A 72,089-nucleotide genomic window follows, 5' to 3' on the forward strand; every position below is an offset into this window, starting at 1 on the left:
TCGGGTTTGTGCCCAACCCGCAACCGACCCGCTGGAGATCGGGTAGGGAAGTGCCGGACTCGTAACCGACCAGTATTAGGGTCGGGTTTTACGGGTCGGTTTCCCGTCGGGTGAGCAGCGGTTTCGGGTGAGGCCGAAACCCGTCGGAGAGGACGAAAAACGTAGAAAATCGGCGAGATCTCTCCCGATCTGTCCAAGATCCGGTGCAATCTAGCCGGATTTGGCAGAGATCTCGCCAAATCCGATGGTTTTTCCCCCAAATCGTGCTGAGAATTGCCGGATCTGGTGTTTTAGTCGCCGAAATCTGCCAAATCGTGCTGGAAAACTCGCCGGAAAGCTTGAAATCGCAGCTCGTCGTTCTCTCTTCGGGCGGGTCGGGTTGAACGGGTTTTGAAGGAAGGGAACCGAAACCGAACCGCCGGTGTCGGGTTTTGAAGCTCGGGACCCGCGTCCGACCACCGGAGCTGTCGGATCGGGTTGTAGCGGGTCGGGTACGGGCGGGTTGGGCGGGTTGGACGGGTCAGCGGGTGAGATGGACAGCCCTACTCATAGTAGCTTTACATGGCTTGGTATTTTCAAAGTGGGTCTCAATCATAGCGCTAGAAAGACAAGGAACCCACCGAAAAGTCATGCCAGAAACTTCCATTCTGGTGCTGAAACTTGAAAACCCAACACACATAGCAGAGTTTTTTTTTTAAAAAAAAAAAAAAAAAAACAAAAAAACTGTTTTATTAATTTCTTTTAATTACGAAAATTAAAAAAAAAAAAAAAAAAGAGCCAAAATGACATCATTTTTCTCATTTAACGGAGACACTTGACAGATGGTTAACGGAATACCGAATTAATAGCAATTAAAAGTTAGAGGATTGAAATGACAAAACTGAAAGTTAGAGGACTAAAATGAAAAAGACTAAAAATTAGAGGGTCAGTTTTGGATTTTTGCCTATTTAAAACTAATAAGTTTAGCGTGGGTGCGTAAAAATCAAATAATTTGTTTTGAAAGAAATAATAAACAAAGGCTATTTTGGCTACGACGATGGAATGATAAAGTTTTTTCAACAAGGATTGAACCTATACTAAAACCCCTTTTAACTGGTATTTATAGTAAAATTAAATACCGTATTACAAAAATTGTTCTAAAACCGTAACGGAATAAGTAATGTTTTTGCATTAAATTATAAGAATGTTAGTCCATTTACATTTTTTTTTGGAAAGAGTTTTAACTTATGGCGTCTACTCCTGATGATATCTCTTTATCATCAGACTAAGACACCAATCGGTTTTTGGTATAGGCAAATATTGAATTCCAGATCTCTTATTCAACTATCAAAAATTTTATCAATTGAGCTAGCTGGAACCCACTCCATTTACATTGTTGGTTTAATGTAAATAGCATTTTAAATTCTTTAATTTTTTTAAATAAATAAAAGAAGTGAAACAACTCGTGGCATTGTTTACATTTGCCTATGAGAATTATTATTTTTAATTTAATAATCCTATTGAATGTGCTGACATATAAGGGAAGCTCAAGTCTTCTTATCCTACAATTTCATTTATATATAAACTAGTCGGTAATCTGTGAAATGTAAGTGGAAATTTAACAAAATATATATATATATTTTAAATTTTTTTGGTCATAGATATTGTGGGGATAAGGGGCCCAAGAATATATGTTGGGCCTTGGGCCTTGTCTGAGGACGCTTAGTGATTTAAGGACAAATAAACAGTAATGAAGATGTAAGACTCAGAACTCCATGACCAAGTTATGAAAAAGAAGGGTGGGGAAGGTAGGCCGAGGAGGAGTATCTCCTCAGCTAAACAAAGCAGAGGTCAAAAGGTATGTTTTGTCATCCAGAGTAACATTCTAGAAAATTCTATTGATAATAATATGCATCATGAACATACAAGACAAATGGGAGCTATGAAATATCTAAGGGAAAGCTGCTACCACCGTATTGAATGCTCTGTAGCTAACTCTTTGGCCGCATTAATGAGGAAGTGATACATGAACAGTAGTTTTTAACCTTACAGCTACTCTCTAAAGATTTCAGGAAGGTGCTGATGTGACAAGGATTAACACCAATAATTTAATCTACATGTGAAGGGTAGAGACGAAAGGAGGAAGATAGTATAAAATAGAAAGGAGGCCTTGAGAGAAAAGGATCGGAGAATTGAGAGAGAAATATTGTAACAATAAGAACTGTACTTGTAATCAACTTCAAGAATTATATACAAGAACTGATCTCCTTGGATTGTGTCGAGGACAATTTTCTTTAGATAAAACCAGTCTATTTTTACTTTATTGTTATTTGGATCCACTATAATTGCTATCAAACTCATTAGAGCCTACTTTTCCAACCCACTCTTTACAAATTCATTGTATTGGGTTCTTTGGGTCTAGATGCTTTTAACTTTTGGGCTTAAGACCCAAATTGTGTCCTTACAATTGGCGCCGTCTGTGGAAAATTCTGGTGCTGTAGTGAGTTTAACGTTCAATTATGGTAGGTTCAGGTCCAAATCGGGAGGAATCTATGGGGTCCCAACGTCAAGATCATTTTGTTAATCTTGAGCGAAGAAGGAACCGGGAGGTTAGTGTGCACACCACCCATACTAGTAGGAGCCACTCTCGAAGTGGGAGTCATATCTCTTATGAGGAAAACACTAGAGTCATGCAACTAAAGATTGATCGTTTGAAGAGGAAGTTGCGTCATGAACGGCGAAGGCGAACTCCCTCCAACTCTGATTTTTCTTCTGGTGATGAGGGGGATGGTAGCTGCAGACCAAGGTCAAGAACTCCCACTAATAAATCATTCTTGTGTGATGAGGATTACCACTGTGAATGTAGGAGTAAGAGCCCGTCTCGCAAAGGCCTGGGAAATAACGCTATGAGCAAGGTGTTAAACCAAATTTCCAGGTCGCCTTTTCATACGCAGAATTGAAGGAGGAAAACTTCCTCGACTATTTACTCAGCCAACATTCACCATGTACAATAGTGGAACAGACCCTGTGAAGCATGTAAGTCACTTCAACCAGAGAATGACTATTCACTTAGGAATGAGGCCTTGATGTGCAAGGTGTTCTCGTCTAATTTGGGGCCTGTGGCAATGAGATGATTTGATGGCCTGGGAGCAAGTTCTATAGATTCCTTCAAGGAATTTACTCATGCATTTGGATCTCGCTTTATCACATGCAATAGGGTTCCTCAACCCTTAGATTCCTTGCTGTCTATGACCATGTGAGAAGGGGAGACCCTAAAAACGTACTCAGACAGATGCTGAGAGATGTTCAATGAGATAGATGGTGACTTTGATGATGTGGCCATAATAACTTTCAAGGTTGGCCTACCTGCGGAGCATGGTTTGAGAAAGTTTTTGACTAGGAAACCTGCTAACAGTGTACGTCAACTCATGGATCGAATTGATAAGTATAAGCAGGTCGAGGAAGACTAACAACAAGGGAAGGGGAAGGAGATGGCTAAGATTATCCTTTAGGAGAGGACGAATTTCAAGTTAGACCGATACAACAATAACTGGCCCCGAAGAGACTTTGCTGGGCAATTGGGGTCTACCACTACTCAAATGGTTAACACGGTGTTCCGAGAACCAGTACACCAAGTCTTGGAGAAAATCAAGAACGAGCCATTCTTTAGATGGCCAAATAAGAAGGAAGGTGACCCTATGAAGTGCAATCAAAACCTTCATTGCTAATACCACCAGGACTGAGGGCACACCACAAAGGATTGTAGAACTTTGTGGAATCACCCAGAGCAACTAGTCAGAGAAGGGAGGTTAAAGTAATTTTTGTATCATCCTAGTAGCCAAGGGGGCCAGGCAGGATTGGAACCTCAGAGAGATGCTTCTTCGAGAGCCCTTTTAGGCACAATTAATGTCATCCTCGTTGCTTCGAGGAGGGCTGGTTCTTATCCATCCAGGGTGATGTTTGTGGCTCGGCCACCTGTCGAGGACTCTAGCCATGAGCCGATGAGGGCTAGGATGAAGATCCGACTAGCGTAGAGCTTCTCAGATGAGGATAAGGTTGGAACTATACAACCACATGACGATGCCCTAGTGGTCACCTTTAGGATAGGGGGTATGATGTGAAGAAGGTGTTGGCAGATCAGGGTAGCGGGGCAGAGATTATGTATCTTGATTTGTACAATGGCTAAACTTGAAACCAGAGAATTTGACAGGTTATGATTCACCTTTGTTGGGCTTTGATGGGTAGGTTGTTATTCTGAAGGGTCAGATTAAACTATTCGTGCAGGCAGGCTCAGAGGTAGTAGAGGTGGATTTTATTGTGGTGGATGCTTGTTCTCCCTACACAGCCATTACAGCACGACCTTGGGTTCATGCCCTGAGGACTGTTTCTTCCACCCTCCACTTGAAAGTGAAATATCCGTCCGGGGATCAAATTGAAGAGTTGATTGGGAGCCAGTTCTTGGCTAGGTAGTGCTTAGTGGCCACAATTATGCATCAACTTGAAATTGGGTCATCGACCTCTATTAATAGGGGTTTATAGTAGTCAAGGACTCTGGTGTTACCTATGGATGAGATAGTCGAGGGGGCAAAGTGTGAGGAATTAGAGAAGATTGTTGTAGATGATGATTCAAAAAAGTTTTTCAGGTTGGAGCTCAGCTTCCTCCTCAGGAGAAGGAAGAGCTGATAAAGTTTCTCAGGAGGAATATTGATATTTTTGCATGGAGTGCTTACGAAGCTCCTTAGGTGGATCTAAACTTCATCTGTCATCATTTGAATGTCAATCCATCCGTCACCTCCAAAAAGCAACCACGTTGGCGTTCATCTAAAGACCATTTTGATGCTGTCAAAGACGAGGTGATAAAACTTAAGCAGGCTAGGGCTATTAAAGAAGTGTTTTACCTTGAGTAGCTAGCCAATACTGTAGTGGTGAAAAAGAAAAGTGGGAAGTGGCAAGTGTGTGTGGACTTCACAGATTTGAGTAAGGCCTGTCCAAAAGACCCTGTCCCTATGCCTCTGATAGACCAGTCAGTGGATGCAACTGTAGGCTATCTTCGGATGAGTTTTTTGGATGACTTCTAGGGATACCATCAAATACCACTAGCCCTGGGTGATCAGGAGAAGATAGCTTTTGTCACTCTTACTGAAAATTACCACTACAAGGTGATGCCTTTTAGTTTGAAGAATGCAAGGTCTATCTATTAGAGGATGATGACTAGGATGTTTGAGCCACAATTGGGCAAGAACATTGAGGTTTATATAGATGATATGGTGGTGAAGAGTAAAGTAGTGTCTAAGCATGTGGGAGGCCTCGGAGATATTTTTAAAATATTAAGAAAACATAAACTGCGCCTTAATACTTCCAAGTGCTCCTTTGGCGTGCGATCAGGAAAATTTCTGGGCTATATGGTCACTCATCGTGGAATTGAGGTCAACCCTGATCACTACTTCCAATCCCACATAGTTGTTATTTTAACCCAACTTTGGAGTACTGATTACACTAGAAGGGTTGCCAAGTGAGGTATGATCCTAGGGGCTTTTGATATCAAGTATATGTCTCGCACCTCCATCAAGGGCTAGGTCCTCGCAAATTTGGTGGCCGAATTTGCTGAATCCCTATTGGAAGAGGAAGTCGAGAAGTAGGGCATGGATGGAAAATCAGTTGGCATGATTTCCTTGCAAGGACTCTTATCCTATAGGGTATATGTTGATGGTGCAGCCAATAAAAGAGGATCTAGAGTGGGGCTAGTTGTAATTTCTCCTGACAAGATCATCATTGAGAAATCTTTAAGGTTGGGTTTTTCAGCCACAAACAATGAGGCCAAGTATGAGACTCTATTGGTAGGGATGACCATGGTTTAGAAAATGGGAGGAAAAACAATGGAGATATTTTCTGATTTAAGATTGGCTATAGGCCAGGTTAAGGGAGAGTTGGAGGCCAGAGACGTGAGAATGCAAGAATACTTAAATCAGGTTAGGCATTTACAATTAGGATTTGAGTCTTTCAACTTACAGCACATCCCTAGAAGTGGAAACACCCATGTTGATTCTCTAGCCACTCTTGCAACCTCCTCAGCACAGAGCTTGCTTCGGGTTATCCTTATTGAAGACTTGTGTAAACCTACTGAGATGAAGAAAGAAGTGGTCCATATTCATCAAATTAAAGTGGGATCTAGCTGGGTGGACTCTATTATGCTATTTCTTAAGGAGGATATCTTGCCCAAGGGGACGTCCGAGGCTGACAAAGTACAGAGAAAAGCTTCACGGTTTTGATTGTCCAAGGACCAAAAGTTATACAAGCGCTCTTTTTCCGAGCCATATTTACTATGCATACACCTTGAGGCATCAGAGCTACATCTGGAGGAGTTACATGAAGGGATTTGTAGAAGCCACACAAGAGGCAAATCTTTGTCTCACAAAGCCTTTACTTAAGGATATTGGTGGCTAAACATGTAGAAGGAAGCATAAGAGTATGTGAAGAAGTATGACCAGTGCCAAAGATTTGCCACAAACATTCATTAACTAGTTGGTGTCCTTAATCCTTTGTTTAGCCTTTGGCATTTTTCTCAGTAGAGCTTGGATATTATAGGGCCTTTCCCTAAGATAGCAGGAAATAGGAGATGGCTGTTGGTCGGCATGGATTACTTCACTAAGTGGGTTGAAGCTGAACCATTGGCAAATATCAGGGATGTGGATGCCAAAATATTTGTGTGGAAAAACATTGTCACTCAGTTTGGGATCCCCCATACCCTCATCTCGGACAATGGTCTTCAGTTTGATAGCAAAACTTTCAAAATGTACTGTTGTGACTTAGGGATTACGAATAGGTATTCTACCCCTGCTTATCCACAGGGGAATGGACAGGCCGAGGTTGTCAATAAGGTCATAGTGAATGGACTCAAAAAGAGGATAGATGATGCAAAAGAAAAATGGGTGAAAAAGCTGTCACATGTCCTTTGGACATATCGGATTACTCCTCGTAGGTCAACAGGGGAGACACCTTTTTCAATGACTTATGGGGCCGAAGCTGTGATTCCTCTAGAGACTGGATTCCCCACGCTAAGGACGAATTCCTTCACTTCGGGCAACAATAATGAGTTGTTAGAAAAGAGTTTAAGATTTGATTGAAGAGCGAAGAGAAAATGCCATGGTTCAATTGGCATATTATCAACATAAGCTCAAGTAAGGATACAACGTCAATGTGAAGTTAAGACCATTAGCGCCTGGGGACTTGGTATTGAGAAAGGTTTTGGGTACTGCAAAGAACCCAACATGGGGAAAGTTAGGGCCCAACTGGAAAAGACCATATCGCATCACCTCGGTAGTTGGAATAGGTGCATATTAACTTGAAGATCTAGATGAAAATGTTGTACCACGCCCCTAGAATGTAAATAACTTGCAAATGTATTATTATTAATGAAAGTCATTTCTGCTGTATTTTTATTACATTATGTGTTATACCTATTATTTGTCTAAGTGTTAAACAGAACCTTAGTCATGCCTGGTTCCTCGGGCCACATACTTTGGATAAATTAATATTTTATGACATTTTTTCTAAGTGTTAAACAGAACTTTAGCCATGCCTGGCTCCTCGGACCACATACTTTGGGTAAATTAATACTTCAGGCCATTTTCCTAAGTATCAAACAAAAATTTGGTCATATCTGGCTCTTCGGACCACATGCTTTGGGTAAATTGATATAGTAAATTATTTCTCTAAGTGTTAAATAGAATCTTAGTCATGCCTAGTTCCTCAAACCACATACTTTGGGTAAGTTAATACTTCATAACATTTTATCTAAGTGTTAAACAGAACCTTAGTCATGCCTGGCTTTTCGGACCACATGCTTTGGGTAAATTAATACTTCATGACATTTTATCTAAGTATTAAACAAAACCTTAGTCATGCCTGACTCCTCGGACCGCATGCTTTGGGTAAATTAATACTTCATATTATTTTTCTAAGTGTTAAACAGAACCTTGGTTATGTCTGGTCCTTCAAACCACCTACCTTAGGTAAATTAACACTCTCCATTACCTATGTGAGTATTAAACAGAACTTTGATTATTTCTAACTCCTCGGACCACATGCCTTGGGTAAATTAATATTCTGAATTATCCGTTTAAGTGTTGAATAGAACTTCGGACATGTTAGGTTCCTCGGATCACATGCCTAGGGGAAATTAACACTTGGAAAGCTCACCCTGAGTCTTAATTAAAGGATTCTAAGGGCACATTAGTAAGATACTCTTAAAATGAGATACCTCGGACACCCTCTTTTCCTACTAAGTATTTCGTTTGTCTCTAAGGACTTAGCCATTTTTTCTCACCATGCACACATGTTTAATTTATTTAAGTTAACGGCAAATTATTACTGCTAGCTTTTGTTAAAGTGTAGGTGTTCACTTTAGGAAACATTATCAGTTCAAAGATCTCAGCAGAGGGCAAAACAATGATTACAGCCAATTAACAATAAATATTGCAAGGAAAGAGAGAGATTCATAAGGTAAAAGTTGAAGTCTTTTCATTAAATAAAGGAAGAATACACCAGGAACAACAGCAAAGCTACCACAATCAAGGAAATTTACATGTAAACAAAAAACAAGAAGAGCAAAAGAAAGGGATCCTAAGCTATGCCTTGGACTTCGAAGCAGGGTCTTCTTTGCTGGCCGACTAAGAGGTAGGAGTATCTTTGGCCTTAGGATTAGCCTCTTTGGATTTGGCCTTGGCCTCCTTTGCCTTGACAGCAGCATCCTTGGCCTTAGAGGGGGCATCCTTGAGCTTAAGGGCGGCCTTTGGATCTTTGGCCTCTAACAGGGGCTTAAACTCGTTACCCTTGCCCTTATTCTTATTCAACTCATCCCTCTAGCCTTGGTCACCAGCTTGGCCAAGCCCTTTGGAAACCTTGGCAAGAGGAAGAGATGCCTAGATAATAAGGGGCTACTTAAAAGAAATTGATGCAAGGGCAGCAGGAGGTGGGAGTTTAGCTGAGACTTCACGAATGTCTGGAGGATAGTAGACATTCCTAGCCTGCCTCTATTTTGAGGTAGCAGGGACTCCTGCAAGGTTGAGAGCTTCCATCCACACCTCCTTACAATAGTCCCTACAAACCTTGGCCAGTTCGTCTGCCAGATGGACCTCTGTCTCTTGCATCCCAAGCTCGTAGAACTCCAACTTCGAAGCCACAGCAGCCTCCTTCACTCTCCCCAGCTTGGCCTTCAGCTCCAGGACTTGCTGTTTCGCTGTGGCTAGTTCTAGTTTGGTATGGTAGAGGCTTTTGCGTTGGTCCTCAACCTGGTCCTGGGTGCTCTGAAGACCAACCTCAACACTCTTCTATGCTCTCTCCTCGGCCATCAACTTCATTGCAAGCTCTTTATTCTTCTGCTCAGATGCGCCCAAGGCCTTGTTAGCCTCAGCACAGAGGTTGGCCTCAAACCTAACCTCATTCCGAGCATCCTTAACCCATTCCTCAACTACAAAAACCTCCTAGATAGCCTGCATATAAACAACAAGGGAGTATGTTAAAAAAAAAAAAAAAAAAAACACCCTCAATGAGGCATGCTAAGAGGCTTACTAGGGCTAGATCCATCTTCAGGGACATGAAGAGGTTTGGTTGCCTCACATGCCTCAAAGGGGAGCGCATTAGGAAGGCTGATCAACCAGCACAATGCCTTCTCGGGCAAGGAAATCGGGTACTGAATCGTTTATTCTATGTAGCCGAGGATCGCCTGCCCTGATTGCGTGGCCCATGTCTTGGAACTTGTCTGATAATGGCACGAAGTCTAGGATAAGGTGGACCACTCTTAGCTGCCTATCCTTGCTTACAAACACCTCGGACCTTAGGACTTTGTTAAGGTCTGCGACGTTAACAAAGTTGAGATTAGGCGCTACATGCTTTTTATATGCAAAAACAGCCAAGGAGCAGAATCACAGTCAGAACGATGAAACCCATTATAAAAAAGAAATGAAATACTAAAGGAAAGAGTAGCAAAACTAATGAACTAAGTCCCGTGTCAAAGGGCCTAACCCTAGGGCACCCTACCTGGCTCTCCCTCCCAAGTTGGACAATGAAGACCGTCATGCCATTCCCCAGAGACAATTAGGTAGTCCTCTTTCAATCTCTTATTGGACTTGGGAAGACATGATACGAGCCTAACAATTGAGGACCTAGACTTGAGGTAATACCCCGCGTCAACGAGTGAATGGCATTCATACATATAGACGACGTCGTGCCAGGTGAGTCTCAAACTCATTTGCTCATTGAAAGCATCGACGCTACCTAAGACTCTAAATAGGTTGGGCGAACATTGGTGAGGACACAGCCTATGGGCAATTAGGTAGTCTCTAGTTATCCTACCAATGGGAAGCGTCATTCCTCCTTCTATGAAGGCGAACATGGGAATGACGACCTCCCTTTTGTTCCTATGGTTAAGCACCTGATTTGGAGCACAGTACCGTAGGGAAACTCCCTAAGGAATATGGTACTTAGCCTTAAAGCCCTCCATACCGGCAGAAGAATCTATAAAGTGCTTGAATCTACCTATCTAAGCAAGTTAAGGGGAAGTGAGAGAAGTATTTTTGAAAAGGGAGTGAAGGTTAGAAGGCCGAGGAAACTGGCAGAGAAGAAAAGAACCTAAGAGCGTGAAAACTTACGAGAGTAAAGAACATGTGACACTTTAGGAGCTTCTTGAGAGTTGGGAGATTTGGGAAGTCTTGAAAGCCTAAGAGTTTGAGAATTCTTAAGAGTTTGCAGATTTGTGAAATGGAAAAAAATAAACCCACCAAGCGCCTTATATAGGAGGTGGAATTAAGTGGGAGTTATCTTGCTCAAAATTCGACGAGAAATGCCAGTCATAGGATCTACATCTCACCATAAGATACAAGGAACAAAGCGTCGCCTGGAGCATTTAATGAGACATCGCGGGCTCCAAAGTGTCAGGAACAGTTACAGGACACGCGAAGCGACATTCTTACATGTGGAAATCAAAGAAACATATGGAATTAATTATCCAAAGTCAAAACCCCATTTTTTCTCCTCGAACAGGAGGGGAAAAACTGGAGTTTTGAGGGGCTATTGTAGGGATAAGGGGCCCAAGAATATATGTTGGACCTTGGGCCTTGTCTGAGGACGCTTAGTGGCCCGAGGACAGATAAACAGTAATGAAGATGTAAGACTCAGAACTCCATGAGCAAGCTATGAATAAGAAGGGTGGGGAAGGTAGGTCGAGAAGGAGTATCTCCTCAGTTAAACGAAGCAGAGGTCAGAAGGTATGTTCTGTCATCCAGAGTAACATTCTAGGAAATTCTATTGATAAGGATATGCATCATGAACGTACAGGACAAATGAGAGCTATGAAATATCTAAGGGAAAGCTGCTACCACCGCATTGAATGCTCTGGAGCTAACTCTCTGGCTGCATTAATGAGGAAGTGATACCTGAATAGTAGTTTTCAGTCTTACAGATACCTGAATAGTAGTTTTTAGCCTTACAGCTACTCCCTAGAGACTTTAAGAAGGTGCTGATATGACAAGGATCAACACCAACAATCTAATCTACATGTGGAGGATAGAGATGAAAGGAGGAAGATAGTATAAAACAAAAGGGAGGCCTTAAGAGAAAGGGATCGAAGAATTGAGAGAGAAGTATTGTAGCAATAAGAATTGTACTTGTAATCAACTTCAAGAATTATATACAAGAAATTATCTCCTCGGACTGTGCTGATGACAATTTTCCTTAGATAAAACTAGTTTATTTTTACTTTATTGTTATTTGGATCCACTATAATTGCTACCCAACTTATTAGAGCTTAGTTTTCCAACTCACTCTCTATAAATTCATTGTATTGGGCTCTTTGGGCGTAGATCCTTTTAACTTTTGGATTTAGGACCCAAATTGCGTCCTTATAGATATAGAATTGATAATTATGGTAGTTATTAATATACATTTATTATAATTTTATTTATAATGGGTTCTAGTTAGCTTAACGGTAAAATCCTTAATGGTTGAATAAGAGATCTGGGGTTCAATCTCCACTTACACCAAAAACCGATTGGTGTCTTGGTTTGATAATAAAAAACTATCATCACCGATTGGTGTTTTGGTTTGATAATAAAAAACTATCATCAAGAGCGAATGTCATAGATTGAAACTCTCTCTAAAAAGAAAATTATAATTCTATTTATATGTAATTGTCTATTTTATAGAAAATATGATGTGGCAATATTCTAATGAGTGGTTAGTAAAGAATTTAAATTCAATTAAAAATTTTATATTAGAATAATGAAATGTAAAATTGTGAGCCTGAAAATTTAGATGGAAACATATTATAAAGTCAACCAAAAATCAAACATCTTCGGTTTTAAATATATACTATTAGCAAAATATATGTTTAATTGTTACATGTAAAAAATTATATATAAGTGTTTATCCATTATCCATTACAACTTAAGCATAAATAAACATTTACTATTTGAATTAGAAGGAAAAAAAGAAAAGAAAAAAAAAAGACATATATTAACCAAATATTTATGACTAAGCTAACACATATCCAGTTGTACACTTGTGCTAAAAGAAATAGATTATTGACAATAATTATATCACAAACCAAATTTATTATAGAAGCAACAAATAACTGCAATATGAATATTGGAACGCCGCCCCCCCCCCAGATTGAAATACTATTGTACTTAAAAAAAAAATTCAGAAAATCACATGGATATGAAAATAGTGGTAGCTTATTTGTTATTCGGTACTTTATGTTTGAAGCATTCTTCAACGCCATTGCTCTTACATCTCCTCCAAAAACTCAATGCCTACAAAATATTCGAAATATCAAACTTGGAAAATTTTTATTATATTTAAAATTTTCAAAACCGCAAATACAAAAGTAAAAAAAATCACAAAAATTGACCAAGAATTTTCAAATCCAGATTAGGGAGAGATAGAGGCTAAACTAGCAACCGATTCAAAGGGAAAGATTTCAAAACCATAATATATAGAACAGGCATAGAGAGTGAGAGGAGCTTAAATTAAAAAAACAAATCTAGAAAAAATAAACATAACTAGAACATTAAAAATAACACTTTTCTTAAACTATAATAGCAAATATAATATATACTGTTAAATATTAGCAATGCGATGCAAATCTAGAAAAAATAAACATAACTAGAACATTAAAAATAACACTTTTCTTAAACTATAATAGCAAATATAATATATACTGTTAAATATTAGCAATGCGATGTGTTATATCATGTTGTGTATGCTAGAGTAGATGCGGAAGAGGAAGCATAGAGGAGGAACACTGAGAACACGAGGGTTACGTGGTTCAGCCTTACGGCCTACATCCATGGAGGAATCCCTTAAGGGCTACATCTTTATTGTATGAGAGTGTAGTACAATAACCTCCTGTGTTACAATGAACCCTAACATGAGTATATATAGGCGACTAAACCCTAGACTACTAGTACAAGCAGGAATGAGCTTGAGCCTATTACATTGGGCTAATATATCTAATATATATCTCTAACATATACTAATATTATTATTCCATTCCACCAATCTTATCCGAGCAAATAGATTTACTATTTAGAGAGAGAGAGAGAGAGAGAGAGAGAGAGAGATTACCCCACCAACTCCTTGAATTGTAGAATTCTCTAAAAAAATTGAGAGAAATGGAAATGTGTGGGACATGGCTGAAATGCATGATAACATTTAAGTGAAAAGACTACACATAAGCATTAGATTTGCCAACTCGAGCTTGAAAGCTTAAAACAAAATAATCATGAAACATTGAAAATAGGTTCTTGGGTTATTATTTATATTCATGATCTTTGTGCCTCAGTGCATATATAGAACCATATTAGTTATTACTCCTTTCAACTTGACAATGGAAAGCTACTTGCATTTGTTATTGACAATGGAAAGCTACTTTATAAACTCCTTTTCATTTTTATTATTTCTGCCCATCTTGTGTCTTTTATGTTTCCTTTCCTACGTTAAATGTTAGTTGTAAACAATCTTAAGTTTGTAACTGAAAAAGAATGAGTAATGGAATCATTGGAGTAATTTAAAGATTGGGTAGTGCACATTTAATACGGAAAGTTTTCTTTTTTTTAAGGAAAATTTAATATAGTGCACACTTTTTTAAATTTAATTTAATTTTTTATTTTGTATAAGATAAAAATTATACTCTAGTTTAATCTAAGTATATATGAGTGCGAAACTCCTTTTTGGAAACTTAAACTCTGACCTTTACTCCGCCATCCTACAAAAACTTAGTACTTATAGAATAATTATCACACTAAGGGTGCACGGTAGTGTGGTGCACACTTAAAGTAGACGAATTTTAGGAGATCATTTTGCATTTAATTAATTGTAATGGTTTATATAAAAAGAACCCATTATATAATCTTGTCATATATTACTTTGTAGGGAGTAATTCTTAGGTATTTCTAGAGCACGATAAATTGTGCTCCCTCTTCTCACATTCATGATAGGGTTTACTCATATAAATTCATGGAGAGAGCATTTTTTTTTTTTTTTTTTTTTTTTGTACTTCGAGAGTGCTTAAGAATTTTTCTTTTATGGAGCTATTATTTTTTAGAGCTACTTTGTAGAGATATTCTTTTTTTTTTTTGGTAAAAGACGATTCATTAAACAAACTAATAAACTAAGGGGCTACAAAAGGTTCAGGACAAAGCCTATTAGAGTACATGTCATTTAAGTAATTCTCAAAAGCATTAGCAACATCCATAGGAGGACTTTCAGAAGAAGTAAATTCTAAATCCTTGCTAGAGCTCATCCTTGCAAGGCTATCAGCATACGGTTTGCTTGCCTATAATAGTAATTAAACTGAATCCGGTAAAAGTGGGAAGCCAGTAGCCTACAATCATCTAAAATAAGGGAAATGACATTATTCACATAATCAGATTTGCCTAAAACATCCACAATAGCTTTGGCATCTAGCTCGACTACTAGATGAGATGAAATATTTAAATTGCAACACATCATTAACCCGTCCCTAAGCCCCCATAGCTTTGCCACAAAACTGCTTGTTAGTTTGATACGCCTGGTAAATCTTGCCACCCATCTGCCACGATCATCTCTTACAACACCCCCACATCCAACTGCACCCGGATTGCCAACAGACAACCCATCCGTGTTAAGTTTCATCCAACCCTCAGGAGGACGCTCGTAGCACATTCTATTAACTCTCTTGTAGATTGGCATTCTTGGAGAAGATACACAGTGCATATTCCATCACTTGATTCACTATCTCAGCAGCCAACTTTGGGTTTTGGTTTTTCCTTCTAAACACTATTTGGTTTCTTCTCTTCCAAATAAGCCACACTGTAAATGGGAAAAGGATCCTCCATGGATGATTTACAGGATTGAGCCTACAGTTCAGCCTTCCATTTAAGTTAATCCAATCCTGTAGATTGCTCACCCAAAAGGCCCGATTTGATGTTTTCACCCCTAGTTGGGTCCACATAGGTTTGATTTCAAGGCAATACCGAAAAGAATGGAGAATGGACTCCGGCTCCCCTTGGCTGATGGGACAACTCCTTTCCTCACAGCACAAGTCTTTACCTTGATACTATTGTGTGCACACATCAACAAAAATGTTTTAGTTCGAGGAAGGGTGTCAACTTTCTAGTTCTAGATCGCAATGAAAGGAAAATTGGAATTAGGACCCAAAGCAATCCTATATGCACTTTTTAAATCGAAGCTCCCTTGAGGAATACCAACCCAAGCTAACTTGTCACTCCTTCTACTGGTAATTGTGATAGGGGTAGCTTGAATCATCATTTTAATTTCCAAGAGAAGCTTAAAGGAAACCTATCACAATCCTAACCACTTTGTAGAGATATTCAATTTAGGAAACAATGTCGTTTTGAATCTTTTTCTTATTATTATTTTTTTTTTTGGACTATAAACACAACAATCAATTAATAATGCATCTAGGCTCTTTTGTAGTGATACTTTGGTTCTATACACTACTTTCATGTTTGTGTGTTCTAATAAGTATTACCATTTCCTAAAAAAAAAAAAAAACTAATAATACATCTCCTATAATATTTTTAAACAAAAGCAGAAAAAGGAGTGTTCAAAATTGATTGACAAATCAAGTAAAAATAAATATTTCATCAGTTAATAATTGAATAGATCTCAATTATGAATTGAAAATAATAATTGACATCTAATTAATTATAAGGGAAATATGAACTAAAATGACTTTGTGTAAAATCATTTATTTTAAGTAAGTGACTTTTTTTATAATTAGTTTTTTTTTTTTTTAAAGAAACTTATAATTAGTTAATTATATTGTTCATTATCAAAATGTCAAATGTGAATAGTACATAGCGGAAAAAGAGAGTAAAAAATACTAGGGTAAACTACATATTTGGTCCCTATCCTATACAACATATTTTAATTTGGTCCCTAACTCTTTAATTGTGTCAATTTGGTCCCTAACCTTTCAGTATCGTGTCAAGTTAGTCCTTACTATTAATTTTTGGATGAAAATTGATGACATGTCAAATGGCCAAAATAAAATTTTATTGTATTGTCATATCAATGAAAGTTGGTTTTTTATTTTGGCCATTAGACGCGTCATCAATTTTCATCCAAAAATTAACAGTAAGGACTAAATTGACACGATACTGAAAGGTTAGAGACCAAATTGACACAATTAAAGGGTTATGGACCAAATTAAAATATGATGTATAGGATATGGACCAAATACGTAGTTTACCCAAAATACTATATAGATGCATAATTAATTTTAAGAGTATTAAATACAAAATATTTGTAACCCAACATTAATTTAGAATTAAATGTATCAACACATTCATGTAAGATGTATTATGTTATGGACAAATTGCTACTTGCCATATGATATTACTTGTCCACATCATTCTCAATAAAGAAAAGATTGTGCCACTTATCATCATTGTGTGCATTTACCAGATGAGGGATCCAACTTTTATAATACTATAATTATAATTATAATATATACTATTGATAGATATAAATATAGATGATATATGGAGAAAAGAAAGATCCTTTTATTTAATTTTACAACACTTAAGAGAAGTTCAAGTCTTCTTAAACTTAGAAAATTTATCTAAGGAGATGATGGCAATGGGGCGGGGCAAGGCGGGTCTAAAGGATGGGGTTTTCACCCCTGTCCCGCATGGTTTTGTTTTACCTCATCCCCGCCTCACATGACGGGGACAATTTTTTTGCCCATCCTTGCCCCTTGGGGCCCCGCAAAGCCCTACCCCACCCCGTAAAACTTCTTGTTAATTTGCCCATTACTATTACAATTTTTTTAATAAAATCCGTTTCGTTAGTAAAAATATATTTGAAATTACAAATAAATTTATCCCATCAAATCAAAATAATTTTTAGCAAAAATTGAATAATAATATTATTAAAGTGTTTAGCAAGACAATATCACAACAAAAACAAAAATCTCATAATACAAAATCAATGATCAATAGTATATAAATTTTTTTTATAATAAAGACAAAAGAAAATGTTAAAATTGGAACCTTATTTCCAACCTTGCTAAAGAAAAAAAAAAAAGAGTTAGAAAGCCTTGTTGGGTAGAATAAAATAAGCTGATGATATGTTTGCTTAAATAGTATGGTTTTAAGGTATAAAAAATTTACAATTTAACCCTTATCAATGCAAGGCGGGGCAGGGCGGGGTGGGTCTAAAAAGTCTAAATTTATCCCCGCCCCACTTCGTGGTGCGGGGCTAAAATCTTCCCCCATCTCCACCCCACCACCTTTACAGGACAGGAAAAACCCGCATAGGACGAGGAAGGGTAGGTTAAGCGGGGCCGAAAAAATTGCCATCCTTGGATGGCGACCATTTGTGTTGCCTCTCAAGAAGAAGCAAGGTTAATGCACTGAATTAAAAGTTTCCTTGATAATCACAAAAAAGGAGGAAGAAAAGAAGCATCCATCAAACCATACAAACAAATCAATGTTTACAAGTACAAATTTCATCATTATAATTTTGTTTAAACTGTTGCTAGGATCTGCTACGAAAATGTTGTTAGTTAAACGTTAACATTACTTTAGCAGATTCATTAGTGGATGATATGACAACTTCTATTTAAAATTTTCCCTCGTAAACTTACTAAAATTTTTATTTATTTTTTTTATATATAACATTATCAAAAAAAGAAAAAGAAAATAGCGGTCTGTTTGGTAGGAGGATTTTTGTATTTGTTTTCAAACAATATAAAAACAAATTTCAAAAAACTAAACTTGAAACTAGTTTCCAAATAATAAATTTTATATAATATTTGTTTGACTTTCACTTTTAAGAACAATTTTCAAAATACTAAAAACAAAAAATAATTATTTGAGAGACCATTTTTATTTATGAGATTTAAATTTTTTTTTTTTTTTTGGATAATGATAAGGTAATAAAGCTCATCATTTTTTTTTTAAATAATAAGTCTCAAATTTGAAGTATGTGAATTCATTTTATAATAAAGATAAATTCCTTAATTTAAGAGATAAAAGAGTTTTATCAAATATAGATGGTCTACTATTTTCAATTTATTTACAACTATGTCATTAAAAATATTTTATATATCTTGAAAACACTACCTTTAACCATTTTCAAATCCTATTATAAACTAGAAAAAAAAAGATATAATTTTTTAAAAACTATATTTAGAAAATATTAACAAAACATATAATTTTATACTATAATTATTTATTTATTACCAGTACGGCTGTACCCACACAATAGATAATTTCCCTGGAATCTCAAAATCCCAACCTTTCCTTTCCATTTTCATCATAAGTCACAACCCAAAAAAAAAAAAAAAAACAAATAAGAGTTTCGTTGAAGTTATTCATAAAGACATTATATTTTTTTTCTCTTGCCTCTTTGTGTTCTGTTATAGAGAGAGGAGTTTCTCTTTTGCACTTTTGTTTTGTTCCCACTTCCCAGAGAGAGAGAGAGAAAAAAAACAAAGAAAGTTTTTTTAGTTCTATCTTTAAGAATATTTTAAGCTCACAAATGTAGATGAGAAATTTATATTTTTGCCTATTTTGCAGACTTGAAATCTAAACCATACACGTGGACCGTTGTTGTAATCTAATCAGTAAACAGTAAACAGAGAGCAAAACTACTGGGATCAGTGGGAAGAAGTAACGAAGAAGACGAAGAAGAAGAAGAAAAAAGCAAGAGCAAACAGACCAAACTTAGCAAGTTAGGAAGCTGTTATCTATTGGAGGCTCACAAATGTTAAAGAGCTCAGACGGAAAGAGAGAGAAAAACAATTATTAGAAGAGTTAAAGTCTCACAAATGCAGATCTGTAATCTGTTGGAGGCTGGTGCTGCCATATCCTTCTACAGTCAACTCCAAAGTAAGCTGAAGAAATATATATATTTTTTTGGAGGAAGGAGCAAAAATTAGAACCATTTTGGGTTTCAATTAGTTTGAGTGTTCATTCATTTTTTTTTTTTTTTTTTTTTTGAGTAGTCAAAAGAAAATATTATATATAAAATTTTTTTCCCCTCAGGTCAGGGTGTTCATTTGAACACCCTGCCTTCAAAGTGGCGCCGCCACTGGACATTGGTGAAAAATGTGAGCTTGGAATGGAAGATTGGGAAGGTGTGTTGTCTGAGTCCTCATCAGGTCAAGAAAAGTCTATTATGGGATTGATTATGGGGGACATTGAAGACCCATCTCTGGGTCTCAACAAGCTCTTGTGTCAAGACAATGACATTGAATTCAACTCAGGTTTTGGTATCATAGATCAAGCTGCTGCCTTTGGCTGTCTTGGAATGTCCAACAATTTGTTGCCTAGCATTGACCCTTCTGCTGATTTTCCATTCAATGGTGGTGGCACCAATGCAACCAGGATTGGCTCAGTTTCGACCCCAAATCACAACCCCATGTTCTCTGTTGCAACAAGTAATAATCTTTTGCCGGTCTCTCTATCTCATTTACCAGCCATGTTTCATCATCAACAACAACAGCAGGTGCAAACAATTGAAGATGTAGATGAGAAGCCACAGATTTTGAATCCACCGATGATACAACAGAATCAAGCTCAGTTTGCTCAAAACCAGGCTTTGTTTATGCCTTTAACATATGCCCAATTGCAAGAGCGTCACCTTGTTTCACCACCACTGGCGAAAAGGCATAATCTTGGGGGTATTGAGCCTAATTATCAGGTACCCAAGTTGCCATTTTCGGAACCGGGGCAAGAGCTTCTTCGAAGGCAGCTACAACAACAGCAAAATCAGCTTCAGACGCTTCCTCAACATATCCAGCAGAGGCCAATGATGGTTTCAAAGCAGAAAGTGGTGTGCAATGAATTGGCAAGCCAACAGCAACAGCATTCACAGCAATTATTATTTGATCAGGTATACCAGTTAGCAGAGCTGATAGAAACTGGGAATAATCCGGTACGTGCGCAAGGGATATTGGCGCGGCTCAATCACCAGCTCTCTCCAATTGGTAAGCCTTTTCAAAGGGCTGCTTTCTATTTCAAGGAGGCCTTGCAATTGCTCCTTCATAATACTAATAATACTAATTGTAATGCTTCTTTGAGTTTGTCATCACCACCACCACCCAATAGTCTTATTTTCAAGATTGGTGCATACAAATCATTCTCAGAAGTCTCTCCTGTACTTCAGTTTGCCAATTTTACTTGTAACCAAGCTCTTCTTGAAGCCTTGGATGGCTTTGATACCATTCGCATTATTGATTTTGATATTGGGTTTGGTGGGCAGTGGGCTTCTCTTATGCAAGAGCTTGCCTTGAAGCAAGGCAATGGTCCAGCTCTTAAAATCACTGCATTTGTATCCCCATCCACACACGATGAACTTGAGCTCGGTTTCACTCAAGAAAACTTGAAACATTTTGCGACTGAGATAAATCTTGCATTTGAGTTTCAATTTTTAAGCCTTGAGTCCTTGAACTCTGGTTCTTGGCCACTGCCCCTTCATGTATCGGAAAGTGAGGCAATTGCAGTGAATCTGCCAATTGGTTCCTTTTCCAACTACCCTTTATCCCTTCCTTTGGTTCTTGGCTTCGTGAAGCAGCTCTCACCGAAAATTGTGGTCTCTTTGGATAGAGGTTATGATCAAACCGATGTCCCATTTCCCGACCACATAATTCATGCTGTTCAATCTTATTCGGGTCTGCTTGAATCGTTGGATGCTGTTAATGTCAATCTAGATGCCTTGCAAAAGATTGAGAGGTATTTGCTGCAACCGGGAATTGAGAAAACTGTGTTGGGTCGCCGCTCACCTGATAAAATGCCTCCATGGAGGAGTCTATTTTTGTCATCTGGATTCTCCCCATTGACATTCAGCAACTTCACTGAGTCCCAAGCAGAGTGTCTGCTTCAGAGGACTCCAGTTCAGGGATTCCATGTCGAGAAGAAGCAAACTTCACTTTGTCTCTGTTGGCAGCGAAGGGAGCTTATCTCAGCTTCAGTTTGGAGGTGCTGAGAAGAGTAGCATTTGGAATTGGTTTTACAACTACCAATTAATTTTTATTGCTAGGGTGCTTCATAACTTACTGTTTTAGTTGATCTTTTAAAAAAAAACTCTCTCGCTTATGCTTCTCCTATGCTAATTGTCTATGCACATTAGACCCATTGTTCCCAATCAAGAAACCAAATATTTTAGTAACTGGATGGCTCTGTACAGGTGTCTTATGTTTAGTCTTTGAATATGGGTATTACTGTTATGATGTTTTTTGCTTTGAAGGTGGTGGTGATTGTTTGTTGTACACTTTTAACAACAATGCAACACAAGTTATCAAGAAAGGAAAATTTTAACTCGGATGATATGAGTCCGTTTGGTGCATGCATCTTTTCAATTTTTCTAAGTTAGCAATATGGGGCTGTTTAATTTGATATTCCCTTAATCTGTTACAATACGCTCAAGTTGATTTGTGAACTGCACTCCTCTAGCTTGAAGTTGTTCTACATATTATTCAACTTCACACAATTGTTTTGCCAATTCTACAAGACTTGTGAGTGAATTCACCGTGATTTTCTGATGATTGAGGAGCGATATGCATGTGTAGCCTTGTACTCTCAAATTTTGTTTTTGCAATTCTTATATGCCAAATAATGAGGAGAGAAAATTGTTTCTTGATATTGTAATTGCAATTCTGAAGGGTGGGTAAAGGGATCCGACAAAGCACTTGTTTGCATGCTTCACTCTTGCTAGGATTGCTTGTAATTGTGATATTTTTTCTAAGCCTAAGGGGGAAAAAGGAAAAGTTCGTTTCAACTGTAATAGGTGAATGATACAACTTGCTTTACAGGATTGGTTGCAATATATATGTGTGTGTGTGAGAGTGCTAATACCTTTGCATCTGGTTTAGTTCTAGCCCCCAAAAATTTGTAGTGTGGAGAAATTCTGAACATTCTTTTTATAATGGTTTGATTCAAATACCATTTTGATAGGACATTTGTTTCAACCCCTTCTGTCTGCTACACCATTCTCATGAAATTTTAGTGAGATTGGAGTCCCTCTTAGGGTCAAATTATTTTGTTTTTCATTGTGTGTTTTGTCTCAACATAATTAACAGAGCCAATTGTTTAAGAACATTGAAATCTGCAACATATCTTTACCCACTTGAGACAAATTGTTCTAAGAATAATGGTAGAAGATTATGTGGATCCATGTTCATAGATGTTTGGTATTGAAGGTCTCAATGACAGGATGTTGGACTAAATTCCCTTTAATACATGCATCCGTAGAAGGCACATCGTGCTTATAATATTTTCTGCCGAATGTCAATTATGGTGGGTACAATACAATATATAATTGAATTAATTGTGTTTATTATACGGTTTGTGAATGTTATATTATGCATGCCAATACTTCGTATTATTATACTTAGATTGAATTTTTTAATGTTTCCAGTGATGAAATCACATGGGTCTTGTACCATTGGGGGCCCAAATGATTAGATTAAACTCTCTTTCAAAAACTTGGAAGCTTTTTATTTAAACTTGCTATTATTAAACGCAACCTTGATATGAAAAGTCTTCCGTTTATGTTTATGTTTTTATATATATATATATATATATATGTTTCTAAAAAATAAAGATTATATATAGATGATTTATGGGAAAAAAAACTTCTTATTTAATTTTACAACACGTAAGTGATGCTCAAGTATTCCTAAACTTAGGCTTCCGTTTATGTATGTAATGGGATGAGTAGTGGTATTTCTTATTTTATTTTATTTTTATTTTTATTTTATGAGAGTAATGGTTTTCTTTAAATTATAAGAATGTTATTCTATTTACATTGATGGTTTAATGTAAATTGCATTTTTAATTTTTTATAAAATTATTTAAATGAGATAATATAAACTAAACACTGCACTGTTTAGATTAGCTTATTAAAAAAATAAAAAAATAAAAACCTCCTAGTTAATATTGCAACATATAAGGAAGCTCAAAACTTATATGATACAATATTATAAGGCCAAACAAAAATCAAACTTTATCTATGTTATATACATTATTGATTTACAAAAAAGAAAAAAAGAAACTCTTATTTAATGTGGCAACATGTATGAAAGCTTAGGTTTTATTAAACTAAGTGTTTTTTCTTTAGAAAAGTAACTTAAACTTTCATTTACGTATGAAAAATGATAACTGGATAACAAGATAGTATAATACCATAAGAAACCTTAAATTAAAAAAGTCTACAGTACTAATCAGAGTATTAATGATCTAGTCCAATTCTAATTCTATTACTAATAATAAGAATAATAATAATAGTTCTTCATGAAGCAACTCGTAGCAGCACGCTCCCTTTGATGTCTTGATTTTCAAAATTTTTTATTTTATATATATATATATATTTAGAACTTGATTTTCAATGTATAATTCAACAACTATGACATGGATTTTTTCTTTTTAAAACCAACTTGGTACGAAATAGATTATTTATCCCAATTAATAAGAGGGTTTTGTTTTCTATTGTAGTTCATTGGGATTTTGCAGAGATCATGTCCTGTTTTTGGATGGGCATTACTTACATATGTCTATCTAAGTTTCATGCACCTAGGGTTATCATCCTAATTAACTAAGTTGAATGCTGAGAGCATGTATCAAAATAATGTATTGATGGGCTTAACATTACCCAAGGGATAACTCAAAAATTAGCAATTTCCTATTCATGCAAGCAAACTTCTAATTATTATAGTATATTTTAAAAAGAATATCCAAAGATATATTTGATAATATCAGTTCATAATTTTAGGATGAAAATGACTATTAGAACAGCAGAGGTAAGATAAACATAGTTAGATTGGAAAGAATTTCAAGGCCATCCTATAGATAATCCTTGGCCATATATCATTCCGGAAGGGGAAACTTTATCCAAAATTGTGCATGACTCTCTATCACGTAGAGATGAGAATAGATGAAAAATAGGGGTTTTTTTCCCCATTTTTTCTTTGAAGTAGTAAATCATATTTTAAGGTAGGGTTGTCTGAGGGAACCATTAATTAACCGATCCACCCAAGTGACCTGATAGACCCAAGCCAAGCTGTGGTTGTTGGCGGCAAGTCAATGCCTTCAGAACCCAATTTCTACTATTTGAGTCTTGGTTTATCTCCTCCAAAACCTGAGCAAACCGACCCAACCGAAAACCCGAGGAAAATCCAAAGGGATCTACAAAATCTAGTTAAATCTCAACTAGATTTGGTGAGATTTCAACCAATTTGTTGAGATATTTCACTAGATCCAGCGAGATCTCATTAGATCTAGAGAGATTTCTATTGGACCTAGTGCATTTTATGTTGGAATTGTGATTGCCTTTGCCTTTCTTGATTTTGACCGAAACCGACTCGATCCATGGAAGAACTGACCCGCCGTTGATGTTACTAGTTGACGACAGGTCCTCTGTTCTACCACCCACTGGGATCAGGTTGAGTCCAAGTGAAGCCTTAACCTAATCCGTGGACAACCTTATTTTAAAGTATGAAGATGCAATGTAATAGCATCTTAAAATATTTGCCAAAGTGAATAATTGCACTAGTTGTGAAAATGATTTTTGTGTTTTCATTCAAAATTTAATAATTATTGTGCTTGCCAATTATTTTTAGTTTTTATTGGTATGACTATCTTTGCATTCAAAATTTGTTTATACAATTTTCAAAAAAAAAAAAAAAAAAATTATACATGTTTCCATAAAAGTAGAGTTGCGACTTGGGACATAATTAGAATTTCATATTTGGAGGGTCAAACCATTAAATAAATAAAAAAATACCGACCATTCAAGAATAAATATACTACTAAAATTCACCAAATTAATAGTCTATAAAAAATAAAACTAACATGTAAGCAATCGTAACAAAATGTTAACAAAAGAAACGTAACAAAATAATTTTTTTAAAAGATATTTTTCAACATCTTCCATTTTTTGAGAGGCGTAGTTATGGAAATATTCAAGACTAAAAATGTTCATTTATGTTAGTTTTTTGACCCCTTAACACAATATATTTAACCTAATATTAAGCCAAGTTGATTAACAAGTTTGTTAATTAGATCCAGGTTAAACCAATATGTGTAAAACAGATATAATGCGGAAAATAAAGAACACACAACTCTGATGACCCAGGAAAACCTAATCGGTAAAAAACCTAGGGAGGATTTAACTTAGCTATCCTTAAGGTAAAAATAGATCCACTATGAAAGAATTGAAGTTTGTACAATAAGACTTAGACCACAAAATGCCCAAAATACAATTACACATTATTGTCCAAAATACAATTCAACTTAACTACTATCTATCAGTTGCAAAAGTAGACAGCAGCTTTGAATGAATCAACCTATAAATTCCTGAAACACTAAACAAACCATAAACACATGTATGGAAAATACAAGTAAACCAAAATAAAATTATTGATTTCAAAAAAATATAAAATAAAAGACATATACCATGAATAACCTCATAATATAAATCATAACCAATGTATTATAATGTGAAACAAGAACATAAACATAAATAAAACAAGAAACGTAAAAAACATAAAAACATTGTCTCCCCCTAACATATACAACACATCATCAAAAACATATCTCACCTAAAATACAATTTACACCAAAATAACTCAAATTTGCTCATCTCCCCCTATCACCATGCACACCCCCTTTTTGTGATGTATTGCCAAAGGGCAATCAAGACTCATCAGAGGGTGGAGCGTGTGGAGAAGCACCTCTAGCATTCGCCAAATTTGCTCGTAAGGCCGCAACCTTATTAAACAAATCTAACAAAAGCTGTCCATGTGCCGCCTGAACGGTGAGACACATCTCTAGCATAGTACGCATAGAAGAAGAGGATGATGTAGATGGTGGAGGATCCACGACAGCAGTGGGGTCCACAAAAGCATCAACTGTAGGATCACTAGAAGGAGGGGCTCTAGATGCATTACCTGTAGAAGACTCAACACGAGGGTATTTAGAACTTGCTTTTAACTGAGCAACCCTTTGCCTAAGAAAGGTGGCACCTATGGGAGCGATGATATGAACAGACTCAGATGCTGGGAAGTCTTCTAAACCTAAATCTAACAAAATCTTATGAATGAAAATAGGAAAGAATAAACCATGAGACCTATCGCTACTCCTAGGAACCTCAACAGGAGAACGAATAAAAAGAGTAGAAAAACTGATAGGAGCATCAGTGATGAGAGTGTACAAGAATGCACATCTCTCAATGAGAATGGTATATATATGAGAAATAGGCCAAATACTGTGACAAGAAATGCTAAAGAACAAGTAATTGAGCTCTGTAAGCTCATGTGTGGTAACTCTAGGATCAGTACCCTAACTAATGGAAGTACCAGTAAGAAGAGACATGATGTCATCGAGAAGAGGAATTTCTGTGTAAGGATACACAAGCTGTTGTACCAAAGGTACACTAAGAGCAGAAGCCACTACCTCAGGGGTATTGACAAACCCTTCACCTCTTATCCAAGTCTTCACATAATGAATGTTGGAATAATCGGAGTGGATAGAGAGGTTTGAATAAAACTCTCTAATCAAAGCAGCCGGAGGGGGATTGATAGGCCAAGAATGTATTGACCTCTTGTGATAAATTAACTAATTAATTAACCAAGTGAATTTATTAAGTTAATTAACATGCAATATGCATGGTAGCACAAACAAATCACCAACTAAGTTAATATGCAGTGGGAAATAAATTGACACGGCAATTTGTTTACGAATGGGGAAAACCTACACGGCAAAAACCCCACCGGATGATTTTAAGGTCACCACTCCTGAGAATCTACTAGTATTACAACAAGTGGTTACAAGTAAAGGAATCTCAGTACCTTATACCAACCTGCAGTTGAATCCTTACCCCAATACCTAATTAGACTTGTTCTGTAGTGACAATCTCTTCTTTCAATCACGGTTCCCAATACGTGACTAACCAATTCGATGTGAGAAACTCAGTACGCGACTTACACACCAACTTAAGAAAGATGTTGGCTGCAAAGTTCTTCAGTTCATCAACACGATGAAGATCACGAAGCTCGTTCGTTATAAAATCCTATGGTGTAAAAACACAGCAGCTTCTTAAAGAGAAAAATGAATTAGGGCATATGTCTCCTATTCACAATATACTTGTGAAAAACTTTTACAATGAGGTGCATCAGCTGTGATGGCCCTTAAAACAATTCTCATATATGTTTAGGGTTGTGAGAAAAGAAAACTCAAACATCTATACACGGATTGGATGAAAATCAGAACCGAAATCTAATTTTCTTAAATCTCGATAGATGCCTTATCTATCGAGCAACTATCGAGCATCGGGCTTAAACAGCCATTTAAACCTCGATAGATACTAGCTGTCAAGCTTTAAAATCCAGCACTTCTTCACTTGATTCTTAGACAAACTTGTATGGCTTTAACACTTGAACTTGAAACCTCATTCCTTGAAGTATTAAACACGTCCTAGATCTATCAAATTACAAATAAAGTGTATTTTGTCAAAGGATTAGCCAATTCTATATTGACATATGTTCCTAACATGATTCACATATGTCCTAATAGGGATGCTCTACATCTTGAAGAGGTAACCAACCTTGACACTCAAAGTTCCTACGAATCTCAGGGTCAATCTCATTTAGAATAACTTTCCTCTTAGCCCAAAAGGACCTAAAGACAACTAACTTCTCATACGTCTCTTGATTTGACTTAAACTAAAACCTATCACTCTGAAAAGCAAAAGAGGAGGATGAAGTAGAGGTTTTCTAGGCTCTAGATTTCCTAACCATGATTTTAGAGTAGAAAGGAAAAGGAAAAGCAAGAAAAATACAAAAACCAAGGGCAGACTGCATTAGAAAGAGTTAGAGCACAAAATATATCAATAAATAACAATCTATATGATGCATGTAATGAATGCACATATGATGCATGCTCTAATGCATAAAAACTTGTTCAATTTTTCAACATTTACCAATAATTGACATGTACCAAGAGTCTTAACCAAAAACCCCAATTTTTTAAAATTCCATTTTTCAAAACCAAATCAAATTGATCAATTAATCATTACACTAGTTAGGAAACATCATATAATGACATAATTCATCAATTACAAAAGTCAATTTTATCAAATTTAAACCAATTGAACAAAACCCCAATTTCTCAAAATTTCAAGCCCTAGAATTTTCAATCCTTCTCAAATCACAAAATTAATCCAATTAATGCATGAGATTCATATGTATATGACCTAGGAACGAAAATCCATTGATTAAATTTGAACAAAAACAATCCAAACATCAAAAATATCAAAAAAATTTGTTCGAAATTCCTAAGAAAATGCATGAAAAATGTAAATAACTTGAAAAACGAAGGGTATGTAGGTCTTACCAATATGTGAGCACAAAAACCTTTGATGATTTGTGGAGGAAAATGACAAGAAACCTTGGATTGGATCGGTCCAGAAAGAAAAGGAAGAAAAAGAGAGAAGACTATTTTGAAAAAGTGATAAACACACGAGGGAAAAAGTCTTTTATTTTTCTTTTCTTTTGAATTTCGATCAGTCGAGTACCGATCGGGTACCAATTGAGCTAGATGGAAGGTTTACTTTAAAAACTTTTAAAATTTCGATCGGTCGAAAATTGGATTCGATCAATCGAAAAAACAGTTCGACTGATCGAGCACTAATCGAGGAGCAATCGAACCATGCAGAGACCAAGCTTAAAAACTCAAAGGATTTTTGATCAGTCGAAAAACACATTCGATTGATCAAAATTTTGGAAAACAAGATTTTTGAAAAACAGCTGAAATTTTATGTAGAAAACACTCAAACCATATAATTTCATGAATGAAATGCATGAGAATGAGTTTAAAAGTTTTTCGAAAACATTCGTTTTCAACCCAGAACTTTAAAAACAAGATCTTCACACATTTTACCCCCAAATTTTCAATCCAATGAATACATTTTGTATCAAAATCATAGAATATATAATCTTGGATGGCCAAACCAAATTCACACACAATTTCATGTACTAAGTTTAACACAGAATAACTCATGAAGTGTGTGCAACTAGTAGCAGCATGAGATACATGTGAGGCGATAGTAATCAACCACAATTTCTATATTATTCATCACATAAGTTTGAAAGTGACTATCATCTAAAAAGTTACATCATATAACTCCCACATCTCCTAAAAAATAAGCTTGCAATCTTGCATTTTATATTTTATTTTAGCCTTATTGTTTACATGTATTTTATTTATTTATTTATTTATTTCTTTGCCTTTTATTTATTTATTTTAAGGCTACACCTTATTTTCTTTTTATGCATGTGCTACACTTTCTCAAGCACAAAATCTTATTATATGCACTAAGGTGTTTATGATTGGCTAGTAAATAGTGGTGAGATGATTATTTATGCCTTTCACTTAGAATATTTTAGTTCTTACAATCAAAAGAATATGACTTCAAAATCAAGATCATGTGATTAAAAACTATAAACAACTCACACACAACATGCAATACATAGCTAAAACTAGCAAAGTGCCAAAAAAAAAAAAAAAAAAAAAAAAAGCTCAAATAAGCTAATCAAAGTACATAGGCATGTTATGTAAAGATAATATGGCCAACCTAAAGTACACATCCATGATATGTAATACAAAACACATCCTTCCACATTCCTCTTTTCATTTTTTTTTTATTAATTTTTGAAAAAAAAAATAACAACTTAATATGAAATGCATGAATGTAATGCAATGCAAATCCTAAAAGCAAAAGAAAATAAAAACATCAAGGAAAAAAAAAGTCACAAAGGATTTTGAGATGAAGCACAAGGACCATGTTAGAAAGACTCAATTAGATTGAGCCTTTTGCATCCATAACCTCTTATTATTCATATTTGAATGATGAGTAACTCCAACATTGGTATAAAGGTTTAAAACCTTTGCTAATTCACCAATAAGTACCATAGGATCTTGTGCTTAAGGCACAAGTACTTTTTGCTTATTTGCTTACTTTGCAGCTTGCAACTTGAAGCAATTTGGGCGAGTCTGCCTAGCCTTTCCACAAAAATGACAAACCCACAAAGATTTATTATGCTTCTTGTCCTTAGGGAGGTTAGGATTCTTGAGCTTAGACTGTTTTAGATTAACCCTAATCCTCCTAGGAGCAGGAACCTCTTCTTTTGATTTGACAACCTATATATTTGATGGCTCAAAAGAAGGAACATAATTTGTGGAATGAGTTTCAGATGCAGAGATGCTATCAACAAAAGCTAAACCCGATTTGTCTAAGGGAGACTTCTGAATACTCAACATGTGATCAAGTTTAGAACTAGTAGACCTATTTGTTTGTTCTCTAGCAACAAATAATTCTAGTTTTAGGTTCTTAATCTTATCAAGCAACATCATATTTTTAGTCTTCACCTTATTAACTAGTTCATTAGCATCAAGCAAATTCAACAACAAGTTTTTCTTTCCATGTTCAAGAGTGGCAATCTTCTTTAGCCCTAAGTCCACACTCATAACAGCCTTTGCAACAACCTTGCATAGCTTGTTATAAGCTTCTTGCAAGTCAGCACACTCAGAGAGTTCCCCATCAGAGGGGTTCTCTTCAACCAAAACACTTTCATCAACTACAGCAGTAGCTGTGAAAGCAAAGAAGTTTCCATCTTCATCACTTCTAGACTCATGATTAGTAGACTCATGATTAGAAACTTCACCATCACTAAGGGTTACAATCATAGTTTTACCTTTTGATCTCAAGAATGTTGGATATTCAGATTTCACATGACTATACCTTTGACAACCAAAACATTGTTGACCTAAAGAATTATTAGAAGACTGACCAACTTTTTCTTTTGATTTTTCAGCATTATTGATTTAGTTGGTTCATTTTTCTTAAAATTCTTAGGTTCAACGTTGTTTCTACCTCTTGCCCTTTTGTTGTTATTCCTAAGAAAGTTTCTAAAGTTCTTGGCAAAATATGCAATTTCTGTAAAAGAGAGTTCATCATCAAATCCATTGTCATCAACATCATCAACTGACTTAAGAGCCATTGATTTGGATTTTTTTGTTTTGGGTAGGTCTAACTCATAGGACTAAAGAAATCCTATAAGCTCATCAACAAGGACGGAGTCCACATCCTTGCTTTCAGTAATGGCAGTCACTTTAGGTCTAAAGTCCTTAGTTAAGGATCTAAGTATCTTCCTAACAATCTTAGATTGATCATAAATTTCACCCAAATTATATGCAAAATTAACAATATCATTAAGTTTAGCATAGAATTCATCAAAACTTTCATCATCAGACATCCTAATGCTTTCAAATCTAGTTGTTAACTGCTGCAACTTGTTTATTTTAACTGCTTTTGTGCCTTCATGCATAGTTTGGAGAATTTTCCAAGCAGTATAAGCAACCTCAACATTTGAGATTCTCCTAAACTCCTCCATAGAAACAGCATTAAAAATAGCGTTCATGACTTTGCTATTAAAAGCGGCTGCTTTTTTTTGGGATGTTAACCACTCATTAACAGGAGTAGTCGGTTTCTCCCATCCGTATTCAATGGAATTCCACACTCTCTCATCTATAGATTTCAAGAAGGCTTTTATCCTCACTTTCCAATAGGCATAGTTATTCCCATCAAAGTGAGGAGGGATCACAAGAGAGTGACCGTGTTCCATGACAACAGTGGTCAAGGATCAACTCTTAGATCAAGAGATCTAACATAAGAGCTAACCTGCTCTGATACCACTTGTTAGTTTTTAGACCCCTTAATACAATATGTTTAACCTAATATTAAGCTAAGTTGATTAACAAGTTTGTTAATTAGATCTAGGTTAAACCAATATGTGTGTGAGAGACCATGAAAGTGCTTCTCAAAAAAGAGAGAGATTGATTTTGTGTGCTTTTTAGGGCACCTCTCTTTTTGGGTAAGTGGTGTGGAGTCGCCATTTATTTTTTATACAAAAAATAAGAAAAACTATATACAAAAATACATGATTGAATAATTCCTTTATTGATTGAAAAAAATACATTTGGTAAATTGAAAATTACAAGGCTTTGGGTCCTAGCTACAATCAGCCCAAAAATAAGACAAAGATAAGACCTAAGTCTACCTATCCAAAGAAACTAGATTCGGAGGCTAGGTTACGGAATGGGAAGGTGTTAGGCACCCATTCCGCCTAGACAGAATCTACTCTTCTAGATTCTTGTGACCTATGTACCCCTTTTATGCATACTATGAATGATATGTATCCTCTTCTTTGTTTAAAAAAATTCAGATTTGTTTTGGTGATTAAAAAAAATTGACTTTGGTTTATTAAAAAATACCAAATTTGTTTGTAATATGTAGAAAAAATGGTTTTTATAGATAAAAATTCAGATATGTGTTTATTACATAAAACAAAGTCTTTTGATTTGAAAAAGTATCAGATCTGTTTTTGAGAACTAGAAAAAATTGGTTTTTGGTTTGTAAAAGATCAGATCTGTTTTATGATGATAAAAAAAATGGTTTTTGATAACTGGAAAAAAAAAAATCAAATTTGTTTTTCATATGTTCAAAATATATGGACAAGATTTTTTATGAAAAGCGTTTCACTCATAACATGAATTTATGCTATATGAACCAAACAAAACAAACAGCCATAAACACAATCATGCATAATCTTTTTCTTTGTTTCAAAATCCGCATATGTTAAAAAAATTAGATCTATATCTATAAGAGATACAAATCATTTTTTGATTTGAGAAAAATTCAAATTTACATCTAAGAAAGATGCAGACATGTTTTTGATTAAAAAAAAATTTCAGATTTACATCTAAGAAAGATACAAATCTATTTTTATTTTAAGAAAAATTTAGATCTACATTTAATAAAGATGCAGATCTGTTTTTACTTTAAGAAAAAGAATTGATTATATGCAGATCATTGAAATTAGGAAAAAGATTATAACAATTATATGTAAAAAATTCAAGATCATGCTTTAAACCAAACAATGATTAACAATTCATGTATATGGATAAAAAAAAAAAAAAAAAAAAAAAAAAAAAAAAAAAAAAAAAAAAAAAAAACATGCATCATCATAAGAGAAAGACATAAAAGAAAGGAAATGGTGATTGAAATCAACCTCTTGCATGTCTTGTTCTTGAGAGTATTTTTTAGGGTTCAAAGAAATTTATTCAATTATCTTTGGAACCTAGAAACCCTAATTTCAACAGCAAATATTAGAGAGGGGATCAACAAATATGAGCAATTTGTGAGCCTAAAAGTGTGTGCCTCTCAGAGTGTAAAAAAAGTGTCTTGGATTATGAGATCCAGTCTTTATTTATAGAGGCTGGAAAACTCTAAAAAATAGACAGGGATGATTAAAATGCGAATCCGGACGCATCCTTCAGCGAAAAGGTCGAAAATGGTGTGCCTTATCGTCACTCGAAGGGAGTTGGGCCTTAGCCCTTAAGGGTGCAATTCGACCCTTTTAAAGTATTGTTCAGCACTCCAAAAGTGCTGAATGGTACTCTTGGGCACCAAACGTGCTTTCGTGTTTGGGTGCGTTTTGGACTCCCCTTTTAGGTTTTCTAAGATTTTTATCTCTTTTTTGGATAATTCGAGCTTTTTCAGGAATAATTATCTTGTAGAGAAATACCTTAAAATAAATCTCGATAAAGTTCAGATTATCCATAATTTTATTGTTATCCAATCATCCATTTTATTCCTATGCAAGCAATCCTATTTAAAATACTAATTATCAACCAATCACAAAATTACTTAATTAATTTTAATTTTTTAGCCAATTAGAATTAATTTAAATTAATCATGCGTGGTTGATTCTACCTAGACACAATGTATGCTGACCGTGCAAATTTGATCATGAGATATCTTTCGATCCGATGGTCCGATTTAGAAACCGGACACATCATTGTGACTGTTAAAACCTTAAGATCATTTTTATGATACACAATGAATGAATTAATGCATGTAATGCAAGAACAAATTGATGCATGTAATGCAATCATGATTTTTGGGGCACACAGATGGTTATTCCAGTCATTTTCCTTGATTAAATCATGGGTGCAAAATCGAGTGTCTATAATGTGTAAAACAAATATAATGCGAAAAATAAAGAACACACAACTTTGATGACCCAGGAAAACCTAACTGATAAAAAACTTGGGGAGGATTTAACTTAGCTATCCTTAAGGTAAAAATAGATCCATTATGAAAGAATTGAAATTTGTACAATAAGACTTAGAACACTAACATCCTATTGCTACCTCGTGTGGAAAACTTACTATCATAACCATGTGACAGCTTCGAGTCCATGGATTACTTCTTTCCTTGATCTGTAGCAACCATAAGTTCTCCTACTTGTGACTTTGAGACTCCACTCAAAGGTTTCAGATATTCTTGAAAGTTTTTTATGCAACAACTGAAGCAATCATCAAGTTCTTGACATGAATCTTGATCTTGATAACTCTATATGTGTGTATAAAGGTAAACACCTCTCAAATCTCATAAAAGATTCAACACACAACTCAACAAAGACCTCTAAAACGTAGTTAAGGCTTTTTCTTTTATACATGGAGTGAAACACTTAACCCTACACGTCATATGGGCTTGGGTTGGTTTGAGAATTCTGCATAAAATTACTGATGCATGACTTTTGATCGTACTTTTGATTCTTGAAATATTTCAATGAATCATTGTTAGAAAAAATTACAAACTCCTTTGGGATTAAGTAATGCTCCCAATGCTTTAAGGCTCGAATAACTGCATACAACTCTTGTTCATAAGTTGACCACTTTTGTCTAGCTTCATTTAGTTTTTCACTATGAAAAGCAACCAGGGGACCCTCTTGAGAAAGAACAACACCTATCCCCACCCCGCTCGCATCACATTCCAACTCAAACACCTTATCAAAATTAGGGAGTGCCAAAATTGGAGATGTAGTTAATTTTTCTTTAATTATAGAGAAACTCTTCTCAGCCTCTCCAACCCATATAAATTTTCCCTTCTTTAAACAATCAGTAATAGGGGCGACTATGTTACTAAAATTTCGAATAAATCAAAGATAAAATGTAGCAAGGCCATGAAAAGTACATACCTCAGAAACTATCTTGGGAGTTGGCCATTCCCTAATAGCATGCACCTTCTCATCATCTACATGAATACCTTCAACACTAACTACGAACCCCAAGAAAATTAACCAACTAGTCAGGAAGCTACACTTCTTTAGACTAATTTACAACTTATTTTCCATCAACACAGTCAACACTTCTCATAGGTGCTGCACATGCTCTTGATTGCTACGGCTAAAAATTAAGATATCATCAAAGTAGAAAACAACAAATTTTCCAATAAAAAGCTTGAGTACCTAATTCATCAGTTTTGAAAGCTTGAAATGTGTGAAAACACAAGAGCTTGTTTAGACCCCCAATTCAAATTACGGCTTGGTTGATTTTACACTAACTTAATACTAAGTGCGGAATAGTGTAAACACAAGCATACAAACAGGAGAGCTACTCTAATCCATATTTAAAGCAACACAACAGTAAAATGAAATGAACAAGAGTAGGGAAGAGAGATGCAAACATAGATAACATCGAGACGTGTTATCGAAGAGGAAACCGAAGAACTCGACGAAAAACCTCTCCGCCGCCCTTCAAGTGGTAATCGATCCACTAGACAATTAGTTGGGATACATGGGTAAGCAAGAGACCCTCCAAGCCTAATCTACCCGCTATACCTAAGCCCTTCAAGCTCCTACTCTAGCAAGGCTTCTCAGAACCGTGTCTTGTCTAGCTCTTCGGATCCCGTAACAAGCTCCATGTTGCATCTGTCATCCTTGGCTTTTTCCAATGTTTCCCAGCAGCACCAAAACCTCACTGGACACTCTCGAAAGGTGTGGTAAGTGTTTGGGCTATTAACCTCTCAATGGTATGGAAATGGAGAGGTAGGAGATGAGGAAATCCCACAAACAAAGGTGTAGAGGATTGTTGGTATAACAATATACCAATTTCTAACTCTCAAGTGTTTTTGCTAGGGTTTTCTCTCAGAAGCTCTCTATCACATTTGTGGGTAATATGGGTATATATAATGAGGGTACAAAAAGTGTGTATCAGGCAGTACAGACTAGCAGAACAGAATGTTTCGCAAGTGTCTTGCGAGAAGACCTTACTCGCGAGACACAGCTGTTTCCATCTGTACAGACTCTTCGCATTCCAGTCATGTGCAAGGCACATACTTCACTTTGCGGGAAGCTTAGTCGATAGACACCCGCGAGAATTCTTCTGGCTTCACTTGCTTGAGTCTTCACACTCTCTCTCTCTCTCTCTCTCTAACGCACAACCCTTACAATCACATCCCACAATAAATAGAGGGTACACAAGATTGAATAAAATTACAATCAAATTTGGCACGGAATAAAAGCTAACAAAATACATATTTGTAAATCACAACTTTACAATCTCTCCCTTTGGCTATTCCGTGACAAAACCCCTAACACAGACTTTAGACTTAAACGTGAGTTTGGGAACAATGACAAAACTCACTCACACCTAATCTAGAAACTATGAAGCACTTGTAGTTTATACCTGTAACCTGAAACACTCGCACACAAACAAAACTTTCATTAAACTTATGACAAGTTGAACACAAGGTATGAGCAAGAGCAAGCATAAAGTGACCAAGTTTGTAAACATTTGATAACATGTAAACAAAAAAATTGATCACACAAGGTCAGTCATTAAAGAATGACTCCAATGAACATATAACAAGTAAATGTTCATCTGGACATGTATAATAAAGCAATCACTTATGATTACTTGCATGTCCAATCACACAACCAATGCAAAATACACGAAGTATATGCATCTAGGAACAATCCTACCAAGGCACAAGTGTGAAGTACTTAAGACATTTTAGCAATATCTAAAAGTACACAGAGAATGCTACACAAGCATTGAGATAGTCACAAACTACAATATTTTAAATAGCTAAGCATAATCATGAACTATGAGCAAAGCAAACATAGTTAATGTAGCACAAAGCTCTTTCTCTTTTTCTCCCCCATCATATCACTCCCCCTATCATGAATTTTAGGAACTGTGATGAACTTGGAACATATATACTTGTAACCTGAAACACTTGCACAAAACACATTAAACCCTCAAGGTAAAGCAAGTAATAAAATGACAAATATAATGTAACAAGTAAATTGTGATCAAGTAAACAAGATGTGAAACATAAGAGCAACTTGATCATACACCAAAACAGTCATATAGAAATGACTACAATGACCACATAGCAAAGCAAATGATCATCAAAACAAGCATAAGGATGTATGCATGTTCAACACATAACCACGATGCGATGAGAGCAATAAAGCATAAACCACAAAGCACCATAAAACAACGAGAAAACAAGCATAAGGTAAAGCAAGGTTTTCTCATAAAAGAAATTTTCTCATGAAAGAATGTCTTCTCCCCCTTGATATATACATCTCCCCTATGAATTTCTCCCCCTACGAATGTGCATGAGATAGAATTTCTCCCTCTAAGAATGTGCACATGAGTCATAAAATCTTTTTCCCCTTTTTGTCACGAATAGGCAAATGAATCAAGAGGAAGGAGGGAAAGAAAAGAAGATACGAACAAGGGTGAAAGATGATGCATGAGGGGTGCAAGATGAATGAGAAATTGAAGCTCAAACGAAAGACAAAAGCATCTTAAAAAAATGCTACAAAGCATAAAGAGCATGACATGTTAAGAATGATGGAACATGATGTAAACCTAGGCATGAAAAAGACATAAGAACATGTCATATGTGCTAAAAGGTCTAAAAAGACTTAACTAACATTAGTGAATGCAAAACATGTCAAGTGTTAGAGTGTGTGCAGCAAAGGTGCAACTAGTGTGCATGTGAGATGCATGACCAATGCATGAATAAGCACTCACGGGGCAAAGTATATAAAACACACCACCAATAATCAAAACATGAATAATTATGGTGATCCCCAAATTTTGGGCATTTTATTAAACACTTAGAGTGCACACACTCCACACGTATGATAACAAAGCAAGAGCATATGAAAATCTTGCCTTAATACATGTTATTTTTGCCACAAGGGGCCAACATCCAAAGCAAATTATCATTTAAAAGAAAGCCCAATAAAAAAAATTGACAAAAAATAAGTTTTTCAACTCCCATTTGAGAAAATCCCAACTATGAACATAAAACTCCTAAAAACATAATCTAAGGACCAAAAATCAATGAAAAGAGTTAAAGATTACCTTAGAGATGTTAATAGAATGAAAAACACTTGAATTTAGTTGGGTTTTGATGTAGAAACATTAAAACATGGGTTTGAGAGAAGATGGGAGGCATTTAAAACAAATGTCCCACGAAATAACCTTTAAAAAGCTGATTTGGAAATTTTCGTTGGTATCTCGCTGGTATTTTGTTGGTAAGTCTTACTCGCAAAACAACTGCGAAATAGTCACGAAACTCTCTATGTAAAGCTGAAAATCTTGAGAATTGGACCATTTAACTCCTAGCTGAGCTTACACGTGAAATGGGTCACAAAAACACCCAAAAAACATGTTTTTTTCACACAAAAACAATTTGAAAAACATTGAAAAACATGGGTGATACAAATCACTTCCAAAAGCAAAAAAAAAGAACACAAATCTTTTTGGTTTGATCCACATATGGTTGAGTACACATACATCACATTTGAACATGTACAACCACACAAATGAAATAGCCATTCATTGAACATTAAACTTGTGTGTTGTGTGTGTGGATCAAGTGTGGAATAATCCTTAGACTAGAGTGAAACTTCAATGATCAATTCAATCAAGTCATACACAACTGATACGAAATCAAGTAGTCTATCTCAATTATAGAAATGAGCATATATGACCTCCCATAAAAATGATTACAAAATCTTTGAAGCTTTTCATTTGGCTTTTTTACAAATCATAACATTTGATCATTTTTTTGAATAATACATCTCTTTTTGAGATTGGTACTTGACATTTTTGATATTTCAACTTTTAGATTTAGTCTTTGGCTTTTTGAGTATCATACATTTTAATACAAAAGTCGCTTTCCCTTTTTCCTAGTCAAATACTAGTATGTGCGATAGACTTTTGCAGCTCATTATCTCTTTTCATTTGGAGATTTACATTTGGTGAGCTCTATAGCAAAAACATAAAAAATAAAGTGCGAAGAGATATAGGCACAAGTTTATGCAAGTATCAAGACCATCAAGACTATTGATCAATCATTCATGACAAGCTTGAAGATCTATTTACAACAATCACACATAGTTTTCAAGATTTCTCCCACAAAGATATATGTGCATACATAACAAGCTAAGCTCGTAAATGCACTACGTCATTAATACGAAGGTGTTAGGCCAAACTCACATATGATATGTGCTCAAAACTTATACGATCAAACTTTTTGAATTTTTCACTTTTTATATGGTTTTGGATTTTTACACACACAAAATAAAGACATAAAAGTAAGATCAAAAACAAAAACAAAAACAGAACAATGCATATAAAGAGATGTAAGATGTACAAATGCATGACAATAAAGCATCTAATGCATGAAAGGTCCTATAAAGATCGAAAGAATTAGATCAAAGACCAAAAGAGCACAATCTCAACCATAAGAACCCTTCCTCATCCAAACGGAATGATTGTTTGGAATAAGTGTCTCAAGAGAAGTGAGACGATGGTTGAAAGAATGAGAACCGAAGATGCACATAGACAAGGAGGTAAGAGCATTAACAACTTATTTCAACAACATACAATTTTCCCCCAAATCTGGTTTTGCTTTCATAGCACACCTTCCAAACAGCTTAAGTTTCTCTTTTCTTTTTATTCTTTTAAGAGCTTGAAACTTAGAGTAATGTGGTCTAAGATGACCAAAGGCACCATAAGTGACAAACAATGTGTTTAGGTCCACTAGGCTTTTTAGGAAGGGATCTAATACCATGGTTTTATTCTTTCTTCAACATGGAGCATTGAGGTTTTATGTGACCGATCACACCGCAATGGTGGCAAGTAGGAACAAATTTAGATCTACTCAATTCCCTAGGATGGAACCTAAACAGAGGCTTAGGCTTAAGAGCCTTTCTCTCCACTTTTTGATTTCTTTTGTGTGGAGGAATGTACACTGATTTGTCCTTTGAGGTAGAACACACAATAGGCACAAAATCAGGTATCACAACATAATTGTAACAAATATTTTCTTCTATTTTAGCAACAGGTTCAGCAATCAAACACTTGGCATGTATCTTAAGAGATTCATTTTCAGATTTAAGATTATTAACAAGTTTGTTAGACAAAACAAGTTTAGCATCCAAATCCATATTCAAACATTCAAACTCTTTCAGCTTTTCAAGAGAAATTTCAGCAAGATTCTTATATTTCTTAACCAATTTGTTGGATTCATTGAGCTTAACAATCAAATTATCATTTTCACAAAATAACTTGCTTAACTTCTTTTGAAACTTCTTAAGCATCTTTCTTCAAGAGTTTGATGTTAGGAATATTAGCAACACCCATAGATTCATGTAACATGGCATCACAATCATGAGGATAAATACTCATAGAGGCATTTTCACAAACACATGGCATGTTACAATCAACAACATCCATAGAAGCATACAAAACATTATCCATGGAAAAACACACAAGAGGTCAAGGATCACACTTAGGTAATCAAACCAAATCAAGTGTACCCGCTCTGATACCAATTGAAAGCTCGAAATGTGTGAAAACACGAGAGCTTGTTTAGACCCCCAATTCAAATTACGGCTTGGTTGATTTTACACTAACTTAATACTAAGTGCGGAATAGTGTAAACACAAGCATACAAACACGAGAGCTACTATAATCCATATTTAAAGCAACACAGCAGTAAAATGAAATGAACAAGAGTAGGGAAGAGAGATGCAAATACAGATAACACTGAGACGTGTTATCAAAGAGGAAACCGAAGAACTTGGCGAAAAACCTCTCCGCCGCCCTCCAAGCGGTAATCGATCCACTAGACAATCAGTTGGGATACATGGGTAAGCAAGAGACCCTCCAAGTCTAATCTACCCACTGTACCTAAGCCTTCCAAGCTCCTACTTCAACAAGGCTTCTCGGAACCGTGTCTTGTCTAGCTCTCAGGATCCCGCAACAAGCTCCATGTTGCATCTGCCATCCTTGGCTTCTTCCAGTGTTTCCCAGCAACACCAAAACCTCACTGGACACTCTCGAAAGGTGTGGTAAGTGTTTGGACTATTGACCTCTCAATGGTATGGAAATGGAGAGGTAGGAGATGAGGAAATCCCACAAACAAAGGTGTAGAGAATTGTTGGTATAACAATTTCTAACTCTCAAGTGTTTTTGCTAGGGTTTTCTCTCATAAACTCTCTATCACATTTGTGGGTAATATGGGTATATATAATAGGGGTACAAAAAGTGTGTATCAGGCAAAACAAACTGGCTAAACAGAATGTCTCGCTGGTGTCTCATGGGAAGGCCTTACCCGCAAGATACTCGTGAGACACAGCTGTCTCCATCTGTACAGACTCTTCGCATTCCAGTCATGTGCAAGGCACATGCTTCACTTCGTGGGAAGCTTAGTCGCGAGACACCCGCAAGAATTCTTCTGGCTTCACTTGCTTGAGTCTTCACACACTCTCTCTCTCTAACACACAACCCTTACAATCACATCCCACAGTAAATACAGGGTACACAAGATTGAATAAAATTACAATCAAATTTGGCACGGAATAAAAGCCAACAAAATACATATTTGTAAATCACAACTTTACAAGTCTCATGAAAGTACTGGGTGCATTTGATAGCCCAATAGGCATCCTTAGCCATTCGTACAAACCTTCCTTTGTCTTGAAAGCAGTTTTCCACTCATCCCCAAGTCTAATATGAATCTGATGATTGCCGCTACGCATATCAATTTTGGAGAACACCTTAGAGCCCTCCAATTTATCCAGTATGTCTTCCAATATTAGGATGGGAAATTTGTACCCTACTGTTATTTTATTGATAGCACGACTGTCTACGCACATCCGCCAACTTCCATCTTTCTTTGGCACTAACAATGCTGGCACTACACATGGGCTCATGCTTTCTTGAATATGCCCCTTACGAATCAACGTTTCAACCTTCTCCTTGAGTATCTCACTTTCTTTTGGGTTAATCCAATAGTGTGGTAAGTTTGGTAAACTCACACCAGGTACAAAATCTATGTGGTGGTGAATGTCTTGCATGGGTGGTAAACCTTCTAGTAAATCTTCAGGGATAATCTATTTAAATTCTTCAAGTAAAGGTTGTATTGTTGCAGGAACCTCTACCATTGGTGACTCCACTCCTTTCACAATTAGAACATAATTCTCACTAGCCTCTTTTAATAAACTCAACATCGGAGCTAGTAATATAAAGGAATGACTTCCCCTTCACTTTAGAAGTTTTGGGTTGGTCTCCTTTAAACTCATTAGGAAGTATAGCAATTTTCTTTTCTTTCCACCATAAAATATAAACATTCTTCCTACCCTTATGAGTTGCATCAACATCCTGTTGCCAAGGTCTCCCCAATAAAATATGGCATGCATCCATATCAACTACATTGCAAACTACATCATCTTTATAAGAATTTCCAATAGAAATAGGAACACGACAAATTTCAGTTACCTTTATAGAAGGACCTTGCTTTATCCAGCTGATTTCATAGGGAAATTGATGTGGCTCAATTGGCAATTGTAGGTGCTTGACAAGTGCTTTTGAAACAATATTCTCATAGCTACCATTGTCTATGATCAAGTTGCAAACATTCTGCTAGACTGAACACAGTGAATGAAAAATTCTATGTTGCTGAGACGGCTCCTCTTGTTTTGGAGTGTACAGTAATCTTTGCACCACACAGGAAACATGTTCAATCCCTTCTTCTGCAATTTCAGCATCAAGTAAATCATCGTTGCTTTGATCCTCTTCTACGTCTCCAACACAATTATCCTCACAATCTGCAAAGTGTACAAGCTTACGTGCTAGACATACACTTGAATTATGACCAGGCTCACCACACCTGTAGCACTTGTTGGAAGTAGGTCTATTGTAGGGGTTCTTAGCAACATCCCCATTATGTACCCCACTAGTTTGTCTTGGAACAACACTATTGCTACCTTCAGTTCCTTGCTTGCCTACAACAAATGAATGAATTGGAACTCTTATAGGTTGTTTCTCTTTTTCAAAATTATTACGGGGCAATTCAGAAGTAACTTGCCTGGAAATTTCAAGCCTCATCTATTGACCAAATAGGCTATAAACCCATCTTCTCCTTATTGGGAATTTCAGGCCATTAATATATGCACAGTTTGCTGCACATCTGTCTTTGATAAATCACAACATGCTGCCAGGCGAAGAAATTCCGATGTGTATTCAACAACAGATCAAACACCTTGCATACAATTCTGATACTGGTGAAATAAGTATTGTTCATAGTCAAGAGGTAAAAATATACCCTTTAATAATTTCTTCATCTTCCCCCATGTCTTCACTTCCCCTTTTCCTTGTCGTCGACGATTATTTTGTATTTGATCCCACCAAGCAGAAGCTCCACCTTTCAATCGGTATGCAACCATTCTGACCTGTTTCTCTTCTGGTACATTCATCATCTCAAATAATTTTTCAACTTCATAGATCCAATCAAGGAATGACTCAATATCAAGATTCCCATAGAAACTAGGAATATCGACTTTTAGACGATAATCCTTAGCCTCCCTATTTTGTCGAGGCTCCCTTTGATACTCTCCATATCTTCCATCTTCATCTTCAGAATCATCCTCATAGGTTGGTGGCCTACAGTGATTGGCTGGAACCTACCGGCCACCACCTAGACCATGAGCATTGGGCCCAGCACCATCATCTCTATTGCCTTCATGATTCTTATCAACACTAAATCCTATAGCCGCTAGCATATTATGAATCTCTTGGAGTTTGCGGTCTGTACTTTGCTGATAAGCTTGGAGTTCATCACTAAGGGCTTGTACCCCTTGTTCTTCTTCAACACGGCTATTTCGCTTGCCCTAGTTGTTCTCCATACCAGTATACTAATAAGCTTTGATACCACCTAACGCAGCACGGAAAACTTAGTAGGATAAATCTCATTCTAGCTTAACAAACCCTTGACGAATCAAGAGAAAACAAGTCTGGAATCCATCATAAATATGAGAAAACCTTAAAGGAGTATTTTATTTCAATCTGCTTCAAACTGGACCTACAAAATTACATAATTATATGAACCCTTTAGGGTTTCAGTTAGACTTCCCTAAAAATACAATCGCAAAAATACCTTTAAATTTCTTACGACATCACAAAAGTCCAAACTACGCTCAAATAAAATAGCTAAAATAAAATAACTAAACTTTGGTCGGAAAATAAGCAATAACAAATAAAAATAATTAATCAATCACATGCCCCTCCGCCTTGATTAATGAATATCCTGTTTCTCAAGAAAATATAGAGATACTTGTTCTACATCAGAACATCAAAATGATGTTCCTATTTAAGAAAAACAAAACTATTTAAAGCTTTTTTTTTGTGTGTGCATGTTCTCTTTTATTTTTTTATTTATAAAACAAAAAAGATGTATTCATGATTAGAAAAGTATTTCTTTTATTATAAAAAGGTTCATAAGTGTGGTCACTAACCTAACCCACTTCAACTCAATTTCGACATTGCGTGGATCATCTGAGTAATAGCATGCTTGCTACTATTTGAACCTATAATCTCAAACTCGTAAAATAATGGGATACAAGGGCTTTTTATCACTAAGTTATCTCATCAGATAGTGTATATATAAAAAGTCACTAAGTTAACTCATTAGATAGTGTATATAGAAAAAGTATCTGGGATGTGATTGACCTAGTGTCTCTATATTAAAAAAATTTCACTGTGGTTTTTAAGTGTAGTTTGTGGTGTGCATTTAGAACCTCTCTCTCTCTCTCTCCAAAAAAAAAAAAAATCCTTCCTTTATAAGAATTTGGAGAAATTAAACTTTACTATCCTAAACTATATCCCAAATTACACCTTGCATCCTAAACTTTTCAAATACACGTTTTGCACCTTAAACTGTGACCATTGTTACATTTTACACCCTAACATTAAGTTTTCTGTTAACTTGGACCCAAATTTAAAGTTTTAGGGTGCAAAGTGTAATCAAGAGTATAGTTTATGGTGGTAAAATATAATTTATCTTTTTTTTTTAAAGGATTGAGAATGAGCAAACTTGATGTCGGGATGCAAAGTGTAACAAAGATCACAGTTTAGGGTGCAAAACGTGCATTCAAAAAGTTTATGGTGCAAAGTGTAATCGGATGTATAATTTGAGGTGGTAAAATGTAGTTTCTCCAAACATGTGTGCATTGTCCTTTTTAATGAAAATTATTTCTTCACCGCCTCATTGGTAATTGTTATTTTTAATCATATAATTTTATTTTAATTTATATAAGGAAGTAGTGTTTTAGTCTCTGAGTAGACTATTTCACTCTCTATACATAAGACATCTTGAACATCTTATAAATCAAAAGCGTAGTAAATTGAACATGAAACCTCTCAGTTTAGGTCACACCTTAAACCAATAAGTTATCTATTTTAAACACAAATAGTTTTATGAACTATAAGGACATAGCTTCGGTCCCTGGTCTAAAAGATATATGGACCTTGGTCCAAAAAGCCCTAAAACAATGAATTTGTAGAGAGTGAGTTGGAAATCTAGGTTCTAATGAGTTGGATAATTATTATCGTAGATTCAAATGACAACAAAGTAAGAACAGGCAGCTTATATTTAAATAAGGTCGCCATCGGCTCGGTCCAAGAAGATCAGTTCTTGCTTGTCTTCTGGATTGGGTTACCAATCCGGTCTATATTGCTACCATCCTCTCTTTCTCCATTTTTTGGATCCCCTACTATCAGGGTCTCTGCTTTATTTTATACTATCCTCTTCCTCCTCTTTCCACCTTCCACGTGTAGATTTAGCTTGGTAACTTTGATATTTGTCCCATCAGCCCCTCCCTAAAGTCTTTAGGAGTAATTGTAAGACTGAAAAGCATGGTTCAGTCAGCTGCAGAGCATTCAATGCCGTGGTAGCAGCCTTATCTTAGATATTTTATAGCTCTCCTTTGTCTTGTCCCTCCTCAATACTTATAATTTCCCTGGAATGGTCCGAAATGTTGCTCTTGATGGCAGACTATGCCCCTGTCCTCGGCCTTGCCCAACCAAGGAGGGATTCTTCCTCGTTTTCCTCCTGGATGGCTCTGATCGGATTCCATTTCTTCTCTCATTGGCATAGACCCCTCTAGAAGTGTTTAACGTCCTCGGATTGGGCCTTTGGCCCAACATATATATAAATATGGGCTCCCTGGCCTTTCACCCCTACATGAACCATCAACTAATGAGTTGGAAGAAAACATTATTTGTGATAACTGAAGCGAGTATTCACATGTACTTTAATCATATAATTTATATAATAATCTATAATTTGGTGAGTCATATACTTTAATACACATTGAAATCTAGATGTGTTTAAGAAAACTAATTTTCATTTTTTTTAGAATATTATTTTCATATATTAATTTAATTTTAAAAATCAAAAAGGAAAATTTTCGCTAGTCTCACACTTAGGAAATTTTTATACTCTTTTTCTACTACTAGTTAGTGTAGGCACTTGTTTGCCGTGGAATAAAAGTAGTGATTAAAGTCAATTTTAGATTTTATTTATATCACAAAACAAAGATATAAATCATTTGATTTTTAAAATACATAGAAATTTACATTAATCAAAAGAAACCTTAATTTTCAGAATTTTGATAATTATGTCATAAAAAGTTAATCTCATTCGTATAAGAATTTTGATCACACACAAAGTTAGAATAGATATTTAATATGAGTATATATTTTATTATAATAGTTTTTTAGTACCTACTTGCTAATGGCAACGCTAATGGCAATATATTCACTCAATAAAAACTTCTAAGAATGATAACGAATATCATCATTTTCCAATAATAAGCAACTAAGTTTTGCTAAGAAAGGAAAAAAAAAAAAAGAAAAAAAAAAAGAAAAGAAAAGAAAGATAACAAAAGGCATGTGTCATCAAATTTTCAATTAAATAAATTATAAGTTTCAAAAATTTAAACATAGAAAATTAATGTTCTTTAGATAACAAATAAAACACCTTATATCATCATTCCAACTTTTCAAGCATTACTACTATCTAAAACTCAAAATATATGAAGAAAATTTTTGGGATGTTAAAATTTAATGGGAGTATTTTAGACATTACACAATAAAATATTTTAAGAATCATAACTTTTCATTAGGGTTTAACTAAGAGAATCACAATATGACATATTTGCTTTTTTCCAAAATATTAAAGGAAAAATTGCTTGATTTTAAAGTTTAAGAAGGAATTGTAAATTACCCCCAACATAAAGGATGAAAAATGCTTTTATCCTAAGTTTTTGTTTTTGTTTTTATGTGTAAACCTATGTGTTTTTACTTAAAATAGTGCGTAAAGAAAAAAATATATAAAAAGTCAACCCAAGAAAATGATATATGAAACAGTGAATTTTGGCTCAACAAAGTTGACTAAACCAATAAAAATTTCTAGAAACACAACATTTTCATAATACTTTTATAATTTTGTTATATTTTATATTGACTTGTAAAAAATTGACAGCTCAACAGTTTTGAAAATATTGTGATGACAGCAAGATGTCTTAACATTTTCATAAAAGAAATATTATGTCCACAATATTTTTATAACAAATTATAAGTAATAAGTTGTTACAGATTGTTATTGGTGGGTAAAAAAGTAATTTCATTGCCAAGTTTAAATTAGAACTAATAACAATTAATTACCTATGATTTGTTATGAAAGAGTTATGAAAAATGTTGTGGATGTAACACATTTGTTTTTTCACAATACCTTTATTTTTAGTCGTGGTTGGTTCTAATATGATATTTTATTTTTGACCTATAAGAAATTAACACCTCAACAATTGTGAAAATATTGTGCCAATTTGTTGTGTTAATATTTTATTATTTTGTGAAACATTGCAAATTGAACAAACCAAAAATAATGTTACAAAACAACTGTAACTTTATGCATTCAAAAAATAAAATAAAATAAAATTGCTAGTGAAACCGAGCAAATTGAACAAACCAAAAATATTGTAGCAAAGCAACTTTAGCTTTAGGCATAAATCTATTTTAGCATCTTACAAAAAGATTTTAAAAAATATAGAAGGTTTTTCTTTTTCTTTTTATAAAAAAAGTTTATGAATACCACAAAAATAGTTTATTTCGATAAATATTATGGTAAAATAAGGTTTGGTTAATATTCGTCGGATCTAAGACATTTCAAAACAGAATAACTTAGTCCTAAAACCCAACTTGGTCCCATCTCTCAAGGTGATTAGAGACCAAATTGGTCTGTTTTGAAATGTATTACACATGAATAACATGACTGATATTAATTCAAATATCAGAAATAGAGTCCAAATCTTCTGTCTCACTTTTCTTGCTCCACCCTATACTCTACCAATAAAAACTTGCCACATGTTCACCTAACTAATTAAATATTACCATTATTGACTTATTAATACTACCATTATTAATTAATGATAGTAATTAATTAATTAAGTGAACATGTAACAAATTTTTATTAATGAGTATAAGGTAGAATAAAAATAATGAGATAGAAAATTTGGACTCAAGCAATGTTAACTATATTTTACCTTTCATAATATAACACCGTTTTTACTGATATATTATTAGAAACTCTTAAAAGGTTCAAAATTTTCATAAATGGTCCATGACAGGACATTGAAATTTGCATGTATGGTGAAGTTTTTTTTTACGCGTTATAAATGAGAGTGGGGCTAAAGTGTGAGTGACAGAGACCCAACCAGGAGAGATAACTACATCTACAGAAAAAAACCACATAAAAAATTATAGAATTAGAAAACAAAGAAATTAGAGAGAGAGAGAGAGAGAGCACTTTCCCACTTTTAATCTTTTATATATTGCACGCATCCATAGCAACCAGAAAACACAAGGAAGACAGAGTACTCCAAAGAGAAGAGAGAGAAAACCCCACCAAAGGCTGTTTTTTCAAGTAAACAACGCCACAAAGAAGAAAAAAGATGGTGCCAAAAAATGGGTTTGTGCTATATTACAAAATTTTAGAGTCCTAAATACATACAGAAAATAAGAAGTAGAAGAAGCATCAGCAGGAGTTTGAGTTTGAGCCTTTGAGGAGTGTGGTGAAATGGGTTTGTTCATGTTGAGCTGTGCATGCATATAACAAGTGTCTGTCTGTCTTTTGTGTCAGAAAATTTAAAGCTCCAAAATTTGATTTTGTTTCTTACCTTTACTCACTGTCTGCCTCTCTCTCTCTCTCTCTCTCTCTATGCATACGGTCTAGTTGATAAAATTCACACCAAACCCATTTCTGTTTTGTGCTTTTTGAAAGTCTTTGGTGGTGGGGTTCTTGTCTTTCAAAAACTGGAGGGTTTTGGGGTATTGAGTTCTTGTGAATTGTTGTTGTTTTGGTTCACTTTCTTAGATGAAGGCCATGCCCCTACCCTTTGAGGAGTTTCAAGGGAAGGGGGTGTTAGATTTCTCTACTGCTTCTTCAGATTCATTTCCCCATCTCCACCGTCTTTACCAACAACAGCAACTACAAAAGTGGCACAACACCAACAAAGAAAATTGCTATGTGGGCACTGAGCCCACCTCAGTTCTTGACACAAGAAGCCCCAGCCCTCCAACTTCAACCTCAACTCTGTCTTCCTCTCTTGGCAACGGTGTGGCTTCAACAACAGCAACAGCAAAAGCAGCAGCAACGGCCTCAGAGAGTCACCACCAACCTTCTTCCCAAACTAGCTTAGACATAGGTGAAAAATGTGGGCTTGGAATGGAAGACTGGGAAGGTGTGTTGTCTGATTCCTCATCAGGTCAAGAACAGTCTATTCTGAGATTGATTATGGGGGACGTTGAAGACCCATCTCTGGGTCTCAACAAGCTCTTGCATCAAGACCTTGAATTCAATTCAGGTTTTGGTATGATAGATCAAGGTGCTGCCTTTGGCTGCCTTGAAATGCCCAACAATTTGTTGCCTAGCATTGACCCTTCTGCTGATTTTCCATTCAATGGTGGTGGCACCAATGCAACCAGGCTTGGCTCAGTTTCGACCCCAAATCACAGCCCCATGTTCTCTGTTGCAACAAGTAATAATCTTTTGCCAGCCTCTCTATCTCATTCACCAGCCATGTTTCATCATCAACAACAACAACTGCAGGTGCAAACAATTGAAACTGTAGATGAGAAGCCACAGATTTTCAATCCCCAGATGATACACCCGAATCAAGCCCAGTATGCTCAAAACTCGGCTTTGTTTATGCCTTTGACATATGCCCAATTGCAAGAGCATCACCTTGGTTCATCACCACTGGCAAAAAGGCATAATCTTGGGGGTATTGGGCCTAATTATCAGGTCCCCAAGTCACCGTTTTCGGAACCGGGGCAAGAGCTTCTTCGAAGACAGCAAAATCAGCTTCAGATGCTTCCTCAGCATATCCAGCAGAGGCCAATGATGGTTTCAAAGCAGAAAATGGTGTGCAATGAATTGGCAAACCAACAGCAACAGCAACAGCAATTATTATTTGATCAGTTATACCAGTTAGCAGAGCTGATAGAAACTGGGAATAATCCGGTACTCGCGCAAGAGATATTGGCGCGGCTCAATCACCAGCTCTCTCCAATTGGTAAGCCTTTTCAAAGGGCTGCTTTTTATTTCAAGGACGCCTTGCAATTCCTCCTTCATAATACTAATAGCAATGCTTCTTTGAATATGTCATCACCACCACCACCACCACCTATTAGTCTAATTTTCAAGATTGGTGCTTACAAATCATTCTCAGAAGTCTCTCCTGTACTTCAGTTTGCCAATTTTACTTGTAACCAAGCTCTTCTTGAAGCATTGGATGGCTTTGATACCATTCACATTATTGATTTTGATATTGGGTTTGGTGGACAATGGGCTTCTCTTATGCAAGAGCTCGCCTTGAAGCAAGGCGGTGGTCCAGCTCTTAAAATCACTGCATTTGCATCCCCATCCACACATGATGAACTCCAGCTTGGTTTCACTCTAGAAAACTTGAAACATTTTGCTTCTGAGATTAACCTTGCATTTGAGTTTGAATTTTTAAGTTTTGAGTCCTTGAACTCTGGTTCTTGGCCATTGCCCCTTCATGTATCGGGGAGTGAGGCAATTGCAGTGAATCTGCCAATTGGTTCCTTTTCCAACTACCCTTTATCGCTTCCTTTGGTTCTTGGCTTTGTAAAGCAGCTCTCACCGAAAATTGTGGTCTCTCTGGATAGAGGTTGTGATCGAACTGATCTCCTTTTCCCCCTCCACATAATTCATGCCGTTCAATCTTATTCGGGCCTGCTTGAATCGCTGGATGCTGTTAATGTCAACCCAGATGCCTTGCAAAAGATTGAGAGATATTTGCTACAACCGGGAATTGAGAAAATTGTGTTGGGTCGTCGCCGTTCACCTGATAGAACGCCTCCATGGAGGGGTCTTTTTTTGTCATCTGGATTCTCCCCATCGACATTCAGCAACTTCACCGAGTCCCAAGCAGAGTGTCTGGTGCAGAGGACTCCAGTTCGGGGATTCCATGTCGAAAAGAAGCAAACTTCACTTGTTCTTTGCTGGCAGCGAAGGGAGCTTATCTCAGCTTCAGTTTGGACGTGCTGAGAAGAGTTGCATTTTGGAATTGGTTTTACAACTACCAATTAATTTTTATTGCCAGGGTGCTTCATAACTTACTGTTTTAGTGGATCTCTTTTTTTTTCTTAAACTCTCTCGCCTGTTGTTCTTCTATGCTAATTGTCTATGCACATTAGGCCAATGTTGCCAATCAAGAAACCAAATATTTTAGTAACTGGATGGTTCTGTACAGGTGTCTTATGTTAGTCTTACTTTGAATATGGGTATTACTGTATTAATGTTTTTTTTTTTGCTTCTAAGGTGGTGGTGATTGTTTGTTGTACACTTTTAACAACAATGCAAAACAAGTGATCTAGAAAAGAAAAATTTTAACCCTGCTGATGGAGTCCTTTTTGGTGCATACTTCTTTGCATTTTTCTAATTGAGCATCATGGGGCTGTTTAATTTGATGTTCCTTCTCTTTTTGTGTATGCTCAAGTTGATTTTTGAACTGCACTCCTCTAGCTTGGAGAAGTCATACATATTATTCAACTTCACGCAATTTTTTTGCCAAATTTTACAAGATTTGTGTGTTACTTTAGCGTGATTTTATGACTGATTGAGGAATGATATAGCCTTGTACTCACAAGTTTTGTTCCTACAATTCTTATATGCCAAATAATGAGGAAGAAAATTAGTTTCTTGATATTGAATTTGTAATTCTGAAGGGTGGGGAAAGGGATCCAACAAAAGCATTTGTTGTTTGCATGCTTCACTCTTGCTTGGATTGCTTGTAAATGTGGTATTTCTTCAATGCCTAATTGGGAAAAGGGAAAGGTCTTTGCAACCGTAATAGGTGAATGACATACCTAGCTATATAGGATTGGTTGCAACATGGTTATCAATGTGCGGTTCTCTATGTGAGCTAATACCCTTGCATCTGGTTTAGTTCTAGCCACCAAAAATTGGCAGTGTGAAGAAGTTCTGAACATTCAATTTATGATGGTTTGATTCAAATACCACTTTGATAGAATATTTGTTTCAAACCCCTCTGTTTGCTACACCATTCTCAGGAAATTTTAGTGAGATTTGAGTCCTTTTTTGGGGCCAAATTATCTTGTTTTTCATTGTGTGTTTTGTCTCAATATAATTTACTGCCATAGTTTTATGAACATTGAAATCAACCCCATATCTTACCCACTTGAGATAAATTGTTCTAAGAATAATGGCATATAAGTAGAATGTGGATCCACGTTCATAGGTGTATGGTATTGAAGGTCTCAATGATAGGATTTTGGACTACATTCCTTTAAATACACGCATCCGTAGAACTCACATAATGCTTATGATATTTTCTGCCGAATGTGAATTGGGTGGGTACAATTACAATACAATATATAAGATTAAATTAATTGTGTTTATTATATGGTTGTATGTTTGTTGTGGACAGTGACTGCTATATTATACATGCTAATACTTGTATTATTTTACATTGAATTGGATGTTGTTAGATTGGATTTTTTAAAGGACTCCAGTGATGAAATCACATGAGTCTTGTACTATTGGACACCTAAATGATTAGATTAAACTCTTTCACTTTAAAAACTTGGAAGCTTTTCATTTAAATAAGCTATTATTATACAGAACCGTGATATTAAATTATTGAGGCCATGTTGTATGAGAGAGATATTTGGGGCTCTTGTTGTAATATCATAATTATTACCTGTGACAATGTAAAGAAAGGAGGCAAACACGTCAGCTCCACAGACAATGCATACCCTAAATTAGCGCGGGAAACAATCATATAATAATAATCAATAAAAAACATAATCTAACTCTAGATAATTGTATTTTTTTTAATGGCAACACAACCCCCTCTTTATTTTTTTTATTTTTTTAATTGGGCTACCTCTTGATGAATTTATTTTTAAAAATTGTATAAAATTATAATTGTAGTTTTAAATTTTTTTCAAGAAATTATAATTAACTAAATAAATAATTGAATTTGTTAGGGACACTTTTTGCGCAATTTATTGAAATGACAAGTTGATAGTGATTAATAATTAATGTGGTTAATAATTAATTTCACGTCATCTTTAGGTATTCTCTACCTACCCACCTGTGTCAATTTTGGGTACAATTCACTAGTTAAATCACTTTTATTTTCTAGTATTTATATTGTGTCATTTGAATAAAATTGTGGAAAAATTTATAATTGAAGTCGTGATGAAAAAGTTAACTGGACCTAATAAAATAAACTAAAACAAACATACTCTTAGACGTAGAGCATGATAAGTGGTCAATTTTTTAGGGCGCCCACCCAAGTGAAAATATACTCCTTAGCACTCTTTTTTTTTTATTTTTTTTTATTTTTATGAGAGCACTCTTTTATTATAGGTTCTTGGTAATTGGAATTTCCCCAGATTTACTATTCTTTTTTCTTCTTACAGTTGACATCATCTCTAAGTAGGCCATACGAGATCAATCCCAATCAAAACACATAGTTAATTGATTAATGATAATCTAATACTATTCTCTCTAACTCTGATTGAGAGAAGTATTTTACTATTTTATAATTTTAAATTCTTAATTATGTCATATCATATATGTCAAGTTTTACTTGATTTTCAAATTCAATAATAAAGATATGGAAATATGTGATAATAAGTTAATAATATTGTGCCCAACCACATGCTCCAAAATTTTCAATTCTCTCTCCTTTGCAAGTTGACTACAACTCTGCATGAAACTTGACAAGAATAAACATTTTAACTTTTGTTTGATTTCTTTTTGGTTTTTTCACTAACCCTCTCAGTACATATTTTTTTGAGCAAAACAGTGATATGAGTGGAGATCATATTAGTTCGCTTAGCTAACAAGTCTCTTATCAGTTTAGTAGAGTTTCGGGAATAAATCTAAAATATATAGTCTAATCTATATTAAAAAGAGTATAAGGCAACTGTGTATCCTATACTTATATTCGATACAAAGTTACTACATGTAAAGGTAAAATTTGGTTACAAATTTAGTTGTACTTAACCGTTATAACTTTGAGATTCTTTTTTTCTTTTCTGAATTAAAACAAATTTATTCTCCAGTCAAGTATATAGATTGTTTGAATTTTTTTAGTCCAAGCACTACATATGACTGATGATAAAACCAAGCTGTATAAGGGCGAGCAGCCCTTATAGCAACAGTAACAAACCTACCTATAACGCAATTTTCCCATTTATTTTCAGATAATTTTAACATAATAATTTCAAAGGTAGCATAATTGGCTATGGAGTCTAGACCCATCTCATCAACATTTTTAAAATCTTAATCAAAATGGGTGAAAGGGACCTTAAAACAATATGGTAAAATTGAATTGCGAATAGTAAGATTTTCTAAACTATGAAAGTAGTTAACTGTATTATAGCAAATATGATATTGAATTATTAAATTTTTCTAAATTTTAGGCTAATATTGTAAAAATATATAGTTTCTAATAATTTTAAAATGGGAGTCTAAAAATCAAATATTTTATTTAGAAAGAAACAATAAAAACGTATTTTGGCTGTGGATTCTCAAAAAAAGAAGAAGAGTATTTTGGCTAAGATGATGGAATTATTAGGTTTTGCCAATAAAGATTGAACCTTTACTAAAACCACTTTTAACTGGTAGTTATTGTAAAATTAAATACCTTAAATAAATTGAAATCATTGTTAAAATAAAATTCAAATATAATCAAAACGTTCTAATTCATTATGCATGTGAACCTAAATACAAAATAGTAAAATTCTAATAATTTTATTGATAAAAAAGAAGAAGATTGGAATCCTACAAAATCTCATAATATAAATTACAATCTTAACGGGATCTTGCATATTTAAGTTTTTAATTAACGTATAGATTGTTTTTAGTTTTTTTTAGATTGTAACATCATAAGATTTTAATTAGTAACTATGCATTTGAAGAAGTAGATAGGGGTAATCAGTTTGAGTCTTCCTTAAATCCCTCTTGGTACCAAGTACCAACATTTCCAAAGAACTTGCAGTTGCCGACTATTTTAAGTAGTAACATTGAACCAAGTATAGAATCCAAAATTGATGAAATTGATGAATCTTTGGTTGCTTTCTTGGCCTCGTAATCAATTTTCTATGAGAAGCATGCAGACACCAATATCTAGTTCCTCACACACCCACTAGGCCTTAACAAAAGGAATTTTTCCAAAAAAAAAGAAAAAAAACCTAAACAAAAGGTTTCCTAGCGCGTAACATAAGGATGAAAGAAATCGAATGTCTTAAAGAGTTTGTAAGTGTGGTCACTATCCTAACTCTTGACTTATTTAAACTCTAATTTAACATAACGTGAAACTATCTAAACACTGATTAAACTTACTATTACTCGAATTGAATCCAAAATCTCGTACTCGTGAAATGACGGGACAAAGAAACCTTCTTGCTACTAAGTCATCTAGTCGGATGATTGGAAGGCCTAGTTAGTACAAGTGGGTGTAGTGTGTACCAAAGCACCGAGCAAAGATTGTGACTGGTTGTCTCAAGTGTTATAATTGTTGGGGACAGTAAGATGGGAAAGTGACACATACACATACAATGATGTGCAATATCAATATGCAATCGATACAATCCCCCTTGAACAAATAGGGGTGGGATCCAGATCATTGAATGGTCATAATCCAATGTGTGATGACACGTGTACGGCTGGTACACAACAAGACTTGACAAGGTACGTACACCCATTACATAAGATCCAAAAATTAATCTACGGTCCTAGAGGATACAGTCAGGGCGGGTTCCTCTTCGGCTCTCCCTCCCAAACGCTGCCAGCTAAACATGCATGGGGCAGAAATTGTCTCTCTCAATCTCTTGATATGTCTATTTCATATTGATCAAGTGATCCTCACCGTTGGATTTATGCTCTATTTGAGTAATCACCGTCTGATATCGCCTAAAAGTTTTTTTTTTTTTTTTTTTAATTCTTTTTTTTTCAAGAAAGCCTTGATCCTTCAAATTTATTTGGTAAATTCTACAATGATTTGGGACAGGGAGGTCTATGGTTAGTTCGGATCAAATTTGAGCTTAACTTGATTAAGTCGGGTGAATAGATCTGTGACCCTCTATCAACCTAATGGTCGGTCGAAACTAGATTTCTTGATTTATTAGTTGCACTAGTTAGGGATAACCTATAATAAATATCATATATATATTTTTATATATAATATTTGATGAGATAAATGGTAATTAAAACTCAAGTTGATCTATTGGTAATATTACTTTTATTTTATAAAAAAATATTTTTATTAATTTTAATTAGCAAATATTATCTCAGTTTTTGCATAAAAATTTCCATTGAATTTGGAAAAATGTTTCTAAAAAAAAGTTTGGCAAAGTCAATTCCATGGATTTTTTGGGGCAAAACCTGTTTTTATTTATTTATTAATTGCTGTAGATTGGATAAAAACAATTCTCCAAGAATTAAAAAATAATAATTTATTAGATTATTATAAATAAATTTTATAGTTCCCGTGTATATATAGAGAGAGAGAGAGATTTGTCACTGCTCACAATATTGAACATAATTTTTTTTAACTTTTATAAAATAATCAAAATGGCATAATTTTGTTTACATATCAACATTACATGTTGTCACTACGTACATAAATGAATTTTGAAAACAAAACTACAAACTGGGGAAGGCTTTCTCCATATGTTAGCCACACGGGCGTAACCATTTTTCTTTCACTTTTTTTTTTTCAATTTCAAAATTATGCCTTTAATTTTACCATTTGTAATTTATTGAAAATTCAGTCTTATATGCTGTATTTTGTTTTTCACAGAGCTCAGCTCACTATGAACACTATACTTCTTTGTGATGCCTTTATCATGGGTTTCACTATAAGGATTACATGCCCCTTTTTAACCATCGTAATATGGATTAAGATACTCTATTCTTAAAATAATATTAAATATTGAAAATAATTTGTGTTGAAACTGTTTTGCTAAAAGATTTAAAAAATTCAATACAATATATTTTTAAGATAATTATTTTATTTTTTGAAAATTATAAATGATTTGGTACTCCATTTTTTATATATAAAAAAATCAACACTTAAATACAATAATTAAAAATTATGAAAATTTTACTAAAACATCTCAATTTTTAGTAATAATAAGTATTTATTTTTTAGTTTTGAAAAGAAGGTTGTGACTTTATTAAAGAATATTAGTCATATCGACTAGGATTACAACATTGAGATGTGGAGAAATATCTTCCATCCATGCAAAAAGTTTGCAATTTTATGAGCAACAAAATTCTCCTATCTCCTAATATGTGAAAAACTAAAAGCAGTGAAGATTTCTGCTAGAGATTTCACTTCATCAATCAAGTGGCCATGAGAAGCTAAAGAAGCATCCTCACTCTTCAAAGTATTGATTAATACCTTTGAATCTCCCCCTAGAATAAGGGATGATAGTACAATATCTTGAGCGAAGGCTAAAGCTTTGATTGCTGCCAAAGCTTCCACGGTTGCCACAACAGTAGGAAGGGCTAGCTATCTTCTTGGTCATGGAGGCTGTAAGGACACGATTCTCAAACGGCCCAACAATGACGTTGGGCTCGCACGTGAAGGATCCCTCACAATAAGATTTGTAGAGAGTGGGCTTGAAAGGCTAGCGTTTGGTCACAGGGCGTTGGTCCAAATCGGACTTTAGGGAAACTCAGATAAGAAAAGGCTTCAGCCTGGATATCCAAGCCCTACAACTTTGTAACTTGAGGGATTGGACTCCTCGGATCATGTCCGAGGAGCACTAATGTCTTTCTCCGGTTACCCGGCGGTGGGTTTTTCGTGGTGGTGTACATATATTGTCCAGGCATTCTCATCCCTGGAGTTTTTCCCAGGAAGTGAGATGGGGGTCCTTTTCTGATTAGTTTATCTTCTTTTTTATACTAGCCTACGTTCGCTGTCCCTCGTCCACGTGTAGGGTCAACTTTTTTAGGACTGCTATTTGTCCCGTCAGTCTAATCCCAGAATTGTTAGGTATGGTTTGATAAAGCCTAAGAATCTGGTTCTGTTAGGTACAGAGTCTTATCTGGGGAGGGTAATAAGGGTAACTTACCTAAGATATTTTAGATCTTCTTACCAATTTTCCTTTACCTCTTTTTTTCCCCTCTTCTTAAGGGAGTTTTGGGTCGGCTGAGGACTAAACCGTCCTCGGCTGCGTCTCTGGGCCATCTTTGGCCTTATATTTTTTAAGTTTTGGGCCATAACTTTTTTCGGCTTGGGCCTGTGGACTCTCCATGAGCAAGTGGGTCTGGCCCATAAATTATTGGGCCCCACAATAGCCCCTCAAAACCCTGCTGTCCAACATCTCGGTTGGAAATGTGGGTTTTGGTAATACCGAGCCTTTATTATGGCTCATTTATTTCAGCCCTTGACTGACGCGGGCAACTCTTCACCTGCTCAGGGAATGCACCGGTCTACGAGATGTTTCCCTTAATTTGCGCACGATGCCCTTATGCCGTTTGGTTATCCGAAGCGCGTCTTTAATATCTTCCCTTTACGAGACCTCCCAGATCTAACGGTTATCGATAGCGTGGGGAAACGAAACGGATGTGTATTTATTTGCAGACTTCCCTGGAGATCTGAATGTATTATGACCCCTTTTCCTCGTCCCCTATATAAAGAGAGAAGACAAAAGCTGATTTTATCATACTTGAATTCCTCATATTCCTCCCAGAGTTCACTTCTTCCCTCTGGTTATACCTTATCCGATAATACGTTCAGCACAGTTGTCAGCCATGAATAAACCATTCTATTCCCAAAAACATCATGTCTTAATAAAGCTCGAGATGGCTCGGTCAGGGCAAGGATGGCGGAGACTCAAGATTTGTCTCCCCTTCCTTTTAGCCAAAATCCGAAGCAGGGACTCGTCACATCTCACTTTCGGTGTGACTGAGTCAAAAACATCCATTATCACCACCATCCGCTCTCTCACGAGCATATCTAACATGGCGTCAGTGTGTTAGGAGTCAGGACTGGGGCTGGGACTAAGCGTCCCCACTTCTTCCTCTCTTCTTTCACTGGCGCCTCTTTTTGCCTCTCTTTCCTCCTTCTCACTTTTTCCCTCTTCTTCTCCTCCTTCCTACTCATGTCCTCCATCTTCTTTATTCATCTCCTCCATCTTCCTTATTCATCTCCTCCATCCTCCTCTTCCTTCTCCTTCAAATTCTTCTTCCTTATCCTTCAAATTCTTCTCCCTTCTCCTTCATCTTCTTCTTAAGAAGGTTCTTCTCTCTATATAAGCAATACTGAGGCAGAGATTGGAGAGACTTTGAAGACGAGTTTAAAAAACACCTGATTGTTTACTTATCTGTATTGCGGATGTTATAGTTGCTTCGGCAGTTCATCTTTTGTATAGGCTTGTTTAAGCCCCTTTTTGTACGTTGTAATCATTTTTCATATTAATAAAAGTTGCTGTTACTTTACTTCGCATGTTCTGTTTTTATGTTTTTACAAGTTTACAAGCGCTGTTCGGCACAATAATATAGCATTTGAATCAATGACAACTAAGGCTAAAATATTTGCTAATAAAAAGATGTCATCATAACTTTAATAAAATTATTCGACATAGCAATGCCGACCAGTGAGGGACGAAACTCACCTTAAAATTAGCCGAGATGAGGACTAAGTGCTCGATACGGTATAGGAAGTAACTATCCGAGGACATGTCACCCGCTAAATGAACAGTTTCCTTAAGCTAATGAACATTGGGTCATTTCGCCATCTTCTTAACACACTAGCCTTAACCTTTTACAGTATTTTAGCCGAGAACCTTCCCCATCCGAGTAGTTGGTTTCCCCATAGGCTTGAGTCCGAGGGCCATGCAAGTCCTAGGTTCTGTCCAAAACTTATGGTTTTTTTTTTTTTTTTTTTTTTTTTTTTTTTTTTGTGTACTTGGTTTCCCCATAGGCTTGAGTCCGAGGGCCATGCAAGTCCTAGGTTCTGTCCAAAACTTATGTTTTTTCTTTTGTGTACTTGGTTTCCCCATAGGCTTGAGTCCGAGGACCATGCAAGTCCTAGGTTCTGTCCAAAACTTTTTGAGTTCAGATTCTCCCTTTCTTCAGGTATTTCACGAGGCACCGAGCAGGGGTTGTCCTCGGCAGCGGCTATTTCTCGGCGTGGGCCACAGTCCCTGGGCCCTCATGCAGAGCGGGCCTGGGCCGCGAAGTCACTAAGCCCACGAATTAAGAGGTATCTCTACAGCCTTTGGCCACGCGGTACTTTCTGACGTCCCAATGTTCGAGGTGCGCCTTTACGAGGCTTCTTTAATCTTGTGGTTGCAGTTGACGTTGGAAGTTGAGCCAAAACCATTTTGTCTGTAGCGTCCCTTGGGATGCTGCGTGAATTAACTGCCACCACCTTATTCCCTTAAATAAATGGGAGAGATAGTTGCTTTCCCTACACACAACTCCTTCAGCTTCCTCCCAAATCACAGCTCCTATACTCAGTGCTGTCCTCCCTTAGCATAACATGTTTGAGGCGAGGGTCGGGAAGAAGGAACTCTTTCCGCCACGGAAGCGCCGTGCCCTCCTGAGACTCAAAATAGTGGGGTATGGGCACAGGAAGCATAAATTCAAGAGAATACTCCATTTCAATCGAGGGGAAAGGGTGTCTCTCCCTCTTTTAGTCAAAATCCGAAGCAAGTTCTGTTCATGCCAGAATTTTGGTGTGTCAGAAGAAAGATTCTCCGCCATTAGCGCCTCTGCCCTGTTGCAGGCAAATTTTTGGTGAAAGCTCCTCAACTTCCGGCTCCCTGCACCTTTCCTTCAGCGGTGTAAGGCTCAAGTTGGGTTTCTTTTGCTGCCTGAGTTATGGGCACATAAAAGCATTGAGGAAGAACTAGGTCTTGGAGCAGTAGCCAACCTCTCCTCTGATCCACTTCCTCGGCTTTATCTTATTCTCTTGTATCTTTCCTTTCAATTATACAGTGAGCTTTAACATAAGCTGATTCCAGCTTTTCATTGTACGCTGTACTATTTCTTTGTTTTAGTAAAAATGGAAATTTATTTATTTGTTTTGAATACTGTTCTTTTGGCAGTACCACTTGGTGAATGGATGTGCCTCATGTGTGTGTTTCTCCTCAGTAATATTTAGAGCAAAAGCCCTTGAAACACAATCCAACTAATTCTAATTTACCGACACTACCAGGCATAATAATAACAATTCATAGTAAGTTAAACTTAGGAAACTAACCGAGATAACGGTTGAGCGTTCTGTAATAAGTGCGAAAATATTGTCCGAGAACGATAATCTCGAAATAATCCATCCGAGCAGCTGACTGAGAAGTAGGGAACTCTGATTGTGCTTCTAGCGACTTACATTTTTGTGAGTACTTGGTTTCCCCATAGGCTTGAGTCCGAGGACCATGCAAGGCCTTGGTTCTGTCCAAAACTTTTTTGAGTACTTGGTTTCCCCATAGGCTTGAGTCCGAGGACCATGCAAGGCCTTGGTTCTGTCCAAAACTTTTTGAGTACTTGGTTTCCCCATAGGCTTGAGTCCGAGGACCATGCAATGCCTTGGTTCTGTCCAAAACTTAGTTTTTCTTTTGAGTACTTGGTTTCCCCATAGGTTTGAGTTCGAGGACCATGCAAGACCTTGGTTCTGTCCAAAACTTATAGTTTTTCTTTTGAGTACTTGGTTTCCCCATAGGTTTGAGTCCGAGGACCATGCAAGACCTTGGTTCTGTCCAAAACTTATAGTTTTTCTTTTGAGTACTTGGTTTCCCCATAGGTTTGAGTCCGAGGACCATGCAAGACCTTGGTTTTGTCCAAAACTTATAGTTTTTCTTTTGAGTACTTGGTTTCACCATAGGTTTGAGTCCGAGGACCATGCAAGACCTTGGTTCTGTCCAAAACTTTTTGGGTACTTATTTGCTTTTTTCGCAGGTCAGCCCCTTGGCCATGACTGGGAGAGCTGACTTGAGGTCGGAAGCCCCTAGAGCTGCCCGTGCCGTTGGCATTACAGGATGTAAGCCCTGGCTCCAGTTTATATCGGAGCGACAACTGCAGGTCACCGGAGATGGGAAAAACTCGCGAATCTCTGCTTGCTAGAGAGTTGACTCATGCACCACCCGTGCCAACGCGCAAGCCTCCCCACAGACGGCGCCAATTGTAAGGACACGATTCTCAAACGGCCTAACAATGACGTTGGGCTCGCACGTGAAGGATCCCTCACAATAAGATTTGTAGAGAGTGGGCTTGAAAGGCTAGCGTTTGGTCACAGGGCGTTGGTCCAAACCGGACTTTAGGGAAACTCAGATAAGAAAAGGTTTCATCCTGGATATCCAAGCCCTACAGCTTTGTAACTTGAGGGATTGGACTCCTCGGATCATGTCCGAGGAGCACTAATGTCTTTCTCCGGTTACCCGACGGTGGGTTTTTCGTGGTGGTGTACATATATTGTCCGGGCATTCTCATCCCTGGAGTTTTTCCCAGGAAGTGAGATGGGGGTCATTTTCTGATTAGTTTATCTTCTCTTTTATACTAGCCTACATTCGTTGTCCCTCGTCCACGTGTAGGGTCAACTTTTTTAGGACTGCTATTTGTCCCGTCAGTCTAATCCCAGAATTGTTGGGTATGGTTTGATAAAACCTAAGAATCTGGTTCTGTTAGGTACAGAGTCTTATCTGGGGAGGGTAATAAGGGTAACTTACCTAAGATATTTTAGATCTTCTTACCAATTTTCCTTTACCTCTTTTTTACCCCTCTTCTTAAGGGAGCTTTGGGTCGGCCGAGGACTAAACCGTCCTCGGCTGCGTCTCTGGGCCATCTTTGGCCTTATATTTTTTAAGCTTTGGGCCATAACTTTTTTAGGCTTGGGCTTGTGGACTCTCCATGAGCAAGTGGGCCTGGCCCATAAATTATTGGGCCCCACAGAGGCTATAACCTATCCATTCTCATCCCCAACTACAACACCTATGCTAGTTGTGTTTTTATCTTATGCATAATTTTAGACTATAAAAATTTGAAATTTAAACATTTGATTGATGACATAGCTATTAATCTTTTGATTTTTTAGAAATTTTGCAATTATAAAGAATATAAGGACCACTTTTATATAATATTTTTACAAACTATTTTGGTAGCAAATTCTTATTGGTTTGCATATAGGCCCACCACTTATATCATTTTTTTACTTACCAATAATCACTTATTACATCAGCAATTTATAAAAAAGTTTGTAGCTCTAGCATTTTCTTTATTTTAGTGATCATAAAAAAATTTATAGGTCTATAATCTAAAACAAAATATATAAGCCCCAAAAAAATTAGCTTAACAACAAAAATTACCAATAGTAAAATTAAAAAAATAATAATAATTAAGCACAATCAACCAATTTTGTTCAAAATAAACAACCCACACAAAAATAATTTTTTCCTTACCCACACAAAAAAAAAAAAAAAAAAAAAACCTCAACAGTTAATTAGTAGTAGAGTCAGAGGTTGAAATTGCTACACACACCCAATTGTAAAGCCGCTCCCGCTGACTCAAAGTTCTGGTTCCATCCTTGATTATCTTGGCATATAAAAATATATTATTAAAAGTAAATACATTCAAAAAAAAAAAAAAACTATTTCAGTTGAAACTCATTTACCAAAAGTTTCAAGAAATTCTTATTATCTATTTTTAAAAAATTATTTTAGTATCTTTTTATTTATAATTTTGTGTTTGATAAAATTATAATGTTACAAGTCAAATTAATTATGTTATGTAGCTCCAAGTTCATTATACTACTTCCTCAAAAAAAAAAAAAAAAAAAAAATGTTTATTAGACCAGGAATTACACGTCATTCTTTTTTCATGCCATTTATGGTGGTTTTTCTATTATGTATTTTTCAGTAAGAATTTTCTATGATATTAGTTATTTGGGGAAAAGGTACTTTCTCCCTCTATATTTGGGTAGTTTGCAATTCTCTCTCTTATCTTTAAAACCAACAATTTTTTTCTTTTATGTTTGAAAAATGAGCAAATACTCTAAATTCATTTCTTTGTTAGTTAAATCCTATAGAATCGCATTGATTACAAAAAAATTTCCCAAAAATTTAATAATTAAATCCTTAAAAAAAATTATAATTGTTGCTCCTAGTTTATATAAGAGAAACTTTCTTCTTTTATATATATATACACACACCAATAATTGAGCTCTAAATTTCAATATAAACTTTTTTCCATAATTAAGGGAAGAGGGAAGTTAACTTACCTTCCTCCTCTATCCAAAAAAAAACACCTTACCTTCTTCCCAAATAGAATAAAGAAAAAAAAAAATGTGATGAGGTAAGTTACACTTTCCTTCCATGAAATATAAGGATCTTTTTGTATGTCCCCATAAATTTTAAAATTAAGTATTCAACTTCCTCAATTATAGGATTATTTAAAATTTTTCTCTCTATTAATATTTTCCCACTTTCACCACCGTGCACCCTTAGTGCAATGGTCACTCCACAAGTATAAGTGTTTACGGGATGTGAAGGGTAAGAATTGGGGTTCAAGTTTCTAGGAGGTACTCTCACACATATACACTTAGATTAGGTTAAAGTAGAATTTTTATCTAGTATGAAAAAAAAATTCATACATTCCATTATATTAACATTAATCTCTATATACTTATTATGTAATCATAGAGGAAAAAAGAAGAAGAAGAATTGAAGGTAAAACAATGGAGAAAAGATTATCTTTTGTTTCTTTATTCATATTTTGTTGGTGAAAGTATGCAAGAGAAGATTTTCCACTCATTGATTAGCAAAAAAAAAAAATCTACTCATTTCTTCTTTTTTGGAGATTTATATGGAACTAGTGAATAGTGATACATAAGGAAGACCTAATTAGGTGTTATCAGTCTTGAGTGAGAAAATTGTTACATAAGGGATTTTTGGCTTGGTATATTATTATTATTATTATTATTATTATTATTATTAATCTAGAAGAGATTGATATCGTGATTAGAGGAATTTTTTACCCCAAATCCAAAACACCTTTATTATCGTTTAGCAAATTTATTGACACTATATTTGATTTGAGGGTTGGATTATCTCACAATGTTTATGATTATTTAAAAATTAATTAAATATAAATGCTTTACTAATTATATATATATATATATATATATTTAAAAAAAAAAAAAACCTTGAATAGCATATTTAAGGACAAAACTTAGGTACAATACCTTAGATTATGTTCTTTAGGTTTCCCCCTTAATATTCAGCTGTGTGGTTACTTAACTAAAAAATACACTTCCATTCCATGAGAAAAAATCTACATGGCAAAATTTTAAAATGGGAACCTAAGGAATAGTACCTAAGTCTTGCCCCATATCTAATTACATAAATTTAATGATTAAGTTGTTAGAGATATCATGGCTCAAGATGTTCAAAGATAAACCAATTGTAAATTCATATACTTGTTAAACCAAAAAAAAAAAAAAAACCAAACACTGAGTTATTTTAGGGTTAACTGAGGATTCCCTAGGGTATAAAACCTAAATTAGGTTCATTGTAATGAGTTTTAATTTATATAAAAAAAAAAAAAAAAAAAGTACTTGTTAAGAGTTTTCACCTATAGATGCAAGCCATTAGGACGGACTAGGTTAAAATCCTTGCTTCTAATCTTTCTTTTCTCTTCTATCTCTTTCAATCGGTCAATTGCATAACTTTAAGTTAATCATAAATTTTCTTATTGTCTTAAGGTGTCATTGTTGAAAACATAATCAACATATGATTGAATATTTGACAATTGTCTTATAATAGAAACCAATCATTACACCAATCTAATGATTAATTCAACCAAATAATTTATTCATATTTTTTAAGATAAAAATTAAGGAGAATAAAGGGTTTAAATTAGATATACTTGAGATTGTTTTACCTAATACTAAAAGATTCTAATATTGATTTGTAGACAATGAATTCCATTTTTAGTACCATAGTTAATATATAGAATGGAATGTATATATATATATATATATATATATATATATATTTATATATATTTATATTTATATTTATATGAATATGGTATGAAATATTTATGTGTTTAATTATTTGGTTAAAATATTTTACATAAAAAAAACATAGATAGAAATGCATGACCTTTTTAGAATGTTTAATGTATTGATGGAGGTGGTCATTTTAGTTAAAATTTCAAAGTATGTGGCTTGATTATATCACCAAATATTTTTTAAGGACTTAAAATGCAATTTGAGATATAAGATTATCGTTCTTTATTGTGTCAATTCAAAAAAAAAAAAAAGATTTTGATAAGCTATTATAATGTCACAATATCATAGATATAGGCATGTAGCACAAAACGATGAGTGACAAATGAGTAGCAATAAGGTCAAGGAAGATGGTGATGAGAGAGAATAGGAGAGATAAATCTAAGGGAAATAGAGGAGTTTGCCATGATATTTTGGTCGTTAAGTAAATATGTAAGATTATTTTAGAAATTGGAAACCTAGAAAATGTGTGTAGCAAAAACATTTATTTGGTTTTAAAATAGGCATTTTCAAAAATGTCTTCTACTATTTGTGAATTCAAAATGTGATTTTTATCATTTTTAAAACATATTTTCTAGTGAATACCAAACGCACACGTTTTTCATGTTTCTATACAAAAATGCACATTTGTCCTATGAAATTGCAAGGTTAAACAAACATTCATCAAACAAAAAATTAACCCAATATCAAGGGAATATTAAAATATAAATCTCCAAGTGCATGATAATGAAGAATCGTATTTTTGAGATTAATTTTTATGTTGTTTTACTTACTTATAATGGTTTTCAACAAAGTTTCATTAAAATGGTAGATGTTTCTATTAATTATATATACACTACAATTGTCATCAAATCAAAATTAAAACATTGATCTCATTTTTGTGACCACATAGTAGCCACAAATGATGTTTTAATGTAGAAGAAGTAATGTATAAACGTATGTTTATTTATATGTTCAAATGACTAATGTTTATTTTTTCATTTTGCCCTCTTTTATTTTAAATTTGGTCTTTTCATTTTATTACTTCAGAAGTGTAATACAACACTAAAAAAGGATTATTCATCTAGAAAAAAAATTATAATACGACTAAAAATTCATAGTCACTAATAATCAAATTAACACTTACTAGAAATTTTAACATACAAATATCACCCAAACTTTAATACATACGTACATACATACATACATATATATATATATAAAAAGTATTTCAATTCTTGAGTGGAAAATGTATTTTCCTACAATATATTATCTTAACAATAAGATATTTTTTTGATAGCTTGACCTATTTAACTTGGATATATTTAAATTAACATACATATTATACTTAGGTTTCGTAGTCAACATGTGAAAATTGTATATACCAATTTAAGTAAGTGTTAATTTGAATATATCAAGTTGATGCATTATAAATTTATTAAATTATTAATAATTTATTACTTTTCAACAAGTATAAACTTAATTAGAAAAATCCCAAAATAGGAAATAAGTCAAATAAAAAATTTATGAAATTATGCACAAATGATGATATCAACATGACAAAAACTGAGATATGTGAAAAAAAATTTAATTGTACAAAGGATAGTTATAGAATTTGGTATTGCTAGAAGGTGATAACTATGAAATTATGTTTTCGATGAAATTAAAACTAAAACAATTGAATTCAAAAGAAATTATGAAAAAAATTAAAATTTAACTATGTTATCTAAAAATAATAATAAACATATGTTTATAAATTGAAATTCTTTAATGGTGCCAAATGACTAGTCTGTGTTATTCATTAGAGATAAAAAGGGAAAACTATGTGTACATAATTCTGAAGAAACTTTTGAGAGAGAAACCCTAGCCAAACACTTGAGAGTTAAAGATTGGTTTTACCCACAATTCTCTACATCATTTCTCTAAAGTTTCCATCTACTACCCCCTCTCCATTTACACATCATTGAGAGGTTGTTAGCCCAAACACTTACCTCACCCATTCTAAGTGTTGAAAGAAGTTTTGGTGCCTTTGGGAAGTATTAGAAGAAGCCATTAAGTGGTGGATGTAATCGAGCAGAATTTTGCAGGATTCGGAAAGCTAGTGAAGACAAGACTCCGAGAAGTCTATTGGTAACAAGAGCTTGGAGGGCTCAAGTACATTGGATAGATTAGGCTTGGAGGGTCTTTTTGATATTCGTGTACTCCAACTTATTCACTAGTGGATCGATTTCAACTTAGAGGGTCGCAGAGAGGTTTTTTGCCGAGTACTTCGATTTCCTCTTCAATAACACGTCTCGGTGTTATCTTGTGTTTGCATCTCTCTTCCCTACTCTTTAAGATTTACATTTATTGCTCATTATGGTTTGCTTAGGGCTTAAAGTAGTGTTACCGGTTTATTGCACTTCATTTACTCTTGTTTTGTACTTTGATAAGTTAGAGTAAAAGCAATTTAGCCGTAATTTAAAATTTAGGGTCTAAACAAGCGTTAGTGCTTTCATACTAATTGAGTTTTCAATTGGTATAAGAGTGGGTACACTTTTTGGATTTCGTTATCCTTGTGTGATCCTAGACCCCAGTTAAGATGGATAGATCTCAATCCCTCAATGCACCTCCTTTCTTTGATGGGAGTAACTATGCGTATTGAAAAGTACGTATGCATGCTTTTCTATGTGCTATTGATGAGACCATTTGAGATTTCGTTGAGAATGTTTGGGTGAGACCAACGACACCTAAGGCCGAGTGGGATAAGGCTGCACTTGCTTTGGCAAATGCCAATAGCAAAGCTATTAATGCTATTTTTTTGTGGTGTTTCTACTGACAAATTTCACAAGATCTCTCATGTGAAGACCGCCAAAGAGGCGTGGACCATCCTCGAGACCACCTATGAGGGAACCAAGAAAGTCAAGGACACCAAATTACAAATGCTCATTACTCGATTTGTGGAAGTGAAGATGAGTCATTTGACTCATTTTATGGGAGACTCAATGAGATAGTTATTGCCAAGCTCAATCTTCAAGAGAAAATTGAAGATGCCAAAGTTGTAAGGAAAGTCTTGAAATCCTTACCCGGAAGCTTCCAAGCTAAAGTCATCACCATTGAGGAGAGCAAAGATTTGGATGAGATCAAAATCCAAGAGCTTATTGGCTCTCTTCAAATTTATGAGCTCAGATTGCCCTCTCACAATTCTAGCAAATCACTTGCTCTCAAAACCATAAATGAGAGAACCAATGATTCCTCAGATGAGGATGATGTTGAAAAAGAGGTGGCATACCTTGCAAAGAACTTCTGAAAGTTTATAAAGATGAAGAACAATGAGAAGTCGTTTGGCAAAGGAAAATTCTCATCCACCAAGAATGACAAAAGAGACTTCAAGAAGAAAGATGCAAAAGACTCATCATTATCCCAAGGGGTTGTGTGCTATGAATGCAATGGTCATGGGTATTTGAAGAAAGAGTGTCCGAATTATTTGAGAGGAAAGGGTAAAGTGCTAACAACTACCCTCAATGATTCAGAGAACTCAAATTCCGATTCAGAAGGAGAATGTGATGGTGATGCTAAATATTCAGCATTTATGGCAATTACCTTGATTGATTCCAAAGATGAATTGAGTGATTTGGTTGAAGAACTTGGTGTTCACTTCGAAGGTGAAGAAGTTGAAGTTTCGGATGATGAAAATGTGTACTTCAATGAAGGTGATAAGAATCTTCAACAAGTGTACGATGCATTGCTTGAATATTGTGGCAAATATGCTAAAGTTGCTAAGAGTGTAGTCAAGAAGATGAAGAAGATTAAACAAGAACATAAATCCACTCTTGCACAACTTAAAGATGCCAAGTGTGTAGCTGAAGAATTGAAAGAAGAGTTGCAGAATGCCTACTCTAAGATCAAGTTTCTCAAACTTGAAATGATTCAAGCCAAGGTCAAAGTAGAACGCATCACAACCAAGAAACTTGATAATGTGCTTTCATCTCAAAAGCCTTCCATGGACAAAACCAGATTGGGCTACACCGGTGAAGGAAGTTCGAGTGGCAAATCAAAAAGGGAGATGAAGTTTTTTTTGGCAAAGAATGTAAAAAAGTCCTAGATTGAGATCCCTACCGTTGAGAAGAAGGACATCAAACCAAAACCAAAGGCAAAAGGGAGGTCATTGCCTAAGAATCAAAGAGGACCATAGGTGAAGCATTTTTGTCATCATTAAGGCATTTGAGGGAACACAAGACCAAATTGCTTCAAGCTTCATGCTCTCAAGAGAGCTGATTCTCTGCTTGATCAAGGAAATACAAGAAGAATGCCAAGAGGAAAGCAAGCAAAGGGAGAAATGAAAGTCAACTCGTTGGAGATTTCATGGAAATGCCTAAGAACATTACATCTTGCCTAGCTAGCTTCACCCCAAGATTTGAGAGCTATGTTGGTCGTATCCCTCCTTCTAAGGACTTCACCCAAAGCACCCATTCGGTGTGGGTGAAGAAGGGTACTCATGCATGATTATTCACTATGTCCATGCATCAATACTTCCAATGTATTAAAGTCATAGTTTCATGCATCATGTCATATGTATTCTTCTTATTTCAATGCTTTCTTCCTAGCATGTTTCTTTTATTGGTCTTTGCTTTGTTTGCTTTGTTTTCTTTGTTTTGTTGCTCTTACTTTATTGCTTTGTTTTGAGTGAGTAAAAAATCCAAAAACTCATAAAAGGTATAAAATCTCAAAAAGTTTGATCACTTGTGTTGTGTCATATCACATTTTGAGTTTGGCCTAGTACCTCTGTACT

General features: G+C 35.4%; 1 protein-coding gene across 3 annotated transcripts; it reads left to right on the top strand.

Annotated features, from left to right (window-relative positions):
- Positions 1-18,931: 18,931 nt before the first annotated feature.
- Positions 18,932-52,522, top strand: LOC126722995 (scarecrow-like protein 22). 3 transcript variants are annotated; one of them, XM_050426166.1, is made up of 2 exons: positions 18,932-19,376; positions 19,533-21,657. In XM_050426166.1, exon 2 carries the CDS (start codon positions 19,609-19,611, stop codon positions 21,472-21,474), a length of 1,866 nt encoding a protein of 621 aa, XP_050282123.1. In that variant the 5' UTR covers positions 18,932-19,376; positions 19,533-19,608; the 3' UTR covers positions 21,475-21,657. The 3 variants fall into 3 exon arrangements, with proteins under 3 accessions (XP_050282123.1, XP_050282124.1, XP_050282122.1); XM_050426167.1 differs by adding an exon at positions 50,872-52,522 and having other exon boundaries at positions 18,982-19,995; XM_050426165.1 differs by lacking the exons at positions 18,932-19,376; positions 19,533-21,657 and adding an exon at positions 49,552-52,522.
- The last annotated feature ends 19,567 nt before the right edge of the window (positions 52,523-72,089 follow it).

Source organism: Quercus robur, chromosome 4 (genome assembly GCF_932294415.1).
Source record: "Quercus robur chromosome 4, dhQueRobu3.1, whole genome shotgun sequence".
Taxonomy (NCBI): Eukaryota; Viridiplantae; Streptophyta; class Magnoliopsida; order Fagales; family Fagaceae; genus Quercus; species Quercus robur.

Excerpts from the sequence above, each read along its gene's own strand:
- LOC126722995 (XM_050426165.1), top strand. The coding sequence starts at position 50,137 with ATGAAGGCCATGCCCCTACCCTTTGAGGAGTTTCAAGGGAAGGGGGTG.